Consider the following 70532-nt stretch of genomic DNA (forward strand, 5'->3'; position numbering starts at 1 on the left):
GCAGGCAAAACCACTGTATTGCTCCTAGAAGGGCCCCAAAATGTCCCAGATGTTATTTTTCTATACCATTTCATTGTTCTAAACATTGTCATAGTTCAAAGTATCTCCCCGTCTCTGATTTTCTCTGACAACTGAAGCAATACATTGAAGAAAACTGATCTGCTCAGTGCTCTAGTACTATCACCCAGCCCTCCCAGCAGAGGGGTACACCGACACACGGAGAGCGTGCAAAATGCCAGCAAAACCCAGGTGGGCACTGAGGAAACCATGTCCTGTTTGCAGACAGGAATGTAACAGCTGGCTTATGGTCTCTCTGAAGAAGGAAGTTGTAATTCACTAGCACCAATGGGATGTTTGACATTGATCTTGTAAGGCTTGGGGACCTTAAACACGTATTTTAATTGATATGGAGTGTCTTGAGTTAAGTCCAAAATCAGCTTTTTTCAAAGATGTGCCCAAGAGGTAGGACTTTAACTTATCCATTAATTAAGGATAACAATGCCATTAATTAAGGATACTGTAAAAACATATCGTTCATAAGAAGAAGTTTCAAATCTGACACCGGTCTGTTAAGCTAAGATAATTTTAGAAACACTGCTTTATATGAGTCACATGCAGCAGTTGTTGGTACTTTTGTTGTATTAAGTCTAGAGCTGTAACGAAAATAATAATTCTGGTTTTAGTCTTTCTTTCTTTTCCTGGGAGAGGGAGGGTCTGACCGCTAAGGTGCAGCAGCAGCTGGGAAGTATGTCTTTCAGGTCTGGTAAAGGTACAGCTCATTAAACGTATCTCAGGGCTTCTTGCAGCCACAGACAGACACTGATTATTTCAACTGATCAGAGGGTTAAATCCATGCAATTTTTTCTTCATTTCTTCCTAGAGATCCTTCCCAACCCCATAGCCCCACCAACAGTGTCTTAGTGCTGCCGCAGACCACACCAATACTCTAGTTAAACCACAGGCACTGATACTGGAATAAAAGACCCTGCTAAGGACCTTCCAGGCAGAAGGCTGGTCTTCATCCAGAGCTTCTGCACAGACACTGTACAAAAGCATATCACCCTCTGACAAAAGCATGTCACCCTCAGACCAAATCACACACTGACCTTGCAGATGCAGGTTCCGTTACGCTGTATACCATCCAAGCATGTCCCATGGCCACTGCAGGGATTTTCGGAGCCTCCTGGACATTCTAGCAGGTAAGAGGCCAGGCAAGATTAGGCAGAAAAAACAGCACTGCACCCCTCTTTTTATCACCTCTTCCTACTGGCATTCCAGCTGTGTGAAAGCAATGGCTTCTTAACCAGCAAAGTCCCTGCCTGCTTATCCAGTACAGCTAAAACTGGCCCAGAGCTGGTGAAGATGGCAATGAGTAAGACCAAGGAGAAACATGGCTGCCTTCTAAGGAAAGCCTTTTAATAAAGGTCTAAGGAAAATTCCACTGGCCCATAACTAACCACACTTCAGCAAAGCCACTGAAACATGTTTTGAGATGGAGCCACTCTTGCAATCATCAGCAAGAGGCAGCACCAAACATCTGAGGACGGTTCTGAAGCTCGGGACAGATAGGAGCCTGCTTTTCAAAGACACTGGGCATTTTGGCTTTTTGTGACTTCTTGAAGGGCTGTGAATGTGCTCAAACAAGCATGGTCCACACATCTTTGGAGAGAGGTACCTCCAAATTCAAGGGATTATATCTGAAAATTTTAGGCATAGAATTGCCAATTGATTATTCAAAGCACTTTATGTGAAAACAGGCCCAATTGCTCAAACAACCTCCCATTTTCTGCTGGACTGGATAATGTTTGGCCATATTCCAGTCACTGGTCAATTGTATGAAAAGTGTCCATCTTAGAAGATAAACTTTCTGGATTTTGGATTTTTGGCTTTTGGATTTTTGAGAGAAGACCAAGAAAAACTGAATGTTTTCAAATTCTCATTACTTGGCGTAAAACTAAATGGGAGCTTTGGGAGGGTTATTTGCATGTTGGTTTGGAATTGCTAAGTATTTTCTGTGACTGAACCTCTGACTAACTCCAGACTATATAAAAGCACACATGGCACATGCACTCCAGACCAGAGGGACACCAGAAAGAAGTATCTTCCTCTTCCTTTGGAAACTTTCTCAAAGAGGAACAAAAACATCCCTTTCCAAAAGGTTCTTTTTAAAGAAGAGACTAAAGGAAGTTCCAACAAAGGGGGTTATGTTATGTGTTAAATATAAGAGGATTAAACCCATATGAAGCAAAGAGATTCCTTCCTCATTATCTTCTAAACATCCTGGGCAGATAATGGAGACCTTGTAAATGCTTAAAAAGCAGGAGCAGAAATAACAAAAATCAATCAGCTTAATGCATATTTAATGCTTCATGTTAAAACAGGTTTGATTTACTGAACAGAAGGCATTGTAAACAGATGAAAAACTTACCGTAGCACTCTGTACCCCAGAATCCTGGGCAGCACTTTTTCTCCTCAATTTCCTTCGTACATATGTGATAGCACCCTGGCTGGACAAGGGTATTTTCTCCTAACTTGACAGTGTACCTTAAAAAGAACAATCCAAAATCCATGATCACACCACAAAGATACCACATGCTTGTTGGAGGGGTTCTAAGCAAGCACACTGCAGCGCGCTGAACTCCGAACAGAAGGGCATTCATTCCCTCCCCCATAAGTACACACAAGAGTTTGCACTCTAATTGTGTCTTCCCCAAGGATGCCCACTGATCTGTGCTCCTACGGCTGGTTCCAAGAATGATGCCAGGGACTGGATATGAGACAGAGGAGGAGCATCTTTCTCCTTTTCAACCCTTCATCCATCGCCTTACGCAGAGGCTAGGCCCCTGGTGGCAGTGTCTCTTGCTCTGTGTGTACGTTGTACAGAACTATTCTTGGGTCTGTTCAACTACCACTACCACAGAGAGATAACAGGCAGAAAAGCTGCACGCGCTCACATTACTCTTATACTTCATTTTATTTTTGGCACAACATCCTTCCCAAAAGGAACTTGGAAATCGCCTCAATAGCACTGCCCCTTTGAATTCAGTCTGACTCCTCTGTGTGTCTGTAATTACTGTAAAACTGCTACAGCTATTTTTAAAGTATTTATACAGAATAGTGAATTACAGAAAACAGTAGACAATGGAGCTATATATTAACTGTTAACATTCACTACTGAATAGATAGGCAAACAATAATCTATAGTGTTTCATTTTTTTTAAAAAAACTTACTGGTAAATTCAGTTTTCCTTCACCATTTTCCTATTAGAGCCAAGCTACAGAAATGCTCAACAGAATAAGAACAAGGAACACAAGAAAAAGCAACCTTCATAAAGAGAACTAGGAAGGTAAAAAGTTCAGAGGATTATTGTTGGAAGCTGAGAGGATATACAAGGGGAATTATTATATTCTTTCTCTAATAATTCACTAGCAAATTCCAGGTCTGAAACAGGTTCCTACGGAAGACAGAGCTCTGCTTAGTTGCTACAGCAGGATAAGCAAACTCAGTTTGTTCAGGGCAAGGCAGAGGTAATTATCAGGTAACTGGTTGTTTGTATACAGAACCTTATATGCAGCAAGAAGTCCAGGGGATTTGCAAGGAGACAAAACCAACAATAATAAGGACCATACATTCATTTTTATGCATCTGAAAACAAAAGTCCTTGGATCTTTAGGGATCAAAACCCACACGTGTTCTCCTTAAGGTGCACACATCACTCCCTGCATAGCAGAGCTAAACCAGATCTGCAACATGGTTAGGAAAGAGGTCTTACCTGCAGTCCCTCACTCCTAAGCCTTGCGTGCTCTTTGACCAACCTCTTGGACACGGTGTTTTAGGCGTCAGAGCACAAGTAGTACATGCTGTACTCATTGTAAACATCATCTTGACATTGCATCTCATTGACTTTAGCTTAAAAAGAAAAAGTAGAATGAAAATAAGTCCATAACTAAACTGTTACCTTAGGCAGTCATCTTGCCAGCCTTTGATATCTTTATCCACACTGCACTGTTCTTTAGGTTCCACGGGGGAGGGCAGTGACCAGTGTGGCTGCTTGGATGTACACCGCACACTCATACATGCTAAAGCACTATGTTACGTTAATGCATGCTGCTCTGCCTCGATCTCAGATACAAGGCAATAGGGCAAATCACAGCTAACTCATCTTTCCTCTGTTATTCACAGCAAAAATTCTAACCATTTCTAAAACAATTATAACCATGCACTGCTAATTTAAACTGATCTTTTGGAAATGTGTGGTAGTGGTATGTGAGGACAAACTCTAAACCAATAACCCTTGACAGAAGACACTGAATTAAAAGGCAGCACAGCATTTCTGTTTTCCATGCTGATGATACGATCCGGTTGTACTGGTTGTTTCTTCGCTGTTTCATGGGTTTGACAAATTTTATGTGTTGGTTCAGTCTATTTCCCAGAGACCAAGAGCTGCTCACACAAGTGCTTCTCATGGCAATTGCCTTTGAGAAGGTGCAGGGAGGAGATTAAAAGAAGGGTGCTCTGCACTTCTCCAGCTACCTAGAGGTGGCCCTTGATGCTTTGGCCCAGGGTGGGAAGGACCCCATAAGTGCCAGCAAGAAGATCAGGTAGGAGACTTGGATAATTCATACGGCCCATGATAAGTTCAGCACAAGTACTTCCACCTAACCAGAATAATTTCTCTTTAGGGGTTCAGACTACCTCAAAGTGCTTTTCAATGCCTCTGTAGCACCTACCCTGTTTCTCCAAATGAAATGCAACCAGAGCAGATGAGGACTACAGCCTGAGAGAGAATAACCATCACTGTATGCCAGCTTGTCATTAAAGCTCATGATTTTACCACAGATGGGTTTCCTTGAATCCCTAAATTCCTCAGGTCAAGCAACTGTGCAGAAAGACCACTGTTGATTTTAAAAAGAGAAAATGTTTGCTACTGATGATGACAGAGAAAAGCTGGAAGGCAGGAGCTCCGTTTGTCCCAAAAGGTCACCAACTGGAAAAGAAAACTCAACTCACTTCAACTATACCTCTTCAGGCACAGTATTTTCTAAAAATAAAAACACCAGATCGAATTTTGGGAGGAAGCCCTGATCTGGGATTTTTTTAAAGCCAATCCTGAAAAATGCTGTTAATGCAGCAGCTGTCGTGTGCCCAGAACTCCCCGTTCTGTATTCCCATCAGTAATCTCAGCCCAGCTCTGCTTCCTCTGGACCTAAGTAAGCCCAAACACATACGTTTGCTTCAGGGCAAGGGAGGAAGTCCACAGCTTCCCATCTTATCAACAGCTCAGGAAGGCCCTGCCAGAAGATAGCCAGCAGACCCCGTCAGGAAAACCTCATGAGAGATAACCCTCTGGTCCCAGCTCTGCACGGACATCTCCCCGGAACGGTTTCCTGACTCACGCCCAAGTTTCCTCTGCCTGGAGCTGTCAAGCTTTTCCTCTCTTCCTGGATTTGCCTTCTGCAGCCATCCACGCAAAGGCACTGCCCCACAAGCAAAGTGACTCGTGTCTGTGGTGGTGCCTCATGTGGATATTCATTCCTAGTTCTGCACCAGGGGCTTTCCTTACTGTACTTTAGCATCCACTCCCTTTGGAAGGACTCCCTTGCATTATGAAAAGCTCAAAAACAGTCTGAGATCCACCAGACCCAGCTGTCCATGTCCTGCACGCCCCAGCTTTACTGATTTTATCCAGCAGGACGGAGATCAGCATTGCTGTTCCGTATGTTTTTACCCTACTTACACACAGTGAAGTCAAAGGAGATTTCACCTCTTTCACAGAGCAAAACTGAGAAGACAGCCTATATGGATGGGTAACTGGGGAGCTACAACTGGAGTACCCTGCCTCAAAAGCCCGGCAGTGCCATTCACGGGACAGGGGAGAAGCAGATCCAACCAGTGGAATTAAGCACAAATGAGGACTCCAGATGAAAACTGGGCTTTTGAAAGGAGCCAGATGAATCCAGGCACATGTTTCTGACAGAATGGCGCATCTTGTTGGTCCCTTGCTGGTCCCATCAAATCCCAACCTTAACCTTCACTGAGACAATGCCTCAGAAAGAGAACGGGAAGGTGTTCAAGGAAGAAACACAGGTGGATGTCTTCTCACAGGCTGTGGTATTAAAACTGTCAGAATTTCCCCACAAACCCTTATCAGGTGTCTGAGCCTCCCTATCTGTATAAGAAAAGACCACACAAACAGTAGAGCACAAAACATTAAATTAAAACCCTCCAATATTCTATTTCACCTTCACTTCCAGGCATCGGGAGTTGGCTGTCAGACACAGCTGGGCCGCTAAATGTGTTCTCTGCCGCTGTGCTGAAGGAAGACACTGTTATTCACACATTAATCATTTTTGCTTCTCTTTCCTACATTAATGTGGCCCCATTTCTAAACAGAGATGGACACTGGGAGAGAAGAAAGGCTGTCATTCCTTGCTGTTGGAATCTTTAATTATTTGCAGTTCATTTTCAGGATAAAACAGAGGCCTCTAAGGCAAGATAGCTATTGTGGAATACCCCCTACCCTACCTTCCTAGGACAACATAAAATTTAGGCAACTTCCCAGTAAGATCTTCCCCTTTTTATATGGAAATATGCTTGTGTCAGCAGCAACAGGCAGGAGGAAAGAGGAAGAAAACAGCTGTGTGGAAAATTAAAAAAAAAAAAGTCCATTCTTATTTGAGTGACAGAACTGATGAAGCAGTCATTTTCTGGAGTGTTTTGCTTCTTATGAAAGCAGAAGAGAAAATCAAGGGACATAAAAAATGCAATGGTTTGGATTCTCCAACTTTGGAGTGGATGAAAGGAAGACAGAAGTTTGAGCCAGAGGTGACTCCTGGGGCACAGCCTCGCAGAAAACAATGATGCACTGCTGCCTCGGGCTTATCTGTGACTGCTGTTTCTAAGTCTGGAGATGCTGGAGAGGAAGCAGCAAGAGAGAATATCTGAGCCTGTGTTGCAGCAATATGCAATACCACCCGGTGTGCTGAGAGCTGGCAAGGTCCATCGTGGCTATGCCAGGGAAAGTGGGCAAACAGCCACTGTTCTGCTCAGATGATGTGAGCCTGGACTGCGCCACACTTTGGGTACAAAGCCACAGAAAAGGAAGCCTGGTGTTCTCAGACAGCTCCAAAAATAAAGGAGGATTTTAAAGCAGGAGACATCTAGCTGTAGCCAAAGGCAGTTAGGAACCAGGGTGCCTCTGCCCACGTTGAACTCTGTCTTGCCAGGGCTGGACTGTGCTTTCTCCCTGCACTCTTTAGCATGCATGTGCAGCAGCCGCTGCCTTCTGCACTCAGCTGGGACATTCCTGAGCTTCTGGATGCTGCAGTGTTTCCTTCCCTCCACTCTCTTTGATGTAAACGTCCCTTACTTTTCAGGTGCTCATGTTTCTCTTATTCCATTTCAACTTATTCCATTTCAAGAGAATAAGCTGGGGGGCCTTTTTTAAGGACTAGCTTCATTCTACTCATTTTCTCCCTTTATCATTTCCTCCCAAACCATAACACAAATTCTTTTGTAAGGCAAGACTTCAGGGATGAAAGAAAAACACGCGTGGACGTCAGTGTTTGGCTCCAACAATCCTGGGAGCCAGTTCTGGAAATAGTCTTTATCTAGTGAATCACCACATTTCCAGAGCTTTTGCCCTTTACAAAACAAGAGCTGTATACACATGCTCGGGTCATTATAGCTATGTACCTCCTCAAGAAGTTCTCAGTGACACTTTAGTTGAACGTTCCTGGACATACTAGCACTTTGCATTTGGCCAAGGAAGACACTGTTCAGCATGAGGATGAACAGTTTGGCTCAGAGATCACATAAGACAAAAGCACTCCTCTCCTTCCCCAGCCACTTCCATTCCTGCTCCATACCACCTGGGACTGGCCTCCTCCCAGCAGAAAATCTCTCATGGTTCTCACATCTGCTGCATCTTCCCCAGTCCATACAAGATGCAGATCAATACACAACCTGGAGATAACATCACAAAAACCAGCTACTACAAAATCTCTTTCTCCCTTAATGCCCCCTGCAAGGCTCCTGCAAGGTAATGGAGTCTTCTTGTGGAATCACTGCACTTCCATCACAACCAAATAAAGTGGCCATCCTAAAAATCGTCAAAGACTTCATTAGACCATTGTTTTTCCTTAACTCCCACTATACATTTTCAAATGTTTCTTCTCTTTCCCCAAAAAGAGGGAACCTTTTGGGGACAGAAATCTAAAAGAGGGTTATTTTTCCTAGATTAAATAAGCTGCTCCAGAGGTGATACAAAACATTTCACGTCTCTGTGAGTGGGTAATCGTTACCTAATATTCTATGAATTATAGCCTACAGAAAGTAGGACGACACAACCATGGAGCCAAGACCACAGATCTACAAATGCATCCTACATTCTTCTAGATGCTAATCACAAGAACGGAGATGCTGGAATCAAAACAAAACCTTCCCACGGAAAGCGATCTGTACTCCTCGCTGGGGAGCTGCTAGGAAATGTACTTGAAAGAAATGTATTCTCCCTGTTGCAAAGCAACAATTTGATAAGATTTAAAAACTCTTTTTAGAAAAGTCTCCTGGGGCACATATGGACCTGTCCTGACAGATGCCAGAGATACTGAAAATAGTGGAAGACAAAGATACCCAATCCTATCATATCACTGCATTTGCAATCAGTGCTGATCAGAAATGCAAACTGAACCTGATCTAAAATTCAAGCAGCTGGCTCCAACCTTAATTTTAGCTTTCCAGTTCAGACGCCACACGTGTCCTTCCACGAGCAGGGAAGATATTTGACAGTCTTAAAGTTTAGTTACGGATGTTATTCTGCACTTAACTAAATGTAAATGAAAAAGTGAGGTTTTGGGATAACATTCAACCATCCAAATATGAAGAACTGTTCGATGAACATTTAAACAAAGACTCATAGACTTACCTTCTGACTCTGGCAGTCAGCTGTGGGAGTGAAGCATGCTGCTAAGAAGAAAAACAGCAACCCAGGAGGACGCATTTTCATTCTTTTACAAGCAGAACCCTTTCCACAGACAGGGAGGTGATAGAAGCTGCAATTTCTGTAAGATAAGACCGCCTGCTAAGAATCAGATCCAAGACAAACCAGAGGTTAAAAGTAAACAGCGAGAGAACATTTTCGCACTGTGTTCTTTGGATGCAAAGCCTTCATAAGGGGATCTACTAATTCTACTGTTACGTCTGAATCAATACTACCTTTTTCTTTCTATTTTTTTTAAAATACACAAGCATAACTTCTCAGTAAAAGGTTTACTCAAAACAGGAACATCTACGGATTTCCTCTTACATATCAGTTCAAAACAGAAGGAAGGAAATCCTTAGTTTTCAACTAATTGGAACAAAAAGAGGTTAACTGTATGCTTAACTGAAGGCAAATCCAAACGGCAAACTTAAATACCATGAATTCATGAGAGATACGTAATTTCATTTTACTGCTGATTTTAGTATGTCCAGAACATCTCTAACCAAAGATTCGTCCAATGATTCCTATCCCTATGTATGCATGAACAAAGCAACATGAGTCATGTGCCGCACATCGGAGCAGGAATACAAGAACATCCTATTGATCAGTCAAACCCTTCAGGTAGCGTTTGACATTTATTTGAAATATTTAGGTTACTCATCAAAACCTACATTGCATTTTGTAGGTGCTATATCAGCAGTAGCAAAATATATGATTTTCCAAATGCTCTGCTGACAGTTTGATGAATCCATGGAGCTCTCCCGTAGCACTCACAATAGGCAAGTCCCAAAATGTGATTAAAAAAAAAGTTACCTGAGTTACAGTCTGTGATTGCATTTCTCCTTTTTAACATTACAAACAACCAAGAATTGATTATTGACAGATTTTTTACATGGACTTTGTTTCCCTGTGCTGCTAACAGAACCCACTGAACAGAGCAGTCTAAGGATTGCTTCTATTTGTAGCAATTCCTACTGAGCAATAAGGTATCTTTTCATTTTGGAGCCATTAATAGTACAGGAAGGTGCATAATGAAACTAGGATAGGAAGCTACTCTTGCATTTAGATAAATAATTGAGAGCATAAGTATTTTTTGTCCCTTGCATAAACACACACATGCGCATGTTAACATATAAAATATGTAAGAACCGCTGTACTTACTAGTGCTGTAAATTGTGCTTTACCTCTTCCTCCATCCTACAGAGCAGCCAGCATGATGAACTGCAAGCACAATTATATATCCTGCATGAACAGGAAGCAGATAAGGCACACAACCATCCAGTGCAACCCATGTGAGAAGTACCAGCCCACAGCTCAACCTGCCAGCTCAGCCCGCTTGTCCCATTAGGGGACCAACAGACAGCCACTCTGGTCAAGGCCAGCGGGTTTGTGCAGCCACAGAAACCATTTGGTACCCCACAGATCTGTGAAAGGAAGCAGAGGCCTCATAACTCACACCAGTTCTGCTGGGGTAGGAAGGTCACAAATGGGCAGTCAGGACATTGTCACAGAGGGGGACGTTAGTGTGGAAGCTGCACTGTACTCTATGTATTTACAGTCCTGGTACTAGAGTGGCCTCGTAAACTAAGAATGAGACGGGTCCGCTGCTCCATGCTACCTGTTAGGTATATGCAGCTGAAACAGGCAGCCTAGAAGGAAGTTGAGTGCTCATTGAGTGCTCTTCCAAGAGCTGACAACGACATATGGGTTAAGTTGCAAGTACCGGGCACCCATGGATAGATGAGATTTTAAGGTGAAAATAGCTTACCCTGAAGAACCTGCAGAGGTATGGGCTTCTTTTTCTGAAACTTCAGCCTGTTTTCTAAACGTGTGTTTTCCAAAGGGCTCCACAAATAAAATGTTACAAGGCTGAAAGGACACAGCCGCCTTCTGAGGCTTTCCACTGCTGTTTGTCACCACTGCATCTGGCCTAATGCAAGGGAAAAAAAAAAAAAAAAAAGGAAAGGAAGGGAAAGAAAAGGCTTGGTGAAATTCCTGTCTGAATTAAATAAGTCAGATTCGCAATAACATCAAAGGGCTCACAATCAGCTTCCTTTATCTGACCATATTTTTATATGGCCATTTATTTAAAGACAACAGAAATATACAGGCTACAGTTGTGAACACTGAGTAGTGCCATTATACAGTAGGTGGACATAACATGAAAAATCAAAAGCTCATGTGTCACCAGACTAGGTGCTCATGCTTTCCTGACCAAGTGGCATAGCCAGTGTGTTCCAGGCACTGTGTATGAATTGCTCTGATCATTGCTGCTGGATCTGCAACACCAAAGCCTGCATCAACTGCATGATTCTGGGAATTAGTGTAGGAAGGTGAGGCACCAACCATCTCCAAACGAACGGGTGGCCCAGAGTTGTTACCAATCACAGTGGAATGATGCCAATATGCTTGTGGTGGCAGTCCAGTCGGCAGAATCACCAGCGATGGCAACAATGGCATAGAAACAGGAAGGGGAACATTGTTAGGCAGAAGAAATGAGTAATGGTGATACAATTAATCTGTTCCTTTTCTCTTCTGGGAAATAGATTTGTCCTGGGCAGATGGATGGACGGATTTTCTCACAAATGATGTATCAATAAAAAGCTTATGCCTTAGAAGCAAAATGCATGGGATCAATTCTTTGATTTCACTGTTTTATCCAACACCATTTACAATTGTCAGTAAATAAAAGGCTGTTCACTCATTAATTTCTACGCAAGAACAACTAGAGGAATGATATGCATAAGCATCTGCACAAAGCATTTTAATCAGCTCACAAAAAGTCCCACAAAGCAAAGCTAGCAAGCAGAGATCCTTTTTTTTTTTTTCAACATCAAAAGGAAATACATCAGAAAAATACTAGATGTTAAGAAGAACTAACATGAAAAATATCCTGAGATCTGTCAGAGAGCTCAAGAGCTGATGCTTCTAATCTGTCCAGAATTTACAGTGGAAATACCCAGTACTGCATTAAGAATGAAGCCACAGGATTTGCTATGTCACTGACAATTAAAGGAATTTGTGAGACAGCCAAGTGTAAAAAAAGGGGGGAAAATTTGTGTACAAGACTTGTAAGGATCTGATGACACAGCACACAAAGAACAGCCCTGTTGCAGGCAGGGTAGCAGAGCCTCTTTCATGGCCGGCTCAATGTTTGATTGACAAAAGGATTGTGCATTTAAAAGGTACAGTAGGAGCTGTCAATTGCCTGCAATTGCATTTATCTGTGAGGTTTAGCATGCGAGCATTTGTTTGTTTTGGAAAGCACGGAGGATGACTTACCAGCCAACTGTCTCCTGCTCAGGCTGCACAAAAAGGCTGGCTAGCAGTTGAAGTCACAGACCTGGGGCTCAGAAGCATCACGTTCAACTTCTGGCCCTGACACAGATGACTCCTATAAACTACTAACAATCTACATTGGCCTGACTCACACGGATCAGCAGCAGCTTGTTGGCAAGTAATAGTGCTCAGGATTTTTTCCTCACCCATCCTTTTTGGTTTATGAGTTTATGAAAGGTTGAATCTTCTGAACCAGCTTGTCTAGACCATGACACATGCTTCTTCCATGACCACTTTAACATTCAGAATTGAAAAACTCTGCTGGTCAAAGCTACTCAATCTATTCCAGGGGAAAAAAATCCTGTGGCTGCCTAAAGGCAAAGGATACATACACGAACTTCCAGCCTCCCATGACAGTCACGCTGCATTTTAAAACGCTCAGTCACCAGCCCTCTGCTGTGAAGCATGTGCAGCCCTGGCTAGCTTGGGCAATTTCCTGCTATTGAAATCTTCTGTATAAGCAATCTTTACTGAAACTACAGAACCAAGACAAATGATTTACCATCCAGTCTACCATACCACATAGCTTCTGTGTGGACTAGCTATTTGGTTACTTCAGCAGAGAGAAATGAACTCGTTCCAGTCTTCTGGGAAAGCTAGGAAGGAGCATAAAGTCTCTTCACTCTGAATCACAAGCGTCTGAGAAGCTGCGAGCCTTCAAAGGTACTGGTAAGGGATTAAACAGCCCAAGCCACGAGTGCCTGTGTGTAAGAGCAGGGCCAGCTGTGCCGTACTTACTGGGCGCACCCCTGAGGCTGCTGGTGCAGAGACTAGAACACAGTCCTGCGATTTTTGTTTTTTTCTCTTGGCAAGTTGGAAGGAACAGGAATTCTAAAGTTTGCTGATAAAAGCGAAAAAACAGAAAGGTCATACAGCAAGTAGGAGCCTGTTTACCTCCCCCTCACACACACACTCACGCGATGGCCCATTCCAAGCAGACAGGTAGAGCTGCCTGAGCACAGCGTTGCCTTGTGGTTCAGGAAGAAATTATCACAGCTGCTCACATCCTGTTAGTGCAAAGCCTGGAAGGGTAGTGGCACAAATGTCAGAACACAAATGCTGTAAGTCCTGCCCTACTCGCTGCTGTTGACTCCGAGTTCTTTTACACATGCTCCTGCAGGGAAAGCCTGCTGAGTATTCCCATCTCTCTGTTTTACTTTTATACCTTTCCCATCTATTAAGCAGTGTCCTGGGATTTTGCTGGGAGAGTCAGGTTCTAAACTCCCCACAGATATTTCAATATGGATTAGATGCCGCAGTTCAGTAACAAATGTGCTAAAAATTGCTGTGGAAAACGTGGGGGTATGAAACTCATCACACCAAGAAGGTGCTGAGGAAGTACAGAGCCCAACACTGAAAAACAACCTCAATAGATCTCTAAGGGGCAATAATATCCAGAGATGGTAAGCTAGCCACAAGGTTGTATTATTTCAGACATTAAAAAAACTCTGAGAGGGGATAAGGAAAATTTGTCCTTGGGACAAGTGACTACTGAATTGCGACCTGTCATCTCGGGAGACAAGGGGCAGCGAGGAGAAAGAAAAATCAAGAAATATCAGGTTAGGATTAACAAGATTTTGAAGAAGTCCTGAAGGATTTATTCTGTCAAAAACAACCAATCTCTTGAACTTCCATTGATTTGGATGGCATTAAAGTGACTAACGCTTTTTAAAAACTTTGTAAATAGTTTCTTGAGCACTCTCTAGGATCTTTAAGGCAAGCAGCAGAGAGAAGTAAGCTTGGCTTTTGGAATCTTGAGGGATAAAAGTCACGCTGTAGTATCAGCACCCTCCTGTTAACCAGAACGAATTGCTGTTTTATCACACTGGTATCACCCACCCTAAAAGCTACTTTTTTTCAGTTGGAAGTACTGCTTTGGTTTTGTCACGAACCAGAGGTAAACCATTATGCAGTGGTTTAGCTTTGGTTTTCAGTACAAACCTTGGCAAACAGTTGGCTAAAACTTTCACCAAACATGTTATAGGCCCTTTTTATCCCTCATACGTAATAGTACATGAAGGTTAAGCAGCAGCACCACAGAAAATACGCTGCCTTTTGGGTCATGCTGATGTGAGCAGGCACTGTTTGAACAGCTCAGCCTCTGAGCTGGTTCTCCTTGTCCCCTGTGAGAGACTTTTAAAGTCTGGACTCATGAGGTCCTGGTGCCCAGCTTACCTGGCACTAGGCATTTTAGGCATCTGTTGAGGTCTTTTTCAGAGCGGGCCACAGACATTCCTCAGCACCTTCCTGGTGTTTCATATCCTCCCTTTTTCCACAGCTGGTTTTAGCTCTCCAAGTTACTAAATGCCCCTCCATTATCAGGTAGACAGCAGGAAACAGAAGTTTGTAGTCTGTCTGCTCTAAACCACAACTTCATGCTTTTCCTCCTGTTGCCACTTCTCCTAAGATTGCGTATGTTTGAAGATTAATACCATACAAGTAAACTTTTGAATCAGATGTATGCAAGCTAGAAATGGCATTGTGTTACTCCTTTTTTTTTTAATTAAAAATTATCAAAGTTGTCAAGACCAGGAAAACAAATTAAATGGGCTGATGTAAATACATCACCATTTAGTACATCTGCAGCCAACAGATGGCAGGGCTGTAAAAACAGCATGGGAATGGACACAGAGCAGACAGGATGCAGATCAGGCTGTCATTTCACCTTACAAAGAAAGCATGGCTGAGCTCAGGTCACCACCTCATTCACCCTCCTTCCTAGTGAGATTCACGTACAATTTTTCAATTGTAATACAATGGAAATTTTAAAACCTTTGACCGGATCCTCAGCAGATGACACCGAGCACAAATGCATGGGTCTTCCCTAGGGTTATGTACACCTACAGCAGTTGGAAAGCCAGACTATGAAAGACTAAGATCATTTAGGACATTTTTTCTTGAAAAAAGATCTTCCCACCTGCCTATGCACGCATCCAGTCCCAACTTCAGCAACTTCGATACTGCCTTAACACTGAACAGTTTGAAGCTGTAACAGATTTGAGGGCAACCTAAAGACAAATGAGCATGCAGGGCTTCATAGCACTCTTGGAAAGAGAGAGGAAGAAATCAAAGCTGTTCTATGTGACCAAAATCGCTTACAAAGCTTCTTCAGTCTGCAGAACATTCTGTACGAGCTAATTGTGGAAAACAGAAAATGACACAATCAGCTAATTTATAGAATCCAAGATGAAGGACTGCATTTTCAAGGAAAACTCAAATAGTGCCATTTGTTTCTAAAAGGGGGGATTTAATTAAAATATAACAGACAAAAACGAGAGACTGGTGCCAAGGGACAACAGTGAACAGTTTTTCAGCTGAACATTGAACTTTAACGATCAGAAATGTGCATGCACAAAGCACCATAACTCCATCAGGTTTTAACAAGGGCCAAAGAACAGGGGAGCAAACATCTGAATTACTACAATAGAAGAGTGGTTTTTTTTTTAAATATATATATAAACACCAAAATGAACTGGCGCTAGTGTCAGTGAAGCCAGTTTGCACCTACTTTGTCTAGACCACGCTTCACTTGTCAGAATATAAAAGATAATGGAAAAAAATGCCCTGAAAATAAACAATTCTCATCACACCATAGGTGAGATACTAAATATAAGAATCAGGAAATACTGTATCATGTAACTAAAAAAACTACTGAACATTTCATTCATCTTAATATGATTAGTGCTTACCACGCTTAAAGGGGAATTGTACCCATTTTCTGGATTATATCTGACACAAATGGAAATATTTTAACAGCTTAAAGGAGGTCTTGTTACCTGAAATCTCAAGAATATTTTTGTTTTAAGCTTAAATGCCATGAGGCAGAAAAAACTTGCCATTCCTGGAGATGCTCAAGACTTGTTTGGAACACGAACTCAATGTGTTTGAACTCAGCCCTGTTCTGAGCATGACAGTTAGGTATCTCCCAACCTAAGTTTCTTTACCTTTTTTACAGGAGCATCAGTTTTAAGCAGCATCAGCTGGCCATGTATATCAAAACCATCCTTCCCTTCTTAACCCCTGCAGAAGTAGAACAGTTACTCAAAGTCTCAGAATTAGTCTTCACAATAGTGAGTAGTTTAGAGGTTTTTTTTTTCCCTGTCATAGGACGCTAGAACTTGCTGGGCACAATAGTATCTGAAGTTACAGAAGACAATTTGGAAAGCAAATTCCTACTGTCTGATGGAGCAGCAAAAAGACTTGAAGTAAATCCTCTTTAAACTGTGTTTAAAAGCTGCAGACCCTCAGTTTCCACAACTCAGCTTTATTTCTGGACCAGCATGTATTTGCTATACTAAATTTTCTTCTTTATTCTTCCTGCGTATTTCATACTTTACAATATACTCTAGGAACAAAGCGTGCCACTGAACTACCATATAGTATTCTGCAAACACAAAAGGAATACTTGAATAAAGACAAGCCCAAGAGAAAACTGTCAAATTACACTTTATTTGTATTGACAAAATAGGCAAAAGACTTGGTGTTCAGAGATAATTAATTATTTGCTGACAAAACAGTTGTATAGCCATGTTGTGTACTTCCGTTTTCAAGACTACACTGAACAGACTTTTCTGAGTAGACTTTTACAGGCAATTCTTCTCCCTAGGCTAAGAAAAAAGAATGCTCAAACTAATCTCATGTGAAAGTGTCACCTGCTTGTCACTCAAATTTTACTGTTAAGTTCACAATTGGCAGCAAATAATTACATTTGGCCTCAGAAAGGAAAAAAAATATGTAAAACTAAGGTCATTAAATAATAAGCATTAGCAGCATACCCAAAATACATCTTGTACAAAGAACATTGCACTTGAACTTACACAAGCATTTACCATTATTTACACATTAGAATTTGTATAGAACATCAAGATTGATATATACAGAAAAACAGCAGAAACCTTAACAGCCCTAGAAGACAGCATATCTAGTGTTGACTCCTTATTTTTTCCATACAGTTTCCCAGGATGTCTCATGAGTTTTTTTCACTATATACTGTTGCATAAAAAATACTTTACAAAAAGTTCAATCCCTAGCTAACACTTCAGAATATTTGTATGGACTATTAAACGTTCACTGCACTAGGGAGCAAGGGAGTCCAGTTCAGCTCCTTAATAAAAATACAGAATTTGACAAGCTCTATTTAAATGCTGTGCTTTACTTTATAATAGATACTGAAATCACTTAGCTGTGCAGTAATTACCCAGTGAGTTCCAAAGGCAGTTCCCTACCACACAGTATCTCCCACTGTCTTGCAAGCAATGAAATTAACTTCTCTCGGCTTTCTGCACTTGGGATAAAGATGTACCACTGGATCTCTCTGCTCCTGCTGCCTTCTTGTTTAACATTTCCTTTTGGGGCATTATCAGTGTCTCCAAAGTGATCCAGTGTTAAGTTCTGCATCAGATCCTGATTCTGAACATCATCAAACACAAAAGTAAGGGCTTGCGGATATGTCTGATAACCCATAAGGACTCTATCTAAATCCCGGATTCGTCTTCCATCTGCAAGCTGATACTTATCTCTCTTTGGTGGTTCCTTAGCAAATTCAGGTAGTGGGTAACTGATGTAATCTTCATCAAAGAGAAACAAATCAGAGCTGGTTAGTATAAGTGTTTTAGGTTGAAGTGAACTCGTGTTTTGGGCAGATCCTTCAACGTGATTTACTTGAAATGCCAACACATACAGAAGGATGTTGAGGGACTGAAGATTAGTCAAATCATCCATCTTCTCTGCCACTAGAAAAGCAAGGTCCCCAATCTCCTCTTCATTGGGATAAATAAATTTTACTCTGCTTGAGTGAATCAGTTCATAATTCTCCATTTTTCCTACAAGAACAAGTATACACTGTTATACTTCCACCTAAGTACTATAAAATACTTTCTTAAATGCATGAGGATAAGCAACAATATTGGATAGTTGGCTGTATCTGGAAAAATTAAAGTTAACATTTATGCATGTATGGTTTTACTTCACAATACTGGAATAATTTTTATTTGGATTGCAGATATGTACTGAAGTCTCTTGCATTAACCTACCTATATTTCTGCAACTTTCTCACAACTAGTTCAGGCTGATAGCAAAAGAGGCAGAAGGAAACAGCTGAATTCTCGTATCAGACTACCCACCTTCTTACCAGCTGATTTCCTCTGCTTCCTCCTTCCCACTCCCTAGTTCTGAACTGACTGAAAGCATCATCAGATCACTGAACACAAGCTTCCTACGTCTTTCAAGCAGACAAAAGACAGAAAATAAAAACAACAAAAAATAAAACCTCTACATGAATTGCTTTTATACCCCCTCCATTGCTTATATACACCTGATGGATGAGCACATTCCTCTCCTTCAGTGTTAGGTTCTGGAATGACAGGAGGCAATACTGCAGACTCTTACTCCCTGTAAATACTTAAATAGAAAACAGCAAAACTTGAAGGAAGCCTATCTGCTTTTTTCCACATAAATCAACTGGTCTAAGAAAAGGTCTGACTACTCTCACCAGACCTTGCACTTTCTGGGCTTACACACCTTCTCCTTAGAGCAGTTACACTAATAATCATTCTTCAGGAAAATGTGCTTTCAGTTTGTGAATAAAATATTCAGAATTCTAAGCACAAATGTTTAACCTGACATTGGAACTGAACTTAATGTGCCTCAAAAGGGTCTGGTTTTCACTTCACTATGTTCTCTCAGAATGACAGGATTCCTTCATCTGAATAAGCAAGGAAATCCATAACTTTTAGACTTTATTATATTCACTGTCCTTTGGTGACAGACTCACAAGTCCTTCTAGGTTGAAACTTGCAGTGGGAGCTAAACAAAAAACAGGAAACGCAGTTTCTGCTGTATCAAAGCAGTAGTTTAGCTGATGCTCTTAGTACCAAGCCTAAATAGCTCCAGCCACGTAGAAAAGGCCACTTACCAGTGTTTTTACTCCCAAATTCGGAGTAGAAGTCTTTATCTATTGGCTCTGGTGAAGGTGTGCGTGCAAGCAATGACAGAACTGCCATAAGCTGCTGCATGAAAGCATGAGTGTTGTAACTGTCTCTTGTCAAGCAAGTGACAATATGATCTGCAGAGTGTCCTGAATAGAATACAGAAAATAAACCATTCACACATCTGTACATGGCATTACCATAACTTAACCAACATGCAACTGTCACCAAAATAATTTCTTGCAAGCATTACTTCTCCCAAAAATATGCATCATTATTCAGAAAACCTTAAAATCCATGGGAAAGTATAATTTTTTTTTTTTTTTTACAAACCCCTCAAAAATACAGAATATAATTTCTCCTGATTTAAAATGATGCACACAATTAAACTCTTTGACTATTTTACAATTTATCTTACAGAAAAAATTGCCCTCAGCTTTCTTCGTATACTAGCTATATGTAAGCTTACTTTAAATTATTTTCAATAATTTTTCACCATCAAGGTCACAAGACAATTAGAAAGACGCTTCAGAACATAGAAACATATGGCTCACAGGTAGTGGTACTCTACGACAATGTAATACAACCTCGAAACTTTACCTATGTTACTTCAACTAAATTTTAAGTTGACATTCTCATCTTACGGAAACTAAAGTCTCCTTTTCCACCCAAAAAGTCAACCATCAATTAACTACATATTTTGCAATGTGGACAGAACCTTGATCTTACTCTTCATTGCAAGCCAAAGCCTCAGAACAACAAGAAAGTCTTTAGAATTCCTTTCTGATCTGTCATCAAGACAGAAGAATTTTTAAAAGCACCTGTGGGACCAATTCATTGACATTAAAAGCTTCCTAGATACCTCAATTACAAGATGTTGCAAGCCTACTCATACAGCACCATCAGCCTTACATTAACTCCTCTTAAGAAAAAGCAGCAAAAAAACATTTTCAGCTCCCTAATCAAGAGAAGAATCCATCTGAAGTAAGACTAAAGAGATGATACTAACCTGCAAAAACTTCAAGCATAAGATGTACTCACCAGTAATTCTGAAGTACTGGTCAAACAGGCCAACATTTACTGACTGCAGATCATTAAGTTTTAACACAAAGCAGCAAGAGAGGTGGAAAGAGTTATTTTCGCAATCTGAGTGTTCTTCGTTCCAAAAATCTGTTGAAGATATGATAAAGTCAAAAGAAAAAGAATGATGATACTCCTTTCCATAAGTGCAATTTCTATATCCAGAAAATGTATCACACAAAGAACGAAATCAGGAAGAAGGCAGGAATACTGGTTGATTTCTCAAGCACCATATCTACTTGTTAACATTATTTCTTGAAGAAATGCATCGCAGATTTAGACCAGCAGATAAATTTATGAATCACTCAAATGAACTGAATGCACACTGAGTTTCATTCTCTTCACTTACCATTCTGCTCTCTTAAATGGCCTTTACCTACCCAGGTGATGCTGAGGATTATCAAATAACATCAGAGGGAAGCATGAACACGATGGCACATAAAAGGGTTTATCTGACAGGCAGCCATGACTCAAGAACCCAAACCTGCAGCTTTGAAGATAAAATCCCCATGCAAGCACTTTGCACAGGGCAGATTGTGCCACTCTCCCTCAACCAGGATGATCAGCCAAAACTGGCAGATAAAACTCAAGACAAACAGACGGGGATTAAGCTCAACCTTACCAGAGGATCAAAATTAATAGCTCTCTTACCTAACTGATGCTCATCCGCATGAACAAAAGAATCGTCCAACAGAAAGTAAATAGCTTTTGTTGAGAGAAGCACACAAGCCATCACTTCCACACTGGGAGTTTTGTAAAACAGAACTGAAGACCACATGAGATGCCTCAGCTCTTCATTTTCCACCTAAGATGTAAATTGTATTTCACAAATCACTTGCACATTTTGACCTTTCAGACAGCTTTATCATCTCAGAGGCAGCTTTAGATTACTAGTAAAAGTTTCAAAACTTTTGAAGCATCTGAATGTGCTATAGTGAGAGCAGTTTACCTCTAGCTGCTAAAAACATCTGCAATAGCTGTCTACTGAAAATGCCTTGGTTTTGTGCAAGAGAAAATTGTTTTTCTGTCATGGTCTAATTATTTCCCATTTCCTGACAAAGAAAAGAAACAACTAGTGCACAAGATGCTTTCTAAAACAAACAGAAGACAATTTTATCAACAGATGAGCAGTGCCTCCCACACCTCAGGCCTATCAAGCCTTCACAATGCAACTCTGACTTTGGATTTAAAGATCCTTAAGAAAGGATGGAAGTGATGGAAGCACAGCTCATCACTACAGCTGCTGTTCCAGCCAGGCATCTTTCCAGCTTCTAGCCTGATGAGTGCTGTGAGCTCTCAAATGAGTCACCTGCTTTTTTTTTTTTTTTTAAATCAACTTCTCCCAGTGCAAAGAAAAGTACAACTTACAAATTGTGCTTACTTTAGAATACTTAAAAAAGAAAAATGGTAATAATAAAAGCATCTATTTCTTACTAAGCTTTTCAATTGACATTTTTACTAGAAACGCAGTGATTTATCACTTCAAATGCCACCTCATTAATTTAAGTTAGAACTGTACTTTTAAACTTAAAGTTCCCCACAGCCAGTAAACCTGATTTCTGAATTACAGGTTTATCTGCTCAAGTTTTTGGATTCCCTAGAGCCATGGATGTGCTGTGTTGTATTCATGAACCTATATTACCCAAAAAGTCAGGACACAGTGTAGCTAGGTACCAACACACTAGGTAATTCCACTCTGTTGATTCTCTCATTTTATTATTTTAAAAGAAAAATAGGAACATTCTTGGAATAGTCATTTTCAAGACACACTAGTGTACTTTCTGGCTCTGCATCAAGGATCCTGAAGGCAAAATATGCCTGCCAGGACCACAATCACTGCAGCAGGGGCCTCAAAAGCCAGTTGCACAAACAGGTTTTTGACCAAAATGTTTCCAGGTTTGCTTCAGCTTAGCTTTTCAAGTTTGATGAGGAAAGGTTTTTCACTTTTTTTTTTTTAAATATCATCTAATACTGAAAGGTCAAGTCATGTTTTTATATACCCAGGCTAGGTGTAATACCTCTGCAATGTTGCCATGGAAAAATTCAACTAGGGCATTTCCTTTCAGCCCAGCCACATACTGCAGAGACGCAGAAACACGTAGGTGAACTGGAACCTGGTTATCTTCTGTAATCTTCTGCACAAGAAATTCAGATGGATATAAAGATGACAGAGTCAGATGAGGCTTGCAAAAGCTAGGAGACAGAAGAGATCCAGAAAACATCATCAAAATTTCAGGAAATACACAGCTCTCCCCCAACAAAAAATCATACTTAGTCATTCAACAACTGGGAACAGGCAACTTCTATTCTTAGTTTACTCTAAATGACTTCTCTTAAGCATCATTATCTGTTATGGCATCAGCCTGCAAGCACCTGAAACACAAAGACTCCTTCCATAAGAAAATACATTTTAAATTGTAACCACAGAACATTTAAAGAAAAAAGGGTTGACAGGTACATTCCAGGATAACCAGTCACACATACCAAAGAACAGCAGAATCAAAGTAGTCTACAAGTCAAAACCAACTACAATAACCACTGCAAACAGTGGCAAAGCCACCTTACCTTCAATACCATGCAATAAATCTTTTATGGGAATTGTTACCTTGCTGACTGACCATGTCTGTTTGACTCCAAAGCGTGATTTCTTGCAGCATCTAGTTTGTTTGAAGCTTTGAAAATAACAATAGTCTTAACATCCTGCAGGAGTGTCCTTAAAAGACTGTAAATTCTTAGAAAGTGGAATTTCTCGTGAGGTAGAACAAACACCGCTGTAACAAATCTGTATCCAATGAGCAACTCCAGCACATGCCCATCCAAAAACGAACCCTTCTGTTGAATAGACATGTGAGTTGGATGTAGCACAACTGATGCTAACGGAATCCTATTCAGCATAAGAACACTTCTCAAGTCTTCTGTGCCTACCCATTTACTTGGCAGTAAACTGAAATCCACTTTGACTATGTACAAATGCTGGGGTGTTAGAAACACCCAACAGGGATGGAACACACAGGGGCCCTGGTCAGAAGACTTGTACATTGAAGAATAAAGTGCTGAACACAAAACATTTTTTGACCATGCTTTGTTATTGCCAGCTGGCTCTGGATGATGCAAGGTTTTCTGAACATTGGTTTTGCTCCCGTAAACAAGGTATGTTAGGAAACAACCTTTTATCTCCACATCCTCTGATGAAATGCAATTCAATTCCATAAGCTGACAAAGAAACTCTTGGAGGTTTGCATTTCCACAGTATATTGTGGAGCTTAGTAACACTGATGTGCAATGTTGAGAACATGTGTGCAAACAGGAATAAAAATCTTGAAGATTCTGGGAGTCTGAAACAACAAGCAAGCAGTTATCACTGTTTTTCAGCTTCAGTGTTAAACAGATTTCTGGCATGAAAAATCCAAATTCTGCTATATCAGTATATGGAAAACACAACATTAATTTCAAGGCAGAGGGGATATGCTGGCAATTTCCTCTCAGTTCCTGAGGAAGAATCTCAAACACAGCTAGCAGATCATCAGTCAAAACCAAACAGGAAGCAAACTGTCTGAGTCCCTTATGAATGTGAATAGAGAAACTCCAGAGAATTTTGACTATGTCAACGCTCTTCACTGCTGTGCTGTCAGATGATTGAGTATCTGAAGTTGTGTTGAACTCAAAAGTCTGATCTCCTTCATGAAGTCCCATTTCAAAATATCCATCTTCTTTGTCTGTGGTTCTGGAATCACACAGAGGGCTTCCTTTACTCTCTGTAAAGGAGTGGGGTGATCTCTGCACAGTCTGAACTATCAAGGCAGAAAGGTGTTGGATAAAATCCTGGTTTGTGGCAGTGTATGACATGCAATTGAAAGGCAAGATGATGGTGTTACAGGGGTCAGGCACGGCACAGTGTTCTTCCTCTGAATGATCCAAACTTCAAAAGAGACAACAAGCCACAGTAAGTACAAGCAAGTTTAAAACCAGCTACAATGATCTACATTTCATGGCACTGCTCGTCAGAATTTGAGGCTTACTCTTTGCTATTTCAGTTAAGTCAGTGTAATTTGTAGAACATCCTTGCACTGCACACAGCCATTAGTTTCTAAGGCTGGTAACATACAATTTTATAGAAAGGACTAAAATGCTTACTCATCCTTTATTTCCCACCTTGTATAAGCATATCCCTACAAGTTAAAGCACTTTACAATACAGCTATTGCTATTTTTGAAACTACCAAATACATTCCAGAGTTCAAAGGTTAAAAACACTTTACATAATGTAATCACTTTTGGTTCAAAAACAGGTACAGCACACAATGAAAAATAGCTTTGCCCCACAGGCCAAGTTTTAAAAAGGCAGTATCTACTGCTGTTATCCAAAAGCTAACAAGGATATAAACCAGAACTTTTATATCTAGCTTACCACTTATGACCACCTCTTCCATGCTCTTCGCATGAGTCCAATAGAGAGGCAGGTGCCTAAGGAAGAGAAGGAAACATCAGGAAGCTACCAACTACTTATGGCTGCTGCCAGGCTTCAGCACACATGAAGAGCAAAACTAATTCCAGCGCCAGCTTTTTAAAGCAACTTGCTGTGAAGTCCTGATTGTTGTACTCACAGGCAGCTGAACAGATCTCCTCTGAGGATCCTAAAACACTCCCTTGTTTACTTTAGGTTAGATATTCAATTAAGGTAAGAAAAGAATGGACCGTTACTGACTTGAGAACAGGTCCAACCTTAGGCCCGTAGACTATTTTAGCACACTACAAATATATATTCAAGTACTATGAAGGGAGGAAAAAAGGTGAAGGAACTTAAAGACCAACTACATTGGTGACAAAGGAAAACACTCCCCCCAAAGTCTTGCTGTCTCATTCCCTGAAGCCATGCATATGAACAAATACTTCTAATACTTATAACAAATGAAATCATAATTCAAAAACTATCAACAACAGCAGGAGTTTGAAGGAGACAAATTAAGGCCATTACCTATGGAGAAGGTTCCCCAGCAATACTAACAAGACTAGCAAGAAAGTCTCCTTCTGCAAGTTGATATTGTCTTGCACAAGATAAGTCTTGCACAGAGCAAGTGGATACTAAATGTTAACATGATACTAATACTGGGTCAGTATGCCAAAGTCATGACAGTGACACCAATTCTCTGCAAATCTTGTGAAGTGTGATTATATATTTAATTTATAAGGTGGACCAGCAACTTCACAGTATTTAGGCCCACCTCCTTTTTCCATTATAGCAACTCTGAAAAAAAATATCAATATAGCTGTGCTACAGATTACTTTGATAACAAAAGTTTAAGATCAGGAAAGCTTGCAAAAAAGCTTTTCAAAATACCATAAAATAAACATAAGAACTGCAATTACCTGATTTTTACGTCTGGAATCTGGTATTTCAAAGCATCTCTGGGGAACTGTATGGTCTGTAGGAGTCGATCCACTGGATTGCAAAGAACTGCTAGCTAGGACTGTTTCTTCACAAATTATTTCTAGAACAAATAGAAACTGCTCTTAAAACTACTGCAATAAAACCAAAATTGATGTCTATCTGCCAAACAAGTGGAATTAAAACTGTACAATCAAGGTCTGATAATAAATCATTAAAGCTAAATGAGCCAAGACGAAAGAAAAGCAGGTAGAATCTTAGTTGAATTGCAGACATGTCCTTAACTGTATTGAAAGTTGCATTAAAACGGATGAAATTCCTTTTTCAAGCTAACAATTTAAATCTCAACTTCTGGTGTAAGAATCACCCTTAGTTTTAACAGAACTCGTCAATTTTGCTAAAAGTAACCCTTATTTTTAACAAACTATCACCTGGCTGGCAAAAACAACAGCAAAACACTCTTTAGCAACCGTTCAGCATTTTTTCAAGTTTCCGTAGGCTTCACGTAAACAAGCGTAGTTATCTGTGTCAATTGTTCAGAAAGTCAGACAAACCTGGTCCCTTAAATGCCACTCAAGAAAATTAGCCCACCTTATTCAGAATCTTTCTGAAGGGTTCAAAGCTGAGTATCAATAAAACTTATCATAAGCGGATATAAGGGAACACTCTCATGGACATCTTGCCTGTGATAGTTGCACTGAAGCAACACAGAGAATCCATTTTCAGTATTACTACTGAGCTAGCCACTTCAAGTATATAAATGAGCAAATAAAACTAATAGAATTAGACTGGATATGTTTCTAGCCTGAGCATGAAAACTCCTGCATGTACCTTTCCGGACTGACAGTCAAATTTGGCAGATTACATCAAACCTTCTCATAGTCAGAGGAAACACAGAAGGTATTTATTACTTGAACAAAACACTACATTAGCAATAAGGAAATTCAGATTGACAGGAAAAACAGAACATGACATTATTTTTGGTTTTCTGTTTCCTATATAAATATTTCATCTTTTTCCATAAGCCATTTGCCAGTGACATTTAATTTGAATAATATGTTACGGAAACAGATGGTGTGTAGAAAAACTGCAGAGAAAACAATTCATAGAAATAGCATATCAGGAAATTAATTCCATTATTCATGATTTAAGGTCTAACAGTAAAACTAATTGCCCAGCATATTTCAAAATTCTTAAACAGATTTTTCAAAGTCAGTTTTGAAAACAACCCTCGATAGCTAAATAATAAAAATTCCTGTTACTAAAGATGAAAAACAGCCTGCTCTAGTCCTCTTTTATTTTCCTACCCCTTAGGCAGCCTTCTCTATGATTTTACTAAAGGAACCTCATGAAAAAATACTGCAGTAACTAAACATTAAACCTTACACCACTCTTTCAAAAAAAAAATTCAAGTACTTTGGGAAGGAAGACACGTTTTTCTCCCCCTAGACTCATTTGCTCTTAAACATTTACCATAATAGAAAAGAACTATGGACCAATAATTTTGAAAGTTACAGTTGTTGCTAGCATACATTTTTACAGCTAGCTCTGTGTAAAACTGCAGGTCGAACTGTCTCAGTCCTCTAACTTAAATACTTAATACTTTAAAGCAAGCATTGAATAGTTCAGTTGAAAGGGACCTTCAATAATTATCTAGTCCAACAGCAATTGACTTCAATATATGCAAAGGAACATTTGCACACGTTTTGGAAAAGCTGGCAGCATTTTATCTGCAGATGAAAGAAGTTGCCTAGAATGGTCACAAAGGCAAATGAAGTACATAAGTAGCAACTAAACCAGTATCTGTTACAAGCTATTTGTCCTTAAATCATATGTTGCCAAAATAATTCCATTTTTGTAGAATGAACCAAAAAACTGACTGCAGAAATCACAGCAATTATTTTTTTTCCTCCAAAGACCAAGCTTTTCAGGCATGGTTCTCTCCCACTCACCAATCCAACAGAATTACAGGAAAAAGCAAGTGTCCGTTGAGACACTTACTGAGAATATATTCCCTTCTCTTTTAATTAACTCTTCTCCCACTATTCATGTCCTGCTGCACTTTAAAGTTGTCAACCAGGCAAAAGACCCCCAAAGTCTTCTCAGTAAGAAGTCACAGGCTTCTGCAAAAGACACGTGACCATTCTTCTAAGGTCCTAATGCAACAGGCACTTTTTTTTTTTGAAACAGACAACAAAAATAATTTTCAGGCAAGCTTAGCAGGTGCTGCAGCACTATGGATGTGCTGAAACCACAGGCTCACCATGAACACTGATCCCACAACTGTCTTCCTTTTTCTGTTTCCTGCCATCTCCTTTTACTATCTTCCCTCAAGTTTGACTGAAATGAAGATCTTGCAAATAAACAGTGCCACTTCAGCTCACATTTTGCAGAGCAAGAACAGATTCGTAAGCAATTTTACAACATGTCTATACATGTCAGTTTTCCATTAAGAAGCTAGGATATGCATCTAAACTGAGACAAGATCTGTAATCCTCTCTGCTGGTTTATGCAGGATGATGCAGTTAGAAGTCCTGTGCCCACACTTCCTGTACAGCTAACTAGCACTCCTGTGAACAACAGGCCAGTTCTGCTGATTCGCACACAACTTTCAACTTAAGACAACACATCCGAGTCTTTCTGCTTTATTTTAAGACCTATATCCATGCACATAATATTCATGTATATCAATGCAGCTTAAAAAAGCAGAACCAAGAGGCTCAGCCCAGCAGCACGATACATACATGATTACCTTGGCTGGAGCTGACAGGACGAGGCAGAGAGGGAGAGGAAGGACGAACAGTAAGAGAAGAACAGTTTGATTTGGAGCTGGCAGCAGTGAGCCTGGAGTCCTCACTGATCTAATAAAGAAAGTATGCAGTGATTAAAGAAAAAACTAAGTATACAGGACATTAGATCCTGAACTAAAAATAAGTCTACATAAGCTTTTTCAATTTTAGTAAAAGGAAAGTTAGTGCCAGCTTTTTTTCCCACATCCATTGAAGTTTGTTTTCACATTCTTAGTAGAGTTTCACTAAGAATTCATAAAGTCATTTTGATCACTGTACTTTCTGACAAAGTCAACATCGATTTTCATAAACCATAGCAGAACAAAAACAATTTCTACACTGCAAGGACAGAACAGGTTCTGTTAATGATTTTTAATACCAAAACAAGATTGACTAGCTACACAGCATGCAGACGTGAGAATTCAAGGAGGATTCAGATTCTTCATTCTTCACCACTGTTAAATATCCACAAGAACAACATTTGGGAAAGTCATTTTAGTACTCATCAGCACAAGCAGTAAGATTATATCCCTGCAATATCTCTACTTGTATAAGACATAATACAACTTATGGTCAACTGCATATTCACTGTGAACACCATTAAGTAATCCTGTCTTTTCCTCCCACTTCCTCTCTCTCAAGCCAGCACAAGAAGTGGTATTTCTGTGATAAGTGATAAATCTGATAATTACTGAAATTGCACTGAAAACTAAATAGGAAAGAGACAACATTAGAAGTCCATAACCACATAAAAGCACAAGCAAAGAAAGTATAAAAACTCAAAAGCTGGAGGAAAGTTTAATGAATTCCACTTAGACCTTATTTGTAGAAGGCTTCTTATAAACTTACAGTGTCATAAAGCAGCACATTCTACTCCTCTCAGCACCAAACTCACCTTTTTATCAGAGTTGCTCAGTTTGTACTTTACTTCCTTTGCTTTTTGAATAGCTTTCAGTACCTCCACAGTGTCTAGTTCCTTTTCTGTGGTAACAATGTTATCCAAACACACCTGAAAATAATGAAAAAAATACCTAAACATTGAAAAGCGTGGCAGCTCTACAATTTGTTTTCTTATAATAATCAACAATAATCTTAGCTTAATGCAAACTATGTGCATCTTACTAACCTTACAGGCAAAACATTTAACACATTTGACCTTGCTCTAAGGTGACACGGATTTAACAAACTCAGAAACAGCTAGTAAGCTGCTTCTACACCCTCCTAGCGCAACTGCTCAATATTAACATACTATGTTTGAATCCAACGAAGACAGGGTAAAGTTTCACTTAGATCCAGAAGTGTAGTAGAATATTAATATTGCTTGATCCTCCAAAGACCTTTTCCAACACACACTAAAAAAATCAGCTTTTTGGAACATTCACACCACTTTCCACACCAGGCTTTAAGATTTGTTCAGGTGTCAGCTTCAAACAAACAGGTACATTGTCACCTACCTCTGAGGCCCTGTCCCCAAACTGAGCAAGTACTTTGGTCCGGTAATCGGGGATGATGCTCAGTGGATTGCTGGATAAGACCACTTTTTCTAAGCATGGTAGGCTTCCTATATTTTTTACTTCATCAATCTGAAAGATTATGAATAGATGCATGAATACAAAGCAGATAAATGAAAATCAGCATACAGACTATTTCTTGCATAAATTACATACATGCAGTAACAGGAAAAAAGTCATTACAGCTGCATTTATTTGCAGCTTCTCCCACTAAAAGACACTTCTTGTGTTCCAAAGCACAGTTCAGTATAACGCTGAAAAATCAACAGTTACCTGTTCTATTGTGTTGTTGCTGAGATCCAAGTTGACTAATGAGTAGAGTTTGTTAAGACCACACAGCCTTTCCAACTGATTTCCTGCTAAATTCAGAGTTTTGATGTTTCCCAGTTTTGTGTGAACACCTTCTAGTGATGTAAGCTTGTTGTAGGATAAGTCCAGGTGAACCAGGTTATAAAGATGCTATAAAAAAAATGCATGTCACACCAATACGTTAAAAATAAACAATATCAGAGACACCGTGTTATGGCTTGCTCATGCTGGACAGTCTTAGACTTGTAAAAAGGGAACCCCCCTCCATTGCATTTTGGACCCAGAGATAAAGCTGGCAGTGAATGTAAAGAACTAATATTGTGTGTCAATATTGGTAAAGAAATGAAAGTATCCAGAGCAAGTTAAAAATGCACCATTAAAAGCACACTTGGATGTTATGAAGGATAAGCAATTTGGACTTAAATGATTTTCCGTAACAAAATGAGCAACAGAATTCTGAATTAAACAATTCTGTGCTCTTAAGTCCCAAGCAGCCTGAAAAGAAAAACTGACCATCAGAAGTATCATTTACCTGTAAGTTTTCTACTAGTGACACTCCATTGTGACTCAAGTCCAGGAATTCAATCTTCGGAATTAATTTCTATAAGATAAAAAATGCTTTGCTAAAAATGCATTTTAGCTTATATATCAGGCAAGACTTCCTTTACTATCAGCTGACAAGGAAAAAGAACGCTATCATCACATGGACAGCCTGTGTCTCAGCTTTTGCTTTCCAAAAGCACTGGTTATGGCACAGTGCAAGAGTTGAAACTGGCTCTTATGAAAAATCTAAAAAATAAAAGTCACAAAAGTCTTGAATAAGTAAACTGCACTCCTGGTCCATGACCTCTAGTTAAGTTACAGATAGAACTACTTCCTACTTCACAGGAGTAGTACAAGTAAAAAAAGCTATGCTCATATTTGACACTCTTCTGATGAAAGCTTTTTTTTTTTTAACTTAACAGCTGATTTATGAAACTTAAAATTAAGGGACCATCAAAACATACTTCACACCATTTCCATGCTCTTTATACTGTTTTGGTGTTAAGAAGGCTACCAGCAAACCACAAGTTTAAATATGGAGGAAGCTTCAGCCCTGATAACACAAGCTGAGCCCAAGAGGTGTTTTGTTTTAAAACTTTAAGTGCCCAAGGCCAATGCAAACAGTAAAAATGTTTCGGAAACTCAGTACTCATTCAAGTGTTGCTTACTGACCTCAGAATGGTAAGATTTTCTTTAGCAAAGAAAATAAAGTATTAAATGAAATTTTCCTAAGCATTAAGTAGGGTAGCTAAATCAGCATTAAATAACAGTAGGTGCAACTGAAAGAAGTTACATAAAGCAAATGCAAAATCCTTGCTCTGTAATGTGCCACAGAAGACCAGTCATACTTTTTTTCAAAAATGAGAGATTTCTTACCACTGAATCATCAATTTGAGAGATGTTATTGTGACTCATATCCAAAGTTGTTAAAGTTCTCCAAGTTGGAATAACTGCAGTCACTGGACAACTTGAAGATGCACCCTCTGGCTCCCACTGATCAAACTCTGAGGCCTCTGGCACCAGGATTTCCTATTTAAGATGAGCACAGTAAAATGTTTACATCTGCAAAGAAAACCAACCATTTTGAAAATGGTCCAGCAAAGCCTTAAGTAAGGAAGGCTTCTAAGCTTTATAATCGTCTAGATTAAAATTATAGGTCTTAAAATATGAGTTGATTAGGTCGGGAATTATTTTGGATCTACAGGGAGGGAATGCCAGCATTAGTAGATGATCCAAATTGGAGAATGTGAGGAACAATAAGGACTGAAAATTATGCTACTAGATATCCCTTGCCAAATCAAAGCACAGAAAAGAACAAGAGGCGAGCATTCAGTTCTGCATGAATAATAAACATGCACTCTCATAAAACCACCACAAAAGTCCCTCTGAAGAAACACCTGTAAACACTCCCTCCATGTGTTAAAAGTTGAGATTTTGAAAGGTTAGACAATTCTTTCAAGTTCCACGGTTTTAAAAGCTGAACCTGCAGCAAACATAGAAAGCACATGGACTCCAAATGGTTATTTCCACAACCCACACACTACTTCTGCATGGGCTTTAAACATACACCAGAATTAGGAACTCATGCTTACCTTCATTGATGTTGCCGAGAATCGAACACTCATTGTGGCTAGAGTGTGTTTCGATGAAGTCAGCCCTTTTATAAGCTTTCCCCCACAATGATGTATCTATTTTAGAAGAAAATTTTAGTTTGTTACGAAATCAGAAATGTTAGAACAAACAAATGTGAGTAATGGAAGAGGTACCTAAAAGCTTCAATATCAGATTCTCTACTATTACCAATTTTGAAAGTAGATATGGCACTCCTCTAAAACCTCCTCCTGATAACACAAGCAGATTATCAGGCCAGGAACACCAACATTTACTAACGCAAGAAATTAGAGCCAGCTTCAGAAATGTGAAATTCAAATATTTATTTGAGCTAGGCTTCTTGTCCATCAACCTTCTATATACCCTCTGTATCCTTCAAGGTGAAGCTACCCAGGCACTTTTAACGGGCACAGTATTTTACTGTTACAAAAGAGGTGCCTCAAACTATGGCTCTTCCTGTAGACACTAATTAAGGTATCGTATGTTCTCTGCTGTATATATGAGAAGTGGGGCTTACTAGGGAGCGAGGATACTACACCAAGTATTTAATACACTAGTGAGCTAATTATACAGACTAAGTCTAAGATTACAAAGTCTTTTTATCTGTAGCTGAAGCTGGCACAGCGTCAAAGGTCTGGTGGCTTCTGCCCAGCAACCAGGTACTACTTTGTAGATGGTTGCACGATGTAGTTGCCACCAGAAGTGGCAAATTTGGTGGTGTATCAAGGAAAACACAGTGAACAGAAACAGAGCTTTGCCAGCCTTGAAAGAAATAATTTCCAGAGTACTACTGTTGATTTTTGGATGGTGTTTACTACTAGATGAAAATGTCAGTGTGATGCCAATCAATCCAAACTTTTCACGAGCTTAGAGCTGTAAGTCTCCAAGAATAAGGAAAATTCCGTATTAAGCAAAGTTACACAAGAAATTATCCACGTCCACAGGAAAGAGAAAGATAGGTGCTATAGTGCAGTAGCCTCTCTGCAGTATTTTAGACCCTATCCCACTCTTCAGCCTACTCTAGTTTTTCCCACTTTAAAATATCAATAAGTCACTGACTTCAAGAATCCACTTCAGTACTTAACCAAAGAAAGTCTCTTCTATCAATGCGGCATAAGAGTGTTCATGTACTAGAAAAGGTACTATACCCACCAAGAGTGGGGACACAGTACAGGTCACGTGCCATAGCAGGACAAAATCGTATATTCTTTCTCTAGAAAATTTTGAAGTACTCTGGAAAGTGTTTATAAAATACTTATTAAACAACTTCTACTGAAAACTCCATCATTTGCATTAGAAGCAGACCGCTAAAAAAAAAAGCTGCAAATTATCAAGCAAGAAGCAATACATCCTAAAATGTACTTCCACAGGCAAATTGCTTGTCAGGATATTTTCACACATACTTGGTGTTTTCCAAATAAAAGGTAGTGTGCAACAAGAGATTCCATTATAACCCAATTATTAGATAGTCAAGACAATGGAAAGCCACTATTTTATATTTGTGTATATGCTGGAAACCATTCTTTTTGAAGACACAGTGCAAGCTAGTCTAAACATTTATATTTGGCACCCTTATTTCCATTACTTGTGAAAAAAGTCATCTTAAATTAAAGATTCCACCTAAAGATTGCACTCAACAGTTCTAGCACCAAGCCTAAGTATACAGTTACTGATACCAGGAGATATGCAGGAGAAATTGCATTCACAGAGTATAAAATCATGCAAGCAGTATCTCAGTCATACCTCTATTTGATGAAGTGATTTAAAAATTGACAGATCAAAAGGCAAGAGATGCTCCTGAATGTTACTGGTTCCAAAAGATCCCCCTGCTCCAGTGACCTGGTCATCAGCAATTAAGAACAGAGTTAGTGCACATAATCCAATTTGTCTTGCTTCAGAAGGTCTTACACAGGCAATATCAACAAAAAGTATCTTGGAATGCAAACAATTTTTCAAGTATGGATTGATTCCTGAACTTGCAGACTCCACTCTTCAGAAAAAAATTTTACTTGCAACTGCTAACTGCAGAAATAGAGTATTGAACTTGAACTGCCACCTTGTGTTTGTATTTTGTAACACATGGAAGATACCACAGGCAAAACTGACCAAGGTTTCATTCTGAGCTTGACATGGCAGAGCCACCTTCCCTAAAAACAACTTCTCTGAAGCACCATTTTTTTTTCTAAGATAGACCTGCCCTCAGTTCCACTATATGGGATGAAGTAGACAAGATGGGTTTGGAGAAAATATAGCACTCCATTGGTACACATCTAATGAAATGACTTCCAGAGCTTCCATGTGATCATTGGATTCTGGCCTCAGAAAACATCAGCATCAAAAAAGACAGGCATTTCACTAAGGTATCCTGTGAATATAATTTTGGGAGAAATCTAAGCTTTTTACCTGGTCCTATCTGCATCTTACAAACACTGAAAAGAGTCAGAAGCATACAGAAGGGCCAAAAATTCTGAAAATATACACTGGCCTAACAAGCGTCTACAAAAAATGTAGTGTTGAGAGAGTAACTCCTATCTAGCTGGTCCTACCTACCACTAAGTCCAGCACCCACTAAGATTCTGTGACTACATATCTACAGAGAGCACTTCTGGGAAGACCACACCACACAGCATCTTTGTTAGAGAACGAGGAACGAGATACATATTCAAAGTTGGTAGAACAAGCATATTTAACATGGACTTCTAAATGTCTGCATGGGGTTATTATCAGTAAAGTTATTGTATATTCACACTGGACTCCAAAAGTCTGCTAAGAGTCATGTCAAAGTCTGGTAGGAGTAATGTCTCCAGTATTTGTGCATGTATAGCTCACCTTTAAATACTTGAGCCTACAGGTGAAATCTAGAATATGACCCAGATCTGTTTTGGCATCTCCATTAGCACACGTAGGCTTCCCCTGTAGCAACTGTTGAGTAACAGCATATAACTGCAAGGGTCTGATGGTAAAGACTTCTCCAGCCATTAATAACTGCTCTCCTGAAAAACAAGAGCATGATATAAAGCACATTGCTGCAGTGAGTTGTACGTCAGTGGTTATAATAAATGGTATTATGGAAAATCTAAGGTTAGAGAGGAAACATCCGTCTCTTACTTTAAGCTCATGACTGAAGTACCAAAATAACGCCTTTTTTTTGCCACTTTGAAGAGGTACTAGAACAGTTGAATTAAACATTTTTACACCAGAATAATCTAGCTGTTCAAATAGGCACTCGTCATACAAGCATGAAGCTCCTAATAACAACTAATGGCAAGCTTCCCTCATTTTCCACAGGACAGGAATTAAAGCTTACAATCATACTAAACTTATTCAAAGATATCCCCAAGTTCTATAACAGTCAGGAGTTCTCCCATTCAGGAAAAGCAGTGCCTGCCATTCAAATAGCCCTTACAGCTTTTGCTGTGCTACCTAAACGCACAATTATAGCAAACACGATTTCTTGGAGAGTATAAGGTCTTTTACCATACTAAAAACAATGGAAAATCGCTGGACACAAAATGCATCACCTGATATTTTTACAACCTCATTTTACTATAGAACTATATTTGAGCAGTAGAAAACAGCACCATGAGGTTTAACATGGGGGGATTAACACGGGGCACAGCAGTCAGAACATACACACGGAATCAATCTTTCTGCTCTTCCTTTTAGGTATACCACATTGACTCATGGGCAAGAGCATCAGCTTTCATGGCAAGCAGAGTTCTTGGAAATGCTCTAAGAAGTACAGTTCCCTTTGTCTTCAATGGGAGCAAGTCCAGTAGTCCATGTGAGGGAAGAATAGTCCAGTAGTCCACAGTAGGGGAAGAACACACCAATATACAGCAGTGAGACTGCATGGGCTACAAAGTCAGGACAGATTTCTTCAGGAACTACCTTAATACCTTCCAAAATTTGCTGGGTAGCCGCTCTGAAATGGCTGTACCTAAAGTTAATTTACTGTCAGAACAATCTGAAACATGTTTCACCCAGCACCTCAGCCATCTGCAACACAGTAGCATCTAGAATGTCTTTCAAAACAAAATAAGCAATGTTTAATCATTTTGTACACCTCCTGCCATTAAATGGCCTAACAGAGCTACTGCAGTTATAGGAAGTGCATCACATTTTCATCTGCTGGCATCAGAAAAGTCCTTTATTTATTTTCCCTTATCTGGAACAATAATATTAATTTAGACATGTAAATTGATTTGTTGCTTTTAACACACATTGTATCAGCACTCATTGAGATAATACAAACTTCCCTACAGGTTATACAACACACCAAGATGAAAAGCTTAATGAAAACTTCTGCTCACCAGTACCACAACCTACCCTTTAACAACAAACTAGTAGGCCCTTTTCAAAACATGAATTCACCAATTTGTTTCATTTCCGAGAGTAATTGCATTACTGTTACAGTTCCTCCCAAATTGCAGCTTGAATCAAAGCGCAAAAAGCAAGAAAAAGCTGAAGTCTCAGATTTTGAAATCAAAGACTCAGATATGTAATTGACTGGAAATTAAATATCACGGGTATACGAATGCATGGAGGTAAAGGAAACTTCTCTCTTCATTCCCAGTTAAATTCTTGCAAGTGCTTTACCTTTGTGAAAGAGCTCTTCAGCCAACGCAGCAGTGATCCCATTGATCTCCTGCAAAGAATAAACCATTATAATCAGGTCTGTCATACACACACTTCTAGTTGCAATTTTTCCAATGTGCAGCTTTGCTGGTTTCTCTATTTTTGCTACGGTGCACTTCTTTGAAACAGAAATAAACTGACCTTGTCATACTGATTTCTTTATCACTTGAAAATATTTCATAAAAATTACCTGAAATTATTTAATTTAATATTTCCAAGATTGAATATACTTAATTTCTTTCAAACAATCAGATTCTGCATATATTAAAAGGGCAACAACAGCAAGAGCAACTATTGCTAGTGGTCATTGGCCCAGCTTGAAAGCTCAGTTCTGAAGAAGCTATTACCAGCATAGTGTTCTCCAAAGAACAGGTATTTTAACATTCTGGAGAATAACCTAAGTGCATCAAGCACTCAGCATTTCCTCAGAATGCCAATATTGCATGAGCTCTACTTTAACAAGCCTACAGGGGAAAGATAAAAAGTAATTAGGCTTCTGGACTTCAGCTCTCTATTAAGCTCACTGCAGAGAGCAGCTCAAAAGCCTTTTTCCTTATTCTCTATCTTCTCTGCCATCCTGAACCTCCCCTGGAGGTCAACTTCCATTCCAACCACTGACAACTCCACGATGAAAGGAAAATGGTGAAAACTCAATGCAGGAATTTGTTCTTCCTAAATCTGAAGGTGCACAAAGATCAGAACAGTTATTTCCCACCTGAGCATACTTCTCCCCGTAAAAGCCGAACGCTTTGTGGAAGTTCAGAAATAGTTCCGAGTATTTCCAACAGTTCTCTCTCAAAGGCACACAAAAGGTACAAAATAAAGCCATTTGTGATAGTGAAGCTTCCCCTAGACACACACATTTCATTTTAATGTAGCTGCTAAATGTAAACAGATATTACGGATCATTGCAAAATGAATATTTCATGAGTTTACTTCACTGACAAATCCCTTATGATTTGTAAGAGTATAAATCCACAGAACGTCTGAAACATTTCAGCTCATTCGCTTAGGCAAACATTTTAGAAATGCACATTCTTAATATAACTGAAACCCCACTCACTGAAAACGAACAAAGCCTCCACATCACGGTTTTGGTAACAACAAGCCAGAAGAAGCTGCATTCCAAACAGAAGTCAACAATTCTGACTCTTATTCTGAAACAACCAATTTCACTCATCTAGCACGCACACTTAATCGAAAACTATACTCTCTGTATCCCTCTCACCATCTGGGGGACAGAGCAGACTTTTTTTTTTTATGTTTATAATTGAAACAAGATTATGGCTTGGACTGTTCAGTGACTAGCACGCAAAAGAAAGCTACTCTATTCCTTTGTCAGACCCACAAGAGACCTCTGTCTTAGCTCCAACTACTGACATGCTTCAGCCCCACAGAAGTCCGCTGTTTGCAGTTGCCTCCGAACAGCAGTTTGAGCACTCCATCCTTTTCTTGCAAAAGCTATCTGAAAGTTAAACCAAATCTTTTAAGGTAAGACAAAATGTAAGATTGCAACAAAACGAGGATCCCTGCATCACTGCAGATGTCCTATTCAATGCCAAAGTGATGTTCTGCATTGCTAACCATCACATGCTACTGCTGCTCTTCGCCAAGCTGTACCTGGCTTTTCCTTGCTGTATGTCAAGTGTTTTAAATATCTTTCTGATAGCTACCTGTTTCTATTCCATTTAATTCTATTAACCTTAGAAATAAAATTGAACAATCTTCACTGGAAATACTACAAATAAGAATAAACAAGAAACATCGCAGCCTTACTTTATAAACTAATAATGCTATAATAACAAGGATCATACTGCCTCAAGAGAACATGTGGTCTGTCCGATATTTTCAAAGATCAAAGTTCTGCAGGAAGATAGCTTTCCAGTAGAATTGCTATGGTAAATATTTAGCTTTACTGCTGAATAGCTAACTTTTTGTGAATATTTAAAAGTACTCTGAAGTTACAAGCAAAAACAACTGAGTTGGAGTTCATACTTTAACCCAGATTCCCCTATAATAGCAAAGAAATTTATATTAAGGAACACTCTTTTCTAAAACACAAGTGCAGCATAGAAACAGTGAAGCATTCATACCCAAATAATGCTAGATCTCTGGGAAAGAAAGATAAAAGGATGAACATTACAGCTGAACAAAAAAAAAATAGTCTGGCTGAAAAACAGGAGAGGAAATAAGAAGTTCAGTCTGCAAAAAAACCTTTGTTGAAGCTGCTGCACTGAAACATTAATGGAACATCAGAACATTCAAGAGAGAACAGCCGCAGAGCAAAGAAATTATGCAACTTCCCAGGAATCAGGAAGCTTCTTCCATCTGTGCGGAACTGTCCCTATGTCACCAAGCACATTTTTCGTAAGTTTAAAACCTCTAAACCACTTCAGAGGACTCAATCACAATACAAACTATTGCTTCTCAATCAACTCTGCACGGCAATAGCAACACTATGGAGCAAACCTTCTACTGTTTTATCGGACTCGAACTATAAACTCTCACCAGGACACTTATGTGCATGAAACACAATTTAAATAAATTTTTTCTTTTGTTGCTAAGGCTTAATCAACAGACCTAATGGATCACTTGTGACTCATTTCTGAAGCCTTTATATGAAACCATAAAGGGCCATCTCAGCACATCCCACCCCAAAGCAATTACTGTTCTCTCTTTCCATCGAGCTCTCCAGTGCATTTTCCTCTTTATAAGAAGTCCACACTCCCCCTTACAACATGATGCCATGCTACAAAAAAGCCTAATTATACACAAGAGATGAATAAACAATTTGCAGTATGAACATGAAAGCAAGCCTTGACTTCTTACTCCAAGCATTCCTCGCTGTAACACTGTCTGCTGGCTGGAGCCATTTCTCCAGAGGCCACTCCATCAGCATGCTCTCCTGGAGAAGAGCTATTTTTCTTCATTTGGTCTACTGGAAACTGTTTCAGTGGGAACCACAGCTCCAACCATTAACCGCCAAGTGGGGGAGGCGGCAGATCAATTATGTAATGTTCCTTCTGAGAGCCAGCACTGTTGACTTCAGCCTAACAACCAATTCAGCTGCAGATTTATTCACAGCTTCCAACTATTCTGCCAGTATTTATTTTCTGATCTTACTGTGCTGGCAAGTACTGTGGGTAGGGACAGTATCTGCTGCCATAAAGTTAGTGTCAGAAAACACCTTAAAAATGCTTCTTTATCACATTATGCAAAATGCTGAAAAAGAGCAGTTTCAGTTATTTTGTAAAGATTGCACAGAGTTCTGTTCAAGTCAGAACTGAGGAAAAACACTCAGGACTGCATTTTATATGCTAAAAACATAACTTACATATAAATGAAAGTGTAGGAAGTGTGACAGAACTTTTGGGGCAGTAACAGGGAACTTGGATAGAAGAGTTTGCAGGTAGACTTCTAATTCCTTTTGTCTTTTCTCCACCAGGCTTTTGGAATTTTTTCCAATAATCTTCTTTGGAGGTAACAGATTTTTATCTATTTTCTTTTCTGAGACAAGCTGAAAGACAAAGACCAGAGTTACTGCAGTTCAGTCTGAACTTGCACAAAAGATGCAGCTGAACAAAGATACAGGCTTCTGACTGAGGCTAAGACTGTCCATGCCAATATACCACAGTTGAAGAGGGGAATGTAACATAGGCATATGATTTTGCTCATCCAAAAAAAACATTAGTGCAGTCCAGATGGCATCTAACAGATATTCTTGCTCTGAGGAAAAAATTTATATTCCATACAAAGCTCCACAAACAGTTTTGTAAGAGACCAAGGCCACGGTTTTAATATCCTTACCTTTTCATGCAGGTCATGGAAATCACTGTAACGATGTTTGACTGTCCACTGATGACTGCCAACACTGACCTGAATGATGTATACCTGAAACAAAGCACGTAAAGTAAAGGAACTGCAAAAGCATTTGTCTCAAAGAAAAGCTGATACGTAGAGGCTAATGTAGCACTACAAGGCAATCCTACATTCACACAGTATGTAGATCTAATCTACATCTAATCTTTTAGTTAACTAAAAGCTAATCCAAACTCTAAGGTGACTTTGCTGATGTCAGATGCCTAATCTCATTCACAAGGCTGCTCTGCAAACAAAAACACGTGGATGCTTTTTATTTTAAAGCAACAGTTATTTTTGCAAACCAAAGGTTAAAACAAATAAAATCTCTAAACTATTTTTCTCAACTTTTCTGCTAGCCAAGTCAGTATCCATAGCTACCCATGAGAAGCCTGAGATAGCAGCATCCCTTCCTCAATCTACCAAGTTGTGCAGCAGGCAGAACAACCTGGCAGGCATCCTGCCATCACTTCACAGTTAAGCCGGAATCTGGTGCTCAGCTCTTCAGGAAGCTAGGCAAATCCTCTAGCTGGCTCCATGTTAACTAATTAATTCATTTTGGGATAAAGCACATATAATGCAGCTTCCTGTTACAATCGTGCCCAAATATTCATTACAACTCTCTAAAGGAACTTAATATTTCTTTAGACAAAACTATTTTAACTATAGTTAAATATTTTAACTACGCATGTACCAAAGAGACTCAGCTCAAAATTTTCATTGCAGGTGACCTCCCCAGTTGAACACTAGCGATTCTGTAGGAAGCCTACAATCCACCTTTGGACAAACCAGAAACAAACCATCTCAAAGAAACATGAAATATAGGACATAAAACACAAAGTAGAAAAAGACAAGGCTCAGCAGAACCAGTTCTACAACAGCTTGAAAATAAATTCAACGTATCCAATCCAACTTCATTACGTGGGAAAAAAAATCATAATCAAATCTCAGCAGCATTTAATACCACTCAGAACTCGATTCCTATCGCAGATCACACAGATCTGACTGGTTGCTACCCTAAGAATGATGCACGCCTAGCTGGTCATTCCACTCGAGGAAACAAAAAGCTGAGTTGATTTTCAGCCTGTTACATAAAATGCAGCCAGTTTTCACTTACTCATAGTCCAGACCAGCAGCGTACCAGACATTAAACAGCATACCTCTTGTATTTTAAAAGTGGAACTGTATCTCGTATTTTGTAAGCATCTGATGCACAGGCTTGCTGAACAAAACCCAAGTCCTGCAGAGCACCGAAACAAGATGTCTGACTAGTGCACACAGCAAGGGACACGTCAGTGCTCGGATGAGTACTGAAAACACAGACAAATGCCTACACAGAATTACAATCTCAATTAAGGCCTGCAACTGATTTCCCATCACGTTGTGTTAGGAAACTGCCGACCAGGATTATTCACTATGCTGATGACAAACTAGAACAGGAATAACCCGAGTATTCTAAAGTACCTCGTAACCCTGATGAAAGAGGGGGGACTCAAAGAAACCTTTTGTTAAAATTGAGAACTAAAAGAGTGCTATGCACAGAAGCCATAATAAAAACACTAGTTCATTTTAAACACTGACTGTGCTAAATTATGGCAGATCAAGCAGCACAGCTAAATGCAATTCAGACTGAATATACAATGAATAGAAACTCAGATCAGACACTGAAAACCCAGTACACTGCACAGCTCCCAGCTGATAGCTCATCAGACAAGGAAGCAATACACCTCTGCTCTGTGTACAACACAGCAAACATAACAAAGGCTTCGCTCCCTTTTGCTGAAGTGACAAGCCCTGACCACTTCCAGAAACAGAGCACTGAGCCAAACAGGCAGTCTGGTCAGGAAAACATCCAAGGCACATGTTTTAGATGCACCAATGCAATTCCTCAAATGAAGTCTCTAAAAAGCCACAGCGTCCCCCACACAGAACACAGCCCGATGCACGTCTTCGCCCCTCGGACCCCACCAGTACGCGGAGTGACAGGAACAGATCTCACATTAATCCACCAGCTGCCATTACCTTGATGAATACACACGAAGCTTGTGTGTTTGAGACATGCTTCAATTCAGAAATCAATCACTTTAAAGCAAAAACAAACAAACAAACATCCTTAGGTTTAAAAAAATCCAGATAGCTATCCAAGTACCTGCCCAACTGGGCACGCTAACAATGACAAGGCCAAGAGCTGACGTTAAGGTTCCTGCATGCCTGCCTACTCATCGAGCCGACTGCTAGGAGGCATGCACAGGGAGACGAAGAAATGCTGCACCACCTCCCAGACAGCGCAATTTGCCATGCGAAGTCTCCACCTGCATTTACAACAGACCATGTTTCCATCCGGATCGATGGGAGAGCATTTGCATCCCCAGGCTGGCAACCTGGAAGCCCACCTCCCAGTGTTTCTACTAAATGATTCTGTGTAATAAATTTTCTATGCCTTTCTATAAATTAATCTCTTTGGAAAGTGTTTACCATACCTAGAGCTGTATTTTTTCATTATTTTCTTGCTAGTTACTTCAAAGAGTTCACAGTTAAGCATGCTCTCCCCACACAGCATGCCTTCCATCTCCCTACATTTTTAAGAACTGAAATGCTTACTAAAAAAATAGGACATATAGCTTTTAAACCAGATGTTGCTGAACATCTCTGATTCCAGACTGCCTTTTGTCTATTTTATGTATAGGCAACAAACAACTGCTCTTCTTGTTTTACATGGAGAACTTGCATTTCTGCAACTTGGCAACTTCCAGCTCCGAACTTCGGTACTGTCAAGAGAACAAGTATGTGACAGAACTGCCCACAGCCACACAAAGCTTGGGGCACAGGTGCAACCGCAGCTACTAGGTCCCAAATTACAGAACAGTGACACAACCACATCTCCTCCTCCCTGCCTCCTCAAGCAGGGAGACAGTTCACACCCATTCAAGGAAGCCACAGTCTTTTCCTTAAATATCAAAGCTAGTATTTATATTAAAAACAGCTGCAAGAGACAGGAAAGGCAGGAAAGTGACTTTAGGCCAAACAAATGCATAGCAGGAAACGAAGCACTGGCAACCTCAAGGCCTTCCAGCAGACAGCCAGTCTTCAGTCAGCATCTAGCTGGACCAGCATACGCAGGGGACTTCTTTCAAAGACAAGCGTGTAAATAAGACCACCGCTATCCCGACTGCTACATGTTGATGGGTAAAGGTACACCTTGCTACCACTGTTGTCTCTCTAACCTTTACCAGATTTAACCAACTTTTACACCACCTAATACATGCACTTCTGCTCCAGTACAGGCCTGTCAGGTCCTCAATATCACAAAACTGAATTTTAAACACCAAATGCCAGTGTTTGCAAACCACCCCACCTTGTGTAAATCATTTCTGTTTTAATTTAAAAATACACTCCTGCATTTCTAATGGCTTGGGCCTTCTCATACAGGCTGGCTGCCGGTCTGGAGTCCTGCTAACAGTTTCCACAGCTGTACACACAGGCAAGCTTAATGCTTTGGCTCTCTTGAACCTGCAGCGAGAGAATCACATCAGGACCAGTTACTGGCAAATCTTGCCCTCCAAACACACTATTTTTTACAGGCCCCAAGAAAAGTGGAACTAAAACAGCATATTTCCAGAACTCTAGTCACTAAAAAAAAGAAATCAGGCCTTGAAAAAATACACTGCCATCAGCCTAGCTGCTGTTATCCCCAGCCGTGAGCTGGTTTGCTGAACAGTACCTGTAGCTAAGATTTCACCCTGTGTCCATAACCTCCAAGAGAGAGGGGGAACAGATAACATTTGGACATTTCCTCAAATTCACCTGAATTTCCCATTCACAGGTATTAAAAAATACTCATGAAAATCCTTAACGCTAACATTAACCGCTCTCAGCCGACACGGGACTTTGAAAACAAACTTGCTGGGGGGTGAACCACATCCTAGCAGAGTCCTGCGGTGGCGGCAGCAGCGGCACAGTTCCTGTGAAAGCACATCATGCAGCTAAGTTGCCAGACAGAGGTGAAACAATTTCCAAGAGCCTTTTCCAAGCTTCTAACAACCTAGTCCCCTGAAGGCTGAGTGAATTTCTGTACAGGTCTGTAAACACGGCCACTCGCCACCGGCAGCCATGCCCAAACAAAGACAGTTCGGGGTTGTCAGTCTGGAGTTAAACTCTTTGTGTACTTCAGCTGTGTAAATTCTGTCCTATTGAACTAAGGAGTTGCTCTCCTGCTGGTCAAGTTTTCTCTGGGACCCTTTTGGGTGGCAGTAACCCGAAGCACGACTTGTAGCAATAACATGCAACTGCTTACAAGCACTGCTGCCCTACACCACTGCTCTCCTTTCCTTTTTCTCCCTTTCAGCTCCTTCGGCAGGAAGAAGCCAGAGGTCACTGCATGCGTTTGACAAAAAAGGACCATCCAGGTCACGCTAAGTAAGGCAGGAGCAGTAAACACTGTTAATTACATAACTACCAGGGCGGCGTGCCTGAGACGCTCTGCGTGCGATTATGCTGAGGTTTGTTTGGTGACGAGCTTCTTCCTGAAAAACAGGCCGACTAACTCCTGGCACAACGCAGCCGGGTGAGAAAAGAAACAAGTAAATCAAAGTTACGCACGGCAAACCGACCTGCTTCCCCGACAAAACCGCTGCTCGCCGTCTCTTTTGTTCAGGACGGGAGGAAGCAGCGCAGCCCCGACCTACCCGGTGCCCTGCTTGCCCAGGGGCTCCGCAGCGCCTTGGCTTCGAGGCACGGCAGCGCGCTGCGCCCAGCCCGGCCCCGGGCTCCTCCAGCCCCCCGACGGACCCGCGCACAGCCCCGGGGCCGCGCTCCCCCCGCCCCCCCGCCGCGCACCGTGTAGCTCTCCACCAGCTCCGAGCCCAGGACGCGGGCCTCCCGCGGCAGCTCCTCGCCGTCCTCGCCCGCCACCGCCTGCATGGCGCCGGGAGAAGGCCGCAGAGACGGGCCGGGCCGGGTCGGTCGGGTCGGGCCCCGCCGCCCTCACGCCGCCGCCCCCCGCTGCCCGCCGCCGCCCGCCCCGGCCCCCGGCCCGCCCCGCGCCGCCGCCGCCATCTTGGCTCGGCCCCCACAGGGCGGCGGGCCCCGCCCCCGGGCTCTTATTGGCAGGCGCGGGGCTGCCGCGGGGGGGGTGGGGGGGCGGGACCCGAGGCCAGAGCCCGGGAGGGGCGGGGCTACGGGCAGCGGGGCGGGGCTCGGGGAAGCGGGTGCGCATGCGTGCTGGGCGCCCCGGGGGGTGGGGGCGTGCTGCGGCTGTGCAATGCAACGGGGGTGCGGGGTGCAGCTCGGTGTGAGCCGTGCAATGCTGTGCAGTGCAACACGGTGTGAGCTGTGCAATGCCGTGTGCACGGTGCTGTGCAATGCAGCACGGTATGCGCTCTGCTGTGCTGTGCGATGCAGCATGGTGCGAGCTGTGCAATGCCGTGTGCACGGTGCTGTGCAATGCAGCACCGTGCGTGCTGTGCTGTACTGTGCAATGCAGCACGGCGTGTGCTCTGCCATGCTGTGCAATGCAGCACGGTGCGAGCTGTGCAATGCCGTGTGCACGGTGCTGTGCAATGCAGCACCGTGCGTGCTGTGCTGTACTGTGCAATGCAGCACGGCGTGTGCTCTGCCATGCTGTGCAATGCAGCATGGTGCGAGCTGTGCAATGCCGTGTGCACGGTGCTGTGCAATGCAGCACCGTGCGTGCTGTGCTGTACTGTGCAATGCAGCACGGCGTGTGCTCTGCCATGCTGTGCAATGCAGCACGGTGCGAGCTGTGCAATGCCGTGTGCACGGTGCTGTGCAATGCAGCACCGTGCGTGCTGTGCAATGCAACATGGCGCTGCGCAACACAGTGTGTGCTTTACAATGCAACACTGCTGTGCAATGCAACATGGCGCTGTGCAATACAGCATGGTGCTGTGTAGCGTAGCTCTGTGCAATGCAACACAGCACTGTGCAATGTGGTGCAACGTGGTACTGTGCTGTGTGCTATGTGGTGCTGTTTAGTGCAGCTTTTGGTGGGGATTTCGTGATTTGTGGCCACCACGTGCTGCTGAAGGTTGGGACACTTCTGCGTGGGGTGGAGGCACTGCAGCAGCGCTGTGACAAAGTTGCCTGGTGCTACCTTGCAAACAGGTCTGTTTTTATTTTCACCCCAGTGTGCTTTTCCTTGGTCTCATCTGGCAGACAATATGTGTAAGGAGAAGGCACAAATAGAAAAGGCAGTTCAGGAGGGATTTCCTAGTGCTGCCCCACGGTGCTGCTGAGAGGTGAGCTAATAAGTAATTTTGGAGAGCAACTTTAATTAAGCATCCTCTGATTGTTCCTGAAAGCAAGACACGTTCAGGTAGCAACAAAATCCTGGATTATTTTTCCCCATGGGATGTCAGCTTCCCAAGTGCAGGATGGGGGATGCTGGTGGCCCTGCAAACACCTCTGGCCTCCACTAAAGCCACAATTTATCTGGGCTTTAGATTTCCTTGTATGTGCCCTAATGAACGTGTGGTTTGCAGTGGGGTTGCAGCTGTCTGCAAAAGAAAACCTAAAGGGACATTGTGGGGATAAACATCGGCCTTGGATGCATCCTGCCGCATCCTGGGGCTGTTCTCAGCCGGGAAAGTGGGACTCTGCCAACAGTGTCTGCCCTGCCATGAAAACCAGCTTTTTCTGCATTTTCTCGTATTCGAGACAAGCAAGATACTAACCTATTCCAATTCCAAAGAGTAGCACGCTTTAAAAATTAATTCCTTAAATGCAACTATTTTTCTTTTTAATGCTGAGCCTCGCTGTAGAGTGGGTGCCCGCAGAGGCACGCTCCGTAGCAGGCTCTGCAGCGAATTGCTATTTTGTGACTGCAAAACCTCACCATGCCCCTGACGCAGAGGCTCCTGTGCCCTCCGCACCCAGCTGTGCCCTGGCTTCTTGCTGCCAACACCACCGGGCACTGGTTAGAGCCACTTCAGCTTGGCATTCAACAGGGACAACGATTTTTTTTATTTTTTTTTATTTTTTTTGCATGCAGCATTATTTCTGTTAAAAGCAGGTGGGTTTTATTTTTGGAAGAGATGCGACCCAACAGCTGCATTCCTATTTGCAGTTTTGTTAATGCCGACGCGAGCTAGCATGAGGTCAGGCCTCGTCACCCGGAGATGCGGGAGCCATCTGTGATGCCTTTGGACACAAGAGGGAGTCCTGAATCACCAAAAAGCGAGATTTTGTTTGGGTGATTGTGGACTAAAAGGCTTTTACCTGCACAGGAAAAACAGGTCAGCACCCAGGAGCCTTCGTAAACCCTCCGTGACCCCAGGGACGTGGGCTTTGGCCGTCCACCACGGGGATGGGGCAGTGCCTCGTTTGGGTGCCAAGAGTCAGAGTTTCCCAAAGAACGGTGAATTAACCCAGACAGAAAGCACCACTGGGCAGCCTACACCTTTCCCATTTTGTGCAGTCTCAGCTAAACGCAGAAAAGCCAGGAAGCCCTCCCAGTTTGCCTCCACGCTGCTCTTTGGTGCAGCGTCAGGACCACACATTTCTCCTGGCCATGGTGCCGAGGGTCGTCCAAGGACATTGTCCCCAGGGCTTGGGGACAGCCAGCATAGGGGACGGATCCCCAGTGCCCCCGGAGATATTTCAGGAGGGAAATATTGCTTTTCCCACACCGCCCGTTTCGGTTAGGCACCGGGTTGTCTTCCTAAGGCAGCTCGCTGGGGGGGTAATAGGCAGCGATAGGTGGCAGTGACATGGTGGCACGCGTCCCAGGACAGCCAAGCCCCGCAATAGCTCAGCGAGAGCCAGCTGAAGGGGCCAGATCCTTCCCCCACCGAAGTCACGAGGAGAGTCTGGAGCTGGGGCAGCTCGGCAGCGTCCCCATCCCGAGGCACGCAGGAGAGGCATTCCTGTGGGGCCGGGACGCGGTGGGCTGTCACACCCCCGGGGCTGGCCACGGCCCCCTATATCAGCCGGGCCGGCGGGGCAGCAGCAGCAGAGCGTGACGGTGACGGTGACGTCCCCCAGCCCCTCGCCCACCCTCCCCATCAGCCATGGATGACATCTACAAGGCAGCGGTGAGTGTCTGCCCTCGGGGCTGCGCGTCTGGGGGGACGGAATAAGAAGGGAGAATTATCGGGTGGCGTCTTCTAGCGACCGAGGACACGGGGATGGCTCGGGAGGTTTCACGCTGCCCTCATCAGCACGAACCTCCCAACTCTGAGCAGTTAAATGTCTTGGCAAAACCTTGGAGGTGTCCGGGGTGGCTGCTGGTTTCAGCCAAATCAAAGCAGAGCAGTGCTTCCCACAACACGAAGATGATTTGCATGGGTGGAAATGGGATTTGCATGGGTTCAACCTCACCCTCTTGCTTCTGGTGCTTTACAGTCCAAGAGCGCTTTTACCCAATTTCCCCCTTCCTTAGCTGAACGCTTGCCTATGAGATTTGAAAAAAATCCTCCGCTTTGCTCAAGTATTTCCCGATGCCCCCCTCTGCCTCGCCGCTCCTATCGCCCCGCTGCCTGCTCCGCAGAAATCCAGGCTGGGGGAGACACTCCCCGGGAATGCCGAGCATCCCAACAGCTGCCGCGGCGCTCACCAGGCAAACCCCAGCTTTGGTCCATAACAAGGGATCATCCTGTAACTTAGACAGAGAGCGACGTGCGGGTGGGATAAGGATGAAAATAGATCCTGGATTGCGTGAATCACTACTGGGTGCCTGGAATTAAAATACTGTGTAAGAGCTTTGGGGTGCTTTTTGGTTTTTTTTTTTTAATATACAGATGGTCAGGTTTGCTTTTAACTCAGAGCTTGAAGAATACATCCTACAAGCACTATTTTAATTCCAACCATTTTAGAGGGAAAAAGGGTATTGCTCGGTGAAACAACACTGAAGAAAACAACCAGACGCTGCCACCTGTCCCGTCCTCTGGCCAGCCTCGAGCCTGTAAAGCTGCCCCTCCGTGACCTGGGCAGTGCAAAAGGAACGAGGAAAGGCTGCATGCGAATGTGCAGAGTGCCCCAAAAAGCACACAAGAGGGAGAAGAATGTGCCCTGTAAAATCAACAAGCCAGCCCCCTCTAATTAAACTTTTTAACGAATCGTGTTCCCTGTGGCTCAAGGAACAGATCCTTGCCTTATTGTTTAGGGACCCCTTGCATGTGATCAGGAAGAAAGGCTGGGGTGCCTTTCTATCCCCAAACGGGTGAAAAAGCAGGACAGCTCTAGCTGAAAGATGTGGACTTCAACCCCAAACCTCCTTCCTACCTTGGGTACCCCAGACGTACCCCAGGCAGAATCCTTGGTCAGGGAGACGAGCTCTGAGGATTGGTGGGCTCCAGTAGGGATTTTGCTGCTGGTTTAAAGGCAATGAATAAATAAAAATAGGCAAAATGGAGCAGGCACAGCTGAGACTGACAGCTTTTTCGTGGATCAATTCCCAAGATTTTTAACTGTAGGAAAGCATTTCCCTGGGGGTGGGGAGGGTGGGGGAATGTCAAGAACTTAATTTTTTCCTGCCCAAGTTCAAATGGAAATGCAGGATGGGGATCAGACCTGAAAAAGCAAAATTCTGTGAGCTTGGTGCCTGCCTTCCTGCCCCACGACAGGAGAAAGCCATCCCCAGACAGGATGTGGTGGGAAAAAAAGGGATAAAGCCGTGAACAGCAGCCATGTCCAGAGGGCACAATAAACAGCTTGGGAGAAAGCTCTGCAATAAACACATCGCCCTATGGTTACAGTACATCTAATTTCCACAGCTCTGCATCCTCAGTTTTATAGAAATCCAGCATATGATAGTCAAAAAAGGCTTTGGAAGTGAGGGTTTGTTATTTGCTGCATGTATTAGTGGTAGCAAACCTGTGATGGCATACATTAACATTATATTTGTGCCAGATTTCTTGGTGCAACCATAGAGCCCAATGGGTTTTTGTCTCACCCACTCATGTCTAGATAAGGGTGTGCAAGCACAAAGCTATTTCGGGAACATTTTTCAGCTCTGTTAAGCGGAGCTAAGAGCAGTGCCAGGGACAAGTGTCCGGATAACAGGCTGCGAGGATGCATACCAAAGCCTGGGAACAATCACAGAGCTCATCTTTATCTTCAGCACCTCTCTCATCAGGGCTTATAAATAGTGAGCACAGCCAGAGGGTCAGGTTACCCGAGCGGCCGCAGCCACGGCCATCGGCCGAGCTGTGGCTGCCCTCGCTCTACCCAAACGTTACCTGCAGTGGGCTTGGGGTTCGTCCTGCTGCTGTTGTTAGGGCTCTCTCACCCCAAAAGGGCTCCAAGGGGAGCTGGATAAGGCTCTCTGACTGCTTTCTGCTAAGATAAAGTACTTTCCCTGCCTCTCGCTGCAAGTAGGAAGGGTTTCCTGTTGGTTTTTGCCAAACTGTTTCTCTTTGGGGCAAAAAGCATCATGCTTGCTTCGCAGAGCCACGTGAGCTGGGGATGGGTGCAGGGACACTAAAGGCTGACACCCAGTGTGGGAGGGAAACGTCTTTGTTTGAACGGATGCGCCCAAAGGGGCGGTTGGGTATGGTGGTGGGGTCAGCAGACAGAGCTGAGCACCCTCTGCAGACAGGAGCAAAGCCAAAGAGAGAAACTGACTTCAAGAGGGGCTGTTGGATTCCTCTTTGCTCTCTTCATTGATTATTTTCATTAATTCAGGCTAAGTAATAAGCTCCCACTGATGGCTGGCAGGGGACGAGTCGGGGCAGGATTTGGAAACAACCTGCCAGCCCATCTCAGCTACGCGGGGTGGCTCCATGGGCCAGTTCTTCCAGCTGCTTCCACCTGCCTCAGTTTACCTTCGCATCCCAGCACGCCAGCTCAGGGACCAGCGATAACCGTACGCCCTGTGCAGTGACCTATCTGTGGCACGTCCCCATTTCACCCCCGGGAGCCCACGTTGCTTGGTGCATACACAGACCAAAGAGTTCCCACAAATGCTGGGCTTCAGGGGGATACTTAAAACAGGCTGAAAGGGCTGGAGGCAGAGACCTTTATAAACAGAGACTCTGATGGAAGTAGACAAGATCTTAATGCTTTGGATAGTTTCTTGAATCTAGGCTGAAAAACAGCGGGGGTGGTCTTGCCCATGGGGAAAAGGATGTTGAACCTCCAGTCCACGTGCGAGCAGCCCTTTTAGGATCAGCAATTAGTGGTGGTAAAGAATACAAATAAATTGCTCTCCGTGTTTTACTTACAGGTTGAGCAGCTGACAGAAGAACAAAAAAATGGTAGGTGCATCTTTAACCTGACATGGCAGCCTAAAGACAAGCTCCCAGGGCTTTTGATCCACCAGGATCACATTCCAGGCAGCTTCTGTGTCCCCCAAGGGAGAGCCCCCCCACCCTGGGGCTGTGTCGTGGCGTGAGACCCACACATCTCCTTCCTCCTCTCTCCCCAGAGTTCAAGGCTGCCTTTGACATCTTCGTGCTGGGGGCAGAGGATGGCTGCATCAGCACCAAGGAGCTGGGGAAGGTGATGAGGATGCTGGGGCAGAACCCCACCCCTGAGGAGCTGCAGGAGATGATTGATGAGGTGGATGAGGATGGTAAGAGATTGTCATATCCTCAACTCTCCCAAGCCCCGTCCCCTTGCCCAGTGCTGCCGGCTGCCTGTGGGCAGGATCCGTGCTGGGCACCGCACAGCCTGTGGGGAGCAACCTGCGGAGCTGGGCTTTTGATGGACACTGAGCACCCCCAGCATCTCCGTGTGGTTCCTTTATGAAACTTCCAGGCTAATAAACATGATAAAAACGATTATCCCTATCATGACTGGACTGCTTGAATCAGTTTGGGGAGATTACTGCTTACATCAAAATTGCTGGGACCTGTTTAATAAAGGGGCTGAATGTAGCAACTGGAATTTCACAAATGTCACAATTCGACTTCTATCAGCAGGGAGGTCTTTCACTGCTCGAATGTGTACATACATACACATGGACACATTAATAACAGTTAATATTGATTAAATCAGCATAAACACATGCAAAAAACACTGTGTGCAGGTTGGGCAGAAATATCATACTAAGTAATTGGAAAATAAAGAAGTAGTTAAAAATCAGGCAAAGAGAGAAATGTCTCAGTGTCGTTGGAAACAACAGCACTATACTACCGGTGCAAAAATACACTGCATGAATACCTGCCTCCTGGAGCTTTTGTTATTAATATCTAGATGAGACTGACAGGTACCTCCATAGCAGGAATTCCCATTTCTCAGTGCTTCCAGCAGCACATTCAGTTCATTTTACCTTGGCAAAAAAAATGACTGGAAAAGGTAAAAAATGTGATAAATTCAGTCCATGGCCTCACTCACTCACTCCAGCAGCCTGCAAGCTGCAGGGCTGCTCTCCTGAGTTTTGTTCCTCAGTTACTAATGGGAAGACTGACCTCTTGCTTGGCTTTGCCCATCCACTCACTGCCCAATGGTGTTTATTCCACCCGCAGGCAGTGGCACTGTGGACTTTGATGAGTTCCTTGTTATGATGGTCCGGTGTATGAAAGATGACAGCAAAGGAAAAACTGAAGAGGAACTCTCAGATCTCTTCAGGATGTTTGATAAGTAAGAGCCATGACCACAACATAGGTGATGGGAGCGGTGAAATGGCCCCAACTTGCCCTCCCGAGCATGTTGGTCCCCTCTTGAGCTCTTCTGTCCTCACACAGGAATGCTGATGGCTACATCGACCTCGAGGAGCTGAAGATCATGCTACAGGCAACCGGAGAGACCATCACTGAGGACGACATAGAAGAACTGATGAAAGATGGGGACAAAAACAACGATGGCAGGATTGACTACGATGGTAAGGAGTCTTTCTTGCCTGAAGTTCGCTCGTGAGCCCTTGGCAGCTCCCATGGTTGCAGTTTTGCCTCCAGGGTCGGGTGTGAGGTTGTGCAGGCAGAGCTAGGCAATACAATTGATCCCAGTCCAGCTTTCTATGGGCTGGGGGGTTTCTCAGACTTGCAAAACATTTGCAAGGACCAGGGGCTCCCTTAACTCTCTCCACTGACCCTGTGAAGCAAACCTGGTTTTCACCAGAGACCTGCCCGTCCTCTACTGCCACCTAAACACAAGCACCAGCCCAGAAGGGCTCTTCTTTTGAATACAGTGCTGCCCAAAAGGCTCCTGGACCCTTTCTGAGCTGAGTCTGTGGCCAAGGGCAACCCTGGGCACTGCTAACATTTCCATCAGCAGTCACGAGGAGCTCTCGCCACGTTCAGGGGAGGAGTAGCCATCCCTTGGCCTCTCGCACATCGGTGGGATGGAAAAAGAGAAATGGCTATGGAGGGCTGCCAAGAGTGTGCTCCAGCAGCTGTGAAAGCACTCTAGTCCCACCTAACAGCCCTCGTCTCCAATGTCTCCCCCTTGGCAGAGTTCCTGGAGTTCATGAAGGGAGTTGAATAAATCCAAGGCCGGATCAACAGCCTGGACCTCCTAAACCCCTCCAGCTCCGTGGCTCAGCTCCTGGGTTCGATCCCCTGGCTACCGGCATGAAGACTGAGTGCTGAGAAGGGTGGCCATCAGGAAAATAAAGCGCGTTGATACCGAGTGCCTCTGATGGTCATTCCTTGGCAGTTAGGCGAGGGCCGCACCTCACAACTGAGGGCAACGCTCCTCAGTATTGCAAGTGCCTGGCGGGAAGCCGCCATTTTGTGTCACCGTCATGCCACATCTACTCACCAAACCCACATGGTGAGTGCAGCAGGGGCCGGCACTAGTACCTGCTGCTTTAACTGGAGTGTTGGTAGCATTTTAGTGATGAAACATGAATTAACAACCACTTATGCCATCAACAAAACCCTTTGTGAGAGACACCTCCTCTCCTCCCCAATGTCACCACGGCTGTCCCAAAGGGACAGAGGCTCTCCCTCTTCCCCGCCATCCTGATGTCTACCCTGTGGTGTACACAGAAGTAATACCTCTATTTTATCTGGAAACACTAATAAAAGCCAATCCTAAGCCAGACTGGGTGCCTTCTTCCAGTCTCACACTGCCCTGTGGAAAACAGGTGGCACTGTGAGAGACCAGCACCATGGCCCAATGGCACCTCACACCAAAACTGAACCCCACCATTTTGCCCTTAGAAATCACATCCATTTGGGCCCCAGGGGTTCTGAGCAGGGCACGACCCTGATACAGCCTCAAGAGCCACACACAGGGTGGCAGCAAATTCAGGAAGACGAGCAGTACTGTCCCTGACATCCCAGGCACTGTCTTCTCTCTTCCCAAGGAAGCGTGGCATTCCTGCAGCATTAGCAGCTCTGCCTGCACATAGCTGCCTCCTGCCATTGAATTACACCCCAGCACGGCTCACACATTGCATTCATGTTGCTAAAATCAAACGTTTACCCAAGCAAAATAAACATTGGCAGGACACAGCACCAGGCTGTTCTGGTGCAAGCACTGGAGGTGCTGCCCTTGACCCCAGGGGAGATGCCACCACCATCCTTGCTTCTTCCTTTCCTCTTAAAACACATCTTCTCCATGGAAACAACACATTGAGCAGCTGTGTTTTTGACCTGACACACGTACTCATTCAAGGCAGTACTGAAATACTCTTAATTCAAACTAAGCAGGCTTGAGGTTAAAACTGGTGATGAGAGGGTGCAATAGGGGTTGGTTGGAAGGACATAGCTCTGTTTTTCCTCTGGACAAGCGCCAAATGTTTTACCCAAGCAGGGTTTGTTACGTCAAAGAAACTAAGGAAATGAGCTTGAGCAGGAGATTTTCCTTAAAATCCAGGATATTTTAGGAATACTCCTAATGCAAATATCTGGAAGACCCAGAAGGCCTCCCTGAGCATCCTGAGCCCTTGGTGCCTTGGCTCCTGGGCCAGAGCAGAGCTGGGGCCAGCAAGGGGCCTGTGCTGCATCTTTCTATGTGCGTTCAGTGCTACTACCCAAAGGCAGGAGTCATGCCAACCTTCCCACCCCAGCTGGAACCCACCTCAGACCCACCTGCATTTGAGTCTCCTTTAGAAAGGCTCTGAGAAGGGACAATGGCTCCCTGCCTTCCCCCGAGCTCACCCCAAAGATTTTGATGATTCTGCAGAGCTGCAGCAGAAGCCAATGAAGATAAAGAAAGGTGTTGGGTTGAAGTGTTGTGGTGGGAAAGACTGTTGTTACTGTCTTCTGTCTCCAGTGAACTTGTTGCTCTGATGGTCTTGAAGATTTTCCTTCTACCTAGATGGTTCTATGATTATAATTTTCCACCTCCCAAGCAGCACAAGTCATTTCACAAATCCCACTGAGAGCTATTTCTAAGGAAACACCTGAAACATTTTACATAGGCCTGGAAACCTGCACAGAAGTGCAGACACCCGGGCCTCAGCCATGCTCATAACTATTGCAATGCCACAGCTGTAAATGATTTCTTTTTCTTTCTGACTAACCCAGAAAGGTGTCAGGGACACCAAATCTCCCCACAGCCACCCAGCCTACAGGCAACCCATACCCACATTTCATCTCAGCAGGTACCACCAACAGCCCCATTGTCTTCCTCTGTCCTGACCAAATCCCAATACCCAACAGGGACATCTCCAAGACATTTACCACCGCTTAAGAATAGGCTTTGCCTCACTGAATGGTGAACAAGAGAAGAAATAAGGAATTTTTCCAGATTAACCCCCTCCTTTTGTACTTCTTGGTGGCCTGGGGGAAGGTTTGGACTGTTGTGACCCCAGGGAAAAGGAGGCTGCAAAGGCTGGGGGGAAGCACCCAGCCATGTCTCAGCTCTCTACCCGTTGTCCAAGAGCCCCAGGAGTAAGGGCACGGGCAGCAGTGACCCACAACAACCTCACTGACTGCCCCACTCTTTTCCCTGAGAGCAAAGCCGGGATGGTGGTGGCTGGACAGGAAGAGGACCAAGGTCTTGTAGCAGCTGAAACTTCTCCGTAGAAGAGCAGCTGTGCTGGGGAATATTTGGGCTTTTTCAGTCCTTAGACCAGACACGCCAGCAGGTCAGCACATGAAGTCAGAAAAACTGCTGCAAGATCCATTTGTCTCAGCACACTGACTGTTCTCCAAGAGTAAGCCAGCAAATGCCATGGGGTGGAGTGCTGCGGGTGGATTTCACTGCTGGCTAAAACACAGGAGCAACTGCATTAGGAATGTAACACAACTTGACAGACAGCCGAGCGACTTAGATGGCTGACAAACCTGTAACTAGCACAGGACCAGCTCGGGTAAACCCTCCACATAGGGGATGTGCATGGAGCCGTGCTAATGGTGACTGAAGAACACCCAGAAGTCCACCCATCTATGTAACTCCAAACAAATTTGCAGTTTTCCCTGCATGTTTTTGTTAAATTCTGGTGCCAGAGACATCCAAGGAATGTGACACATACACAAGCACTACTTGGAAAAAAAAATAAAAATAGTCATCAAAATAGCCACACTTTTTTTTTTTAATTAGGCAAAAAGCCATTCAATGCTCCATAACAGCCCACAAATCTGTGTTATCTTAACCACCTGACCCCCCCTTAAGAAAGGGTGCTGTGCTGCCAGGTGACAGCAGTACGTGCCACCGGACACGGCCGCAGTTCTCAAGCCATTTGCTCTGCTCAGTTTAGCTGATAGTAGATTTAATTCCTACCCTGGTTTGCAGCTTTTTCAGCATACTCACGGCATCTCTCAGTAAAACTTTGCTGTATGGACTGACTAAATGATAACAGAGAACATTTTGTAGGCATACCCCTAATAAAACATAGGCATCTCTCCAATAGTTATGCATTTGCCACCATGGCAGCAGCAGTGAACTGAGCCACGGCAGAGAAACAACATCTCACTGCGCCAAATCAAATACCCTGTCATACAGGAATGACTGCAACAGCTCTGAAACTTGGGCAAAGCAGAACTCATGTTATGTTCACTTATTTTTTGCTTGAGCACAATACTGAAAGGTGGTGAAGGGGAGCAGAGCAATACGCATCCAGTCCTGCTTTTCATTTTCACAACGAACATCCACATCCCCGATGATTATCCTGCCCCATCAGAGCCTTTCCCACTGCTTTGTATTTTCCCCTGCATTTCTGTACTCTTCCCCTTCAGTGCAATGGCTCACCTTTGCACAATGAGCTATTCACTATTTGGCTACGTGCCCTTCGCACCCTATTTTTTATTTTCACTGAAGGGAAAAAAGGAGCCGAATTAGAACTTACTGAGTCCTCTTCATTGCAAAGGGGAGAAGTCATCAGCAGCAAGTACAAAACATGTAACCTGATGTACGGCAGTAGCTAAGCAGAGAGACTCTCTCAAACACATTGGCTTCCTGTGGGATACCAAGCACTTAGTCATATGAGTTTTGAAGTTTTTAAATGTCAAAGATGACAGAGCTGTGCATAATGGGAATAGCTTCAAGTGGGCCACAGCTGCCAGTTCCCTCTCCTGTGCTCTGCAGATATAATCCTCCCAAAAAGAATCATTGGACTGCCTCGACCAACACAAAGCAAGACAGAATTTAGATGATTTCACAGGCGAGTGAAAGCGCCTAAGACCCACCATGGAGCCACGTCAGCACAGACACCCATTTGCAGCTTTCCCTTCTGGGCTGGCACAATGCCTACCACAAGGAAGGGAAGGAGGGAAGTCACGAACTGAGCTGTCACAGGGTCAGAAATTGTGATGGGTGATATAAGCGATGTCCAGGCAGCGCCCTGCAGGACCACCACGTGTGCAGGGAGATGGCGGTGGGGTGCAGACGACAACAAACTTGACACCGAGCTGCCGTGGAAGCTCACAAATTCTTGTCTCTCGCTTCACAATGATGCCTGGATTAAGGTTACGTTCCTCTGTGCTGCATTTTGTCACGCAGCCGCTATTTTGGTCAGAAAGTCAGCAAGCCCATATTTGGGAAGCTGTCCCTCTGAAGGGCAGCATGAAGGGCAGCAAGATGAAAAGACTGCATCGAGGCAGGCCTGGGCCAGTTCTGTGGAGCCACTGGAAGCCTGGTTTTCTCCCTCTGCTTCTCATTAACGTGCCAAGATCCTTTTCACAGTCCAACCCCTGCCTCTCTCTCTTCCCTCAAACCACATCCTGTGGGTGTATTATTCTCACAGCATGAGCCCTCTGGAGAAGACGCAGAGATGAAATCCGCCTTCTTAGAGAGGAAAGCCTTAGTGGGAGACTTAAAAGGTAGAACTGAAAGCAGGTTGGATATCTGTGGACACATGGGCGAAGGTGCAGCAAAACAGCGAGCCACCGCTTTAGAAATTGTGTTTTCTTTTACTTACTGTCACAGGGCAGACCAGCAGCACACTGTCCTTCATTCAGGTGGGTGGACCAGCCACTTCACCTCCTCCAACACCAGCAGCATCCTGAGGCAAGGTGCCTGTTAACGGGAACTGCAGCTATGGGATCTTGCTTTTGTCGACAATCTCACTCGAAGGAAGGCACCTGCCATAGAACTCAAAGACCACTGATGCTGAAAGGCACTCGGGTATCACTGGTGCTATCAAGATTTAAGCACTCTGGAGCTGTCCCTAGGTATTACGGGTTGCCAAAAAACTTTACAGGGATGATTGCCATCACCAGGAACCTCTCCAAGGCAAGCACAGGCTTTTGGCTCACCTGATGGCAGCAGGGACCAGGCAGCCTTTCTGTCCCAGCTATTTAGCAGATTCTTCTACGCAGTGATACAAACGGGGTGACCACTCACTCTCCAACCCCCCCAGCACATCACCCCTCCCTACCCACACGTTGCTCTCGCACAGCCACCAAGTTCTTCCAGAAGAGAAACTTCAACCTCCAGAAGAGTCCAAGAGATGCCTGCAGCAGGAATCATACAGGTGGGGGCTGCACTTTCCTCAGACTGCAAGAACCCTCAACTCCTGAGATTTAAGTTAGTAAATCACTTTATATTGCTTGGTTTACAGCTTAGTGGTATTTTTATCAGTAAAAGAAATTTGAGAAGCGTTCGGAAATCAGGAAAAGTCTTGTGGAATCACTTCAGGCCACACAGAATTCAAAATACTTACCTTGTTTCAAAACAGTATTTCATTCCAGTAATTAGCTAAACTATTTTTAAAAAGTCACTTACACTAACTGGATGTTTTGCTGCATTTTTTTTCCATCCAGCAGGTGTTTTGCTGCTATACCGGAAAGTCACAAGTTACTTGCTTACCTCCAGCTCTTGAGCTGAATTTACACCACCAGGCGGACAAGCCTTGCAATTACAATTTCAGGAAAGGTCCATTGCCTCTTAACAGGCGGTTCACTTCAGTACCAAAACCACTCATCTTGAGCCAGCTTTGCTAACTGCTGTGACCTGGAAAGCCGAGTCCACCTCTACCTACATGACAGTAACAACCCTGTCCTGGCACCACATCTCCTGTGCTACTCCCATGATCTCACCAGCCAGCAAGCTTCATCAGGTAGGGACTTTTTTTGTTACAGCAGCTATGAAAATCTGGCTATTTTATATTGTCCTATATCCCTTATCACACTTTACTTGAAGCATTTTAGAAAACACTACAAACCACTTCTATTAATTGCTACAACCTCTAACACTGTAGCTGGCACTCAGAACCCTCCCGTTTCTCAGGATTGTTGTTGCTGTAGCTACCCTACCTGAACAGTAAAGCAGCAGATGCTTGGATAGCCCTTGGAAGCCTGATCTTGCTCTGACAACAATAAGAACTACCACAAAAATTGCAGTATGAGAGCTCTGAACGCACATGCCAGTATCAAAATCAGTTCTACCTTCACTGAATGCTATCATCTAAGAGCCCAAGCAACACAAAACACGTTGCTTCCTGTTTGTATTTTAAAGCTTCACTCTATACCATTCCACAAACTGAAAACAGGCTGCCAACTCGTAGGTGTTCATAACCTGTACCACCAACTGCAGCACTGAGGAGGCAGCAACTGTTCTAGCTCATACATCTGGAGGCTGAGAATACTGACACACAGCCCCTCCTGCTGACCTGCCAGAGAACAAAGCCACACACTAGCTGCTACATGCGGACGTGATGACACGACTGGCATTTAAAATACAGCTCAGGACGTTTTCGAGGGTTCTCCTCAAATTCAGGAGGTGAAGACTTAGTTATGTCCAATTTTATTTGTACAAAATGTTTTAACACATGACAACAGGAAAACTGGTTCTTTTGTCTTAAACCACGTCAGTCCTTTTTCTGCAGAGCTGCCTGCTTGGCATTGTTGGCCTGCATCTTCTTCAGCCCCTTCTTATTGTGCTTCTTTGCGAATCTCATGTTCCTCAGAAACTTGGGATCAACCTATAAAAACGAAGGAAAAAGGTAAGACACGCTGCAGAAAAGACGTAGGTAAAAACATGTTTCCATTATGCTTCAGTGATTTCCAAATGCTAGCTGCAATTAATTCAAGTAAGTTTTCTCATTTGGTTTTCTTATTTCAACAGAATTCTTTTAACCAGGTATAGCCATCCTTTAAACTATTTTCCTTCATTTCTAAACTAAGAAGGATCCCAAGCCCCAGCAATAAATATAGAGAAAGAACAGGATAAATTGAGTAAAAATGTAAACAAGACAAACTTCATTTTTGTGCCATGACACATTCTTAATCAGAAGCATCACAAACAAATCTTGCCAGGTGAGCATACATGCATGCAATCCTTTGGCAAAGATCAACACCGTTTCCTTGGGCCTTTCTTTTTTATATTAAAGGAAAAATATACCACCATGGAAGAGAGCTGCTCCTTATTTTTTTTGTCCACTAGTGGCTCACAACACATCCTTTCGTGGCTAGGAGCAATTCTCAGAAATGTCAGCATCCCACTGAGAAACATCCGTTACTTTGCTGAAAGCAGCATTTCACCTGGTCCACACAGGATTTTTGCCATCTCAAGTCACACGCTCTTGGCGAGAGGACACACTCAGAAACAGCCCAGCTGTTTTCAGGGTGCTGAGTCCTCACTGAGCTAGGCAAAAGACAAGCTTTTACATCACCTCTGAAAAGCCAATCATCACATCTACAAGGCAAACGGAACCACAGCCCCCTCTGTAGCCAGAACATCCTGCTTTTTCTGTCCCTTTCAAATGTGGAGAAAGACAGTGGTGTACCACGTGTATAACCTCAGAAAAAGCAAGATTTTGCCATTTCCACGTGCACCGTCCAGAAAAGTCAACTCCTCTCACTTTCTGGATGAGCTTCTGTGTATTAGTACAGCCAGCGGAACAACGCTGGAGGGTACAGAGGAGACACAACGGGAATCAAAGCAGAAAAGAGCGGTGAAACAACTGACGTGCAACAGAGACAAAATTTGCCAGTAACTCAAAATTAGTTTTTGTAGACGTGCAATGTGGATTTCAGATGGGTTAGAACTATCACTGCTGCCAGCAAGGTGAGCACACGATGAGAGAGGGACCCCCAGCGGTTCTGACCCTCCAAAACACAAGCCCCCATCTGCTAGAAAGCTGGCAGTCAAAGAAACACCAAGGCTGGATTTTGTCATGCAAACGACCAGCCCAAGAACATTAACAGACATACTCACCCCTTTGAGGGACTCGTATCTATGGGACCTGGGTTTCTTGATGCCATTCCTGTGCCACTTGCGGGCTACGCGGAAAACAAGGAAACAACTCAAATTAAAACTTCAACCACAGTTAAACAGCTGCACCAGCTTCCTTTTGAATATCCGCCAAAACTACGAGCCACCCAACCCTTCGCGCCCTGGCTAGACTCAGACGAGGGCAGCGCCTCTCCCCCCCCGGCACTGCAGCCCCTGACCCACGGATCTGGGGCCGCTCCTTACCAGAGCGCGAGGGGCGCTGCCCCCGCACACGCCTCGGCCCCCCGGCGGCCCCGGCAGCAGCCTCGCTGACAGGGCCGCGCCCGGCCCCGCGCCCCCCGCCCCCCGCCCCGACTCACACTGGTTGTGCGTGGTGTGGTTCTTGGACTTGGCCATGGCTGCACCTGCGGGACACGGACACGGACGTGGGGCTCGGATCGGCTCGCACGGCTCCCCGCCTCCCCTCCCAGCCCGCCGCGCCGATCGCGGGCCGCGGACGGAGGCGGATGGAGGCGGATCGCGACCGATCGCGACACTCACCCAAACGCAGCCGCTGCCGCCGCACCGGAAGAGAAAGGCCCGGCGCCGGGGCTGCTGGGAAATGGCGGCCGCCCGCACCGGAAGCCCGGCACGGCCCGGTGCGCAACACGCGCCCCCGCGGCATGGTTCCGCCCTACGGCCGGCCCCGGGCCCGGCCCCTGCGGGGCAGCACGGTGCCCCCCCGCAGCATGGCCGCCGACAGGCCGTTCCCCGCTGGAATTGCTTCAGCTAGCCGGGGTGGGAGGAAGAAAACAGCCGCTGGCCGCCCCGCCACCCCTCCAGCTCGTCGCCTCGTCCTGTCATAAAAACGGGGGGAAAAATAAGTTACCCGTGACAGACGGGGAAAGCGGCCGGGCTGAAATGAAACCAGTCAGGAAAAAGAAAGCCAACGCAATTTAACTTCAGTACTTATTTCCAGCGAAATCTTAAGTTGCACGTTTTTTAGCTGTGTTAGTTCCCTCCGGGCAGCTGCTGCGGGCACACGGTGCACAAATAGATGGAAGTAGCACTGCCGCAGGCACGGTGCAGCTGGACAGCTCGGGCAAGCTGCTCCCCAAACCCTTCTCCATGTGCAAACTCCCCCTCACAGCCCAGCAAGAGGAGCTTGGCAGCTGACGAAAGCAAATCCTAGAAAAACATTTGCCCCACTGCGTTGCAGAAGGCAGAAGCAAGCACCCTGCCCTTACCTTGGCCACTGGATTAAGAAAACTCTTGACCTTTTCACTCATTTCTGAGCTTTCCTTACCAGGAAGAAACAGAAGTTTTTATTTTACAGTCTCAGCAATCCTCTTTCAAGTAAAACAAAACTGTGGCGCTGCAGTCCCTTTATGGGTTTGAGCATGGTACCTTCAGGGTTGTTTATAACACACTGTAAGCAAATGCAGAATACCAAAAAAGAAAAGATGACCCAGGGCAGAATACCAAAAAAGAAAGGATGACCCAGGGCAGAATACCAAAAAGGGAAGGATGACCCAGGGCGGGATCAAGCATGATGCACTGTCGGGTTCTTGTGACCCCTCGAGTCTCTCCCAAGCTCTAATGAGCTGCTGTGTCTCCAATTACAGCCTCACCAAGACCGATCAGCTGGTTTGAAACCTTCAACCATGCTTTTAGCGATTACAGACATAATTAGTGCATGTTATCCTGCGTGTCATCCATTACAAGAGCTGCGCTCATTAAAAAGGGTGGTAATTATTACTGCTGCAAAATTATTCTGAAAAAAAAAAATAATCATAAGTTAAAACAAAAATCTCTAAGTGTCTCTGACAACAGTGTCCTCTCCGTTGATGCCCTCACATTACACAATTCATCCTGTTGGGTTTGATGTGGCTTTTGCGCTGATGCCCATGGGTATAGATCAGAAAAGCATTGCTGCTTTCTGAGAAACCACCTGCAAAGAGAGGTGGGCAGGACTTTGTTGACGTCTGACATGGCATTTTGGTGGTGTCCTGATATTTATGGAAGATGGACGTGGGAGAAACTTCTCCCAGCGTTTCCTGGTTCTGCCCCAGCCCATGGTGAAAGGCGGGCAGAACATGGGGTGCCCTTCGTGCCAACACATCCACGTGCTGAGAGGGTCAGGTGCTGGCTGGAAGGAGCCCAGAGGACTTTGCTTGACATGGGCTTTGGAGCCTTCCTAAAAACTGCTGAGCTACTGGGAAGGGGGAGACGGCAAACGGGGCTTGGCTGTGGTGTAAGCCCACACCAGCAATGCTGGAGGGGAGTAGGGACGAAGGAAGGTCCCCAGGGACAAAAGGCCCTGGAGAAGCCACCTGGAGAAGCGGGGACACCAGGACGTAGAGGCACTAGAGGGAGCCTGAGCCTAACAGATGCCACTCTGGGCTCAAAGAGGGAGCACCGGTCCCACTCAGCGAGAAGGAACATCTCCAGCAAATAACAGCAGGACATGCAGAAACTTCCCAATCCTACCCGACTGTGGCTTTTTTGCTCTGACATCCATTATAATTTTCTTAAAGACATGAAGGAGGTCATAAAAAAATATTTTGCTTGTTGAAAATGCCAGCCAGCCTGCAGTCTGGCTCTCCTCAAACCTGACCCTCATTGGGCCAGCAAACACCACGTCCCCAGCATCCCCAGAGCCTGGGGGAGCTGTTCCTAAAAAGATGAGACAAAACGGTGACAACTGGTGGCAATCATCAGGCTGGGGTTTCAAGAGAAGGGGGGTTTCTGGAGCAGAAGTGTCCCTAAGGGGGTTGGGAGCTGGTGGTGCCGCCCTGCAAGTGCTGATGGCAGGGACATGGGAACAGCCCAGGCTTGTGTGCTCCATGGGGTTGGCTCAGTTAGGAGAAGAGGGGCACTGGGAGAGGCTGGGAACTGCATTTATTTTACCCCTCCCCAGCAATATTTTCATTGCATTTGCTTTGGATGAGGAAGACGGTCATGGGTGAGCGTGATCCAAAACGAGCTTCCCATCGGGCCTGCCACCTCCTCTGCTCCCCCCAGAGCTGCCACTGCTCACAGCCCTTTTCCATCCTTCCACCTCCACACCTTCCTCGGGAGGACAGTCCGTGCTGGTGGCCCACGTCATGGTCACTCAGCCTGAGTCCCACCAGGAGCCAGCCAAGCTGCCAGAAGGAGCAGCATTGCATTTGCTCTTGCCTACACCCTGGATGCTTCTTCTGGCTGGGCTCATTGCTGGAGACCTCACGCAGGGCTGGGGAGAACCATGTTTCCTTGGAGAAGAACTTGGTTCCTTGTGTTCGTCACAGAAGGAGCATCCCCTGGTGCAAATTCCTTCTTGGTGGAAGAAGGAAGGCTTCCCCTCTTCTCTTGGATATGGTGGGGATGGGGAGGGATTTTTGGCACGGTGCTGCGAAGCCCAGGGAGCCTGATGGAGCCAGCGCGGTGGGTGCAGGAGCTGCTTCAGCGCCTGGCAGCGAGACCAGCCCATGCACAGGATGCCGCATCCTCGTGTGCTGGTGTTGGAGGCACGGGGACGTTCATGTTGGCCAGCTGGGGAGGGAAGTTACTTTACATGGACCTTCACCAACCTGCCTGGAGAACGCCCTGAACTTCAGTTAACCCAAAGGTGCGCATAAATTAGGTCTTCCCCATTTGCAGGACTTGCATCTGAAATGTATCGACATGGCAATAAAGGACTGATGACTGTACGGTAGTCTCTTATTTTTTTTATTTTACATTGTATATTTTTTGGCATTTGAATGATGATGCTGGATTTGGGGGGAGCTTAGGGATTTAAAAGCAGATCTCCCTCTGTGCCAGCCCCATCCCGCTGCAGATGTGGCTGCATGACCCCACAAAGACCGGACAAGCACTGCGATTGCGAAAACGGAGCCTGCAGTTCCTGCGAGGTGGAGAGGGCAGTCTGCGAGGGTGCAGGTGCTGCAGGGGCTGGAAGCTGGGGCTGGAAAGCTGTCAGGAGATGAACAGGGCCACCAAGATGCTGTGCCACGCTGGAAGCAGGTTGGTGGCTGCTCCGGGGAGGCAGGTGGAGGTGGCTGGGAGGAACGGGCTGACATAGAGAGATGCTGAGCTCATGTCTGTATTCATTTCTCCCCTGAATTATTATTAACCCTAGGGGTCTAGGGTGTTGATGCTTGCACCTTAACGCAAACAAAGCCCAACACTGGAAGGAGTTACAGCAAGATTGCGTTTCGTCTCAGGATTGCAGCTCCACCACCTGGGCTCAACTTCTGTCCTTCTGCCTGGAGGCAGGGGCTGGGACAGCGGGGACAGCCCTCCCGTGAGCTGCACCCCAGTTCTGGATGGGATTGGTGCACTCTGCACAAACAGTGAAAGAGATCTGCTTTGGCTCTGCTTTATCTGCACCACAAGGATTACTGGAAAGCCACGCTGAGAAATGCCCTGGCTAAAAAGGAAAATGAACTTCCACACAAAGACGGCTTGTTTGTGCAAAGGAGGAATAAAAATAATTAAAAAAAAGGGAATAAAGAAGCTGCCAACAAGCTGACATTAAACCCTGCGCTTACCTGCGACTCGCCTGATGCAATGACTGAATCCTTTCATTTGCAGCACCATAATCCAAGATGTTCTTTCCACAAAGCAAGAAAGTAGGTTAGCGTGAAGGCAGGGCTGGGGAGGGGGAAGGAGATAAGCAAGGCCTGATCCTGCACATCCTCTGAGCAGGGCTGAGACACTGATTTAACTGCTGGATTGGAGTTGTTTTTTTTTTTTTTTTTTTTTTTTTTGAAAACCCTTCAAAGCCAGGCAGGCAGGGTGCTGCTTGAAGGCAGGGGCAGGATGGGACCCCCAGCCCCACTTCTACCCCCTGCTGCCCCTCTTTGAGACAGGAGGCATCAAACAATAAAGCAAATAAAGAGGGCTGCATGTCCTGAGCCCTGCATGGATGGAAACGTATTTTCACATAGAAATATAACCAGTCACATCTCCTCCAGGCTGCAACCCCACTGCTGGTGCATGTGCCGGGGGTTTCACTGCAGGCAGCACAGCCCGTCACCTGTGGGATGGCTGCCTGGCCGCAGCACAGGAGGTTCAAAGGATGTGTCTGGGCTGGGATATCGCTGTTCCTGCTTACATGTTAAATATCTAAGTTGTCCCAGCTCACTTTGGCACTTCTGCTCACTGCTGCAGCTGAGCATGTGGAAACAAAAGCCGATGCAGCAAGAGGTGCTTGTGTGTGCCGCTAAGCTACTTCTGTAGCAGTGTGAGGTCAGGCATCAGCTCCGATAAAGCACGCTGTATTCTCAGCCCATTTTTTTATTAGCCCATTTTACCAAGTTGTTAGTAGCTCGAAAACACCCCTTCTTTTCCAGCTGCAAACTAAGCAGGAGGATTTAAAAAAAAAAAAAAAGAAAAAAAAAGAGGAAGATATCTCTTAACCCTAGAGCTTTTTATCACCAGTGACAGGGAGGACTTAAATCACTTGAGGAGCCTTCACTTGAGGCAAAAACACAATGCTGGGGCTGCTAAAGTCAAGCTGAAGGGCTTGGCATTCTGTACAACAGGGCTGTACGGTGTGCAGACCGAGGGAAGCAAAGCTGCCGAGAGGGTTAATTCACACCTGTAACTCTTCCAGTACTGCGCTGTGTCCAGCATCATCCTGCAAACCCGGCTCTGAGCACGGCCCATGCCCTTCTCTGCTGTTCCCTACCCACAGCGGGCATGTAAAGGCAGAGGGACCGCAACCACATCTGGGGCTGCTGCTCCGAAACACCAGTGCTTTACCAAAGCCGCTACTCTGCTTCCCTGGGAGAAGCCACCGCAGAGCACTTTCCCAGGGTCATGCCAGGCAAGGACAGTGACTCCGTGCCATAAAAATACATAAAATTAAGATGCTCAGGTAAGCACAGCCCTACAGGTGTCTGCCTTCTGTCCTGGACTTCACTGGGGCTGTGCACAGCTCTGAAATAGATGAGATGTCCATTAAAATAAAGGTCAAGTGACGCTGACATGCAGTGAGTGCAGCACATCCCTTCTTTTCTGCAGAACGAACGTAGTGGGATGGCGAAAGGGGCTCTAGGATGTGGGCTTGGCACTTTCCTGGACTTTTTCCAGGCTGTTTTTTCAACCCTTTCACCAGCACTACCGGAGATAGGCAGATGACACGGGGCGTTCATTTCGTTCCAGGTTTTGGTTGTTCTCTTGTGGTCCGAGAAGGCGACCACCACAGGGAGGGGTTGGGATGACCGTCATCCCTGGCTGGTGGCTTTGAGCACTTTCTCCGTAAACACAGATGATATGAAGGCAGGCAGGTGACCTGCAGCCAGCTTCAGATCACCCCTTGGGCCATCCCTTGCAGGATTTACAGCTGCACAGCTCTTTAAAAGCTCTTTGAAAACAGCTGCCTGGGCAAGGTGATGACCTGGCTGCCCTTGGATGCCACCTTTGATCCTGCCGGGAGCAAGTATTTAGGAAAAGAGTCAAAAGAAGCCTCTCCTTTGGCACTTTCCCAGTTTCTAGCAGCAAAAGCATTTCCTTGCTCAAGTTTAATGTATTTTTTTTTGTAGGGAACAGCCAATACTGCCCATATCCTGGCTATCTGATGCACAGAAACCAATAGGATGGGAACTCAGGTCCTGATTTCTGCAAATCAGCGCTCCCTACACCTCCCTGCTGTCCTTTGGCTGGATTGCTCCAGTTCCATCTTGGCTTTTCTGGGATGCTGAGCGGAGATACGTGCACGTTTTGTTCAGCAGCAAGGCAATCCTCCCCTCTGCAGCACCAAGCATCCCTTGTGTCATTTCTTTTCCTGCCTTTAGATGCATTGGCTGCTTGATTTTCAGGTGCAGCATCTGCTGCTTGAGTGTAAATAGAGGTTTTGTACAGGGATCTCTTCAGCAGGGTGTGGTAATTAAGAGATCACATCCCCACCAAAACCAATGCATCTCGGTGTGCTTCGTGAATGCCGAAAGGGCTCACTGCAATCAGACCGTCTCTGTTGGAAGGATGCTTTATCTCCTGGCCTGCAGTAACAGGACCTTCCCCCAATGCTGCCCTCTGATATTAAGCACACAAATTATTGAACAGACCAATAGCACCGCCCTTGTACCAAGTCAGCGCTGAGGAGTGACTGACACCCTCCTTTGCACATAATTAATCTGAAAACTTAATTGCACTACGGCTGTATGGGAAGGGGCTGGGGTTTGCAAACATTGTTGCAGAATTCAGCATTCCCACTGCTAAAAACCTACATTTTCATGACACTCTGCATGGTTTTGAATCTGTTTCTTTGTACCCCCAGCCCTGTGCGGACCACAGTGGTGCTGTGCTTGGTGTCAGCATCAGTAATGAGTAAACAGCGCTTGTGCCCAACGTCTTCTGGAAAGGGTGCATAAAGCCCCCAGTTTCAGCAGGACAGCCGCTGCCCCACAGTGACGGTGGGACACCTGCGAGGACGTGGGCTCGCTCCACCACCAGAGCACCTGAGCTGGGAGCCCTGGGGGGGGGGACCAACCCTCCCCTTCTGGGTCAGCCCCATCTCAAGCTGCCAACCGTGTCAAGGATGGCCTGAGGCATGCTTTGGCCGTGACTAACACATTTGCTCCCACTGCAATTTTATCCAGGCTTTTCAAAGCGCTTTGTGAGGAACCGCAATAGATCTCCGGGAAGCCTCTGGCAGGTGGATGCCTTTGAATTTCCATTTGCAGAACACACCTGATGCATCCAGGGCTGGGGGGAGGACAGAGTGCCCAGCTGAGGTCTGGGGACAGGCAGTCTTCAGGCATTTTCCACTACAGCTCCAAACCTGGCACCTCTTTAAAGCATTTTACTGTAAGAGAGCAGGTGACAGTTGCATGGAGGTGGGGAGAGTACACGGGACAGACCCCAGCCGCCCCTCCTCTCTCCAGGCACCCAAAACCTCCTTACTTTCCTCCTACCCATCATGCTTCATCATGATGCCTCTAGCTTTTCAACAGAGGAACAATTCTGAAAAAAATACAGCTAGAGTTTTTTTCCTTTTTGTGCGTGTGTGTGTGTGTGCACCTGCCTGCCTGCTCTGGCCACCTGAAACAACCTTCTGTTTGGATGCAAGCACCGAAGCATTTCTTAAAGCAGTTCTTCCTCCTGACATTAAATACTTATGCAAGGGGA

The 70532-nt window shown here is 44.1% G+C and overlaps 4 protein-coding genes across 10 annotated transcripts in view; 1 reads left to right on the forward strand and 3 right to left on the reverse strand.

The window, feature by feature from the left end:
- The window catches only part of STAB1 (stabilin 1), a 58826-nt gene extending 48564 nt beyond the window's left edge, over window positions 1-10262 (reverse strand). The window contains exons 1-6 of one of the 4 annotated variants that reach the window (XM_067002841.1): window positions 10146-10261; window positions 8928-9063; window positions 3774-3910; window positions 2429-2544; window positions 1107-1192; window positions 1-24 (exon numbers count right to left, since the gene is read on the reverse strand). The exon at window positions 1-24 is cut by the window's left edge and continues 46 nt beyond it. In XM_067002841.1, the coding sequence (XP_066858942.1) occupies window positions 1-24; window positions 1107-1192; window positions 2429-2544; window positions 3774-3910; window positions 8928-9008 (444 nt within the window). In that variant the 5' untranslated portion in view covers window positions 9009-9063; window positions 10146-10261. Of the gene's footprint in view, window positions 25-1106; window positions 1193-2428; window positions 2545-3773; window positions 3911-8927; window positions 9210-10145 lie in introns of those variants that run through there. The other 3 variants (XM_067002843.1, XM_048070707.2, XM_067002842.1) reach the window with 3 other exon arrangements.
- Window positions 10263-16753: 6491 nt separating this feature from the next.
- NISCH (nischarin) lies at window positions 16754-46005 on the reverse strand. 4 transcript variants are annotated; one of them, XR_007165828.2, is made up of 22 exons: window positions 45810-46003; window positions 40923-41006; window positions 40450-40632; window positions 37077-37125; window positions 35307-35470; window positions 34221-34316; window positions 32459-32554; window positions 31743-31895; window positions 30856-30924; window positions 30288-30473; window positions 29958-30086; window positions 29399-29512; window positions 28467-28575; window positions 25696-25817; window positions 24737-24792; window positions 22935-24248; window positions 22348-22522; window positions 20981-21134; window positions 20291-20419; window positions 19237-19398; window positions 18446-18543; window positions 18014-18145 (listed from the first exon to the last, which is right to left on the reverse strand). XR_007165828.2 is itself a non-coding variant. In XM_013191907.3 (21 exons), the coding sequence occupies exons 1-21, from the start codon at window positions 45891-45893 to the stop codon at window positions 17517-17519; spliced, it is 4257 nt and encodes a 1418-aa protein (XP_013047361.3). In that variant the 5' UTR covers window positions 45894-46001; the 3' UTR covers window positions 16754-17516. The 4 variants fall into 4 exon arrangements, 2 of the variants coding, with proteins under 2 accessions (XP_013047361.3, XP_047926681.2); XM_013191907.3 differs by lacking the exon at window positions 18446-18543 and having other exon boundaries at window positions 16754-18145; window positions 45810-46001; XM_048070724.2 differs by lacking the exon at window positions 18014-18145 and having other exon boundaries at window positions 18445-18543.
- Window positions 46006-48892: 2887 nt separating this feature from the next.
- Window positions 48893-54500, forward strand: TNNC1 (troponin C1, slow skeletal and cardiac type). The gene is made up of 6 exons (XM_013191946.3): window positions 48893-49024; window positions 52156-52186; window positions 52357-52503; window positions 53399-53513; window positions 53618-53754; window positions 54325-54500. Exons 1-6 carry the CDS (start codon window positions 49001-49003, stop codon window positions 54354-54356), a joined length of 486 nt encoding a protein of 161 aa, XP_013047400.1. The 5' UTR covers window positions 48893-49000; the 3' UTR covers window positions 54357-54500.
- Window positions 54501-60991: 6491 nt separating this feature from the next.
- RPL29 (ribosomal protein L29) lies at window positions 60992-63090 on the reverse strand. The gene is made up of 4 exons (XM_048074616.2): window positions 62979-63090; window positions 62798-62842; window positions 62421-62485; window positions 60992-61185 (listed from the first exon to the last, which is right to left on the reverse strand). Exons 2-4 carry the CDS (start codon window positions 62832-62834, stop codon window positions 61072-61074), a joined length of 216 nt encoding a protein of 71 aa, XP_047930573.1. The 5' UTR covers window positions 62835-62842; window positions 62979-63090; the 3' UTR covers window positions 60992-61071.
- Window positions 63091-70532: the final 7442 nt, after the last annotated feature.

This window comes from Anser cygnoides, chromosome 10, assembly GCF_040182565.1.
Source record: "Anser cygnoides isolate HZ-2024a breed goose chromosome 10, Taihu_goose_T2T_genome, whole genome shotgun sequence".
In the NCBI taxonomy this organism is placed as follows: domain Eukaryota; kingdom Metazoa; phylum Chordata; class Aves; order Anseriformes; family Anatidae; genus Anser; species Anser cygnoides.

What these genes read in the sequence shown, in the direction of transcription:
- NISCH (XM_013191907.3), bottom strand. Translation starts at nt 45,893, where the DNA reads ATGCAGGCGGTGGCGGGCGAGGACGGCGAGGAGCTGCCGCGGGAGGCC. An exon ending in GTAGGCTCAAGTATTTAAAG is followed by an intron (nt 34,317 to 35,306) that starts GTGAGCTATACA and finishes GCTGATGACCAG; the next exon opens with GTCACTGGAGCAGGGGGATC. An exon ending in TTGGGGACAGGGCCTCAGAG is followed by an intron (nt 29,513 to 29,957) that starts GTAGGTGACAAT and finishes CATTATTTTCAG; the next exon opens with GTGTGTTTGGATAACATTGT.
- TNNC1 (XM_013191946.3), top strand. Translation starts at nt 49,001, where the DNA reads ATGGATGACATCTACAAGGCAGCG. An exon ending in ATGACATCTACAAGGCAGCG is followed by an intron (nt 49,025 to 52,155) that starts GTGAGTGTCTGC and finishes TTTTACTTACAG; the next exon opens with GTTGAGCAGCTGACAGAAGA. An exon ending in CTCTTCAGGATGTTTGATAA is followed by an intron (nt 53,514 to 53,617) that starts GTAAGAGCCATG and finishes GTCCTCACACAG; the next exon opens with GAATGCTGATGGCTACATCG.
- RPL29 (XM_048074616.2), bottom strand. Translation starts at nt 62,834, where the DNA reads ATGGCCAAGTCCAAGAACCACACCACGCACAACCAGT. An exon ending in CCACACCACGCACAACCAGT is followed by an intron (nt 62,486 to 62,797) that starts GTGAGTCGGGGC and finishes TTTTCCGCGTAG; the next exon opens with CCCGCAAGTGGCACAGGAAT. An exon ending in GATACGAGTCCCTCAAAGGG is followed by an intron (nt 61,186 to 62,420) that starts GTGAGTATGTCT and finishes TCGTTTTTATAG; the next exon opens with GTTGATCCCAAGTTTCTGAG.